Source organism: Sesamum indicum, linkage group LG8, assembly GCF_026168435.1.
Source record: "Sesamum indicum cultivar Baizhima isolate 11 linkage group LG8, ASM2616843v1, whole genome shotgun sequence".
Taxonomy (NCBI): domain Eukaryota; kingdom Viridiplantae; phylum Streptophyta; class Magnoliopsida; order Lamiales; family Pedaliaceae; genus Sesamum; species Sesamum indicum.
Window position 1 is genome coordinate 4,169,237 of NC_142664.1, and position 72,089 is coordinate 4,241,325.

The 72,089-nt window shown below is 31.8% G+C and overlaps 4 protein-coding genes across 11 annotated transcripts; 2 read left to right on the forward strand and 2 right to left on the reverse strand.

Moving 5' to 3' along the window:
• Positions 1–3,975: 3,975 nt before the first annotated feature.
• LOC105167719 (putative mannan endo-1,4-beta-mannosidase 9) lies at positions 3,976–7,278 on the forward strand. Its single transcript, XM_088884320.1, has 5 exons — positions 3,976–4,532; positions 4,702–4,896; positions 5,219–5,341; positions 5,584–5,786; positions 6,755–7,278. The coding sequence occupies exons 1-5, from the start codon at positions 4,209–4,211 to the stop codon at positions 7,110–7,112; spliced, it is 1,203 nt and encodes a 400-aa protein (XP_088740446.1). The 5' UTR covers positions 3,976–4,208; the 3' UTR covers positions 7,113–7,278.
• A 15,296-nt stretch (positions 7,279–22,574) lies between these two features.
• LOC105167722 (ADP-ribosylation factor-like protein 8a) lies at positions 22,575–28,493 on the forward strand. Of its 5 annotated transcripts, XM_088883940.1 has the most exons (7): positions 22,575–22,797; positions 26,336–26,384; positions 26,588–26,616; positions 26,720–26,825; positions 27,257–27,417; positions 27,512–27,572; positions 28,222–28,493. In XM_088883940.1, exons 2-5 carry the CDS (start codon positions 26,339–26,341, stop codon positions 27,322–27,324), a joined length of 249 nt encoding a protein of 82 aa, XP_088740066.1. In that variant the 5' UTR covers positions 22,575–22,797; positions 26,336–26,338; the 3' UTR covers positions 27,325–27,417; positions 27,512–27,572; positions 28,222–28,493. The 5 variants fall into 5 exon arrangements, 3 of the variants coding, with proteins under 3 accessions (XP_088740066.1, XP_088740065.1, XP_088740067.1); XR_848270.3 differs by lacking the exon at positions 27,512–27,572 and having other exon boundaries at positions 26,584–26,616; XR_016066849.1 differs by lacking the exon at positions 27,512–27,572 and having other exon boundaries at positions 26,336–26,375; positions 26,584–26,616.
• Positions 27,990–31,456, reverse strand: LOC105167721 (protein JAZ7). 4 transcript variants are annotated; one of them, XM_011087541.3, is made up of 8 exons: positions 31,180–31,456; positions 31,006–31,088; positions 30,476–30,630; positions 30,188–30,284; positions 30,025–30,103; positions 29,862–29,931; positions 28,460–28,588; positions 27,990–28,273 (listed from the first exon to the last, which is right to left on the reverse strand). In XM_011087541.3, the coding sequence occupies exons 1-7, from the start codon at positions 31,262–31,264 to the stop codon at positions 28,462–28,464; spliced, it is 696 nt and encodes a 231-aa protein (XP_011085843.1). In that variant the 5' UTR covers positions 31,265–31,456; the 3' UTR covers positions 27,990–28,273; positions 28,460–28,461. The 4 variants fall into 4 exon arrangements, with proteins under 4 accessions (XP_011085843.1, XP_020551315.1, XP_020551314.1 ...); XM_020695656.2 differs by having other exon boundaries at positions 31,006–31,105; XM_020695655.2 differs by having other exon boundaries at positions 30,476–30,636; positions 31,006–31,105; positions 31,180–31,454.
• Positions 31,457–52,686: 21,230 nt separating this feature from the next.
• On the reverse strand, positions 52,687–55,487 carry LOC105167723 (putative inactive receptor kinase At1g48480). Its single transcript, XM_011087543.3, has 2 exons — positions 54,009–55,487; positions 52,687–53,419 (listed from the first exon to the last, which is right to left on the reverse strand). Exons 1-2 carry the CDS (start codon positions 55,321–55,323, stop codon positions 52,779–52,781), a joined length of 1,956 nt encoding a protein of 651 aa, XP_011085845.1. The 5' UTR covers positions 55,324–55,487; the 3' UTR covers positions 52,687–52,778.
• Positions 55,488–72,089: the final 16,602 nt, after the last annotated feature.

Genomic DNA, 72,089 nt, shown 5'->3' on the forward strand with positions numbered 1-72,089 from the left:
CCCAGTCGCTGATAGACTAGGAGTCTTCTACTCTGAAGACCTCCTCCATAGACCTGTTGCTACAAAAATTTTACGTCCCCCCTTCTTTCGTTGTATATACTCTTTGTCTAACGAGTCGTCCCTTCCATCATCCTCTTAATTGTTTATGTTTCTTCGCTGCATAGTTACGCTCAGGTTTACGTTTCTTTGTTCCCCTCTTGTATTCGAAAGTCACCCATCTTTTTCAGATTTCTCTAAACCAATTGGTTTCAAACTCCCTCAAAATTTTGGCTGGGTTTTTTTACAATTTTTCGTTTTAATGGTACCCTTGTAACAATACACGTTTTTTCTAAATGTTGTCATCTTAAGTGGGATGAGAAAGGATTTCTATGTTTTGTTCCTATAAAGGGGGTGTCCTTATTGCCTCCTAATCCTTTCAAGCACTAAAAAAATAGCCATTTTTATGTATTTTCCCCTCATGCTTGGTCTTTCCTATGCCAGTAGTTTCAAGACACCGCACCTCTTGTACATGTAGGGCCAAGAACAACAGCTATGTCTTCTGTGCTGGCTAGATTGCGGTCCCACATTGATGAGAGGCTTTTAGAGCACTTTGGCTTGGCCTTTCAAAGGAACATTTAGGGAATTTTTTGGGTATTTGTTTTTTTGCTTGCTGTTGCATCTTCTTTCTTGTATTTTCTAAAGTATTAACTCTTTTGTTTGTTTGCAAAGAACATCATGTTTAGTAAACTCATGAGGACCCATGTGTTGAGGGGTCGCACTGGAGGGACCCAGACTCCAAGATCCTGGAAGGGGGGGGGGGGCATCTCTAGTAGTCAAAAGGTAATATCTTCCAGCGAGCCGTTCTCATCATGGGCTGGTGAGCCTGATTTAGACTGTAATTTTTTTCTTGGGCCATATACACATCAAATATATAATTGACAATAAATTATACATACTTACAGTATTAATTAATTATTTTTATGAATTAATTCTAAAGTAAAACCATTATGAAATAATATCCTAGTAAAATCCAAGTTCGAAAACTTAATTTAAGGACGACTTGTGAATATCATTTATAAATTAATACCACACTTGTAAATACCTCATGCCAAAGCATGTGTTTTTAGAAAAATAAATAAATAAATAATTATAAATAATTCAAAAAATTTACAATGAGTAATATATAGATATATAAATAACTTGAAACTTACAATTGAAATAATTTATAAGAATAAATATATAAAAGTAGAAATAATAATAAATTTAAATTCTTAATTTATCTAAATATTCTGAATCTTTTTGTAGAAATAAAAAAAAACATATAGACATTTGAATTTTAATAAAATGATATAAAATATTGTTTACAATTCGCAGAAACCATCCGAGCATGCATATACAGAAGTGTTTTTGAAGAACCCCAATATTTTTGTTTTATTTCGTATATTTCTCGAAATTCAAAACATTTTAGCAGTTTATTAGAATTTAGACAACAAAAAAAAAGAGAAATTCTTACAATATTGAAAACTGAATATAAAAGATAGGTGCATTTATAGTTAACTGTCTATTGTTGTAGCTTCTCTCTTAGAAAGGGTTAACTCTTAACCGCTACTTCCCAATTCGTGCAACCATTTTTGCATAATCAAACAATTTATTGTTATACGATTTAATTTCTTTCCTTGTACGTACACTTCATAAAAATACATGCGGTTGGTTATATATATACGTCATGGGATGTATTGTTATCCTCGTACAAATACTTGTCTTTTTGAACTACCTCGTTTTCATACAATCCCCAGTTGCAAGAAGTTTATGGGATTTGGGTTGTCTTATTATTGGATTTTACTTACACGTTCAAGGAATTTAATCAAATTAAATACAATTTATTCTTTTCGATATCAAGAGAAAAAAAAATTATATATATATATATATATTTATATATTTACTACGATTGATATTGAACTTTAGGATATGAAACTAATGATATGGCCTGTTTTGGGAGAATGACACAAATTTTGTACGCGATAAGTGTTTTAACTTTTTCAACAAAATAAATCCCGTATATATTATATGTTATAACTTTTTATAGAATATTGCATACTCATATAATTACTTAAATTTAATTCTCTTATAAATTAAAATAAGAATATAGAATAATTTGTACTTTATATATATATATATATATATATAACTAGCACAACTTTGGTGGGTAAGGTTCTAAATTTAAGTCCGACCCATATTCGATCCATTGTAATCGCTAATCACATCAGTAAATGAAATTATATTATATTGACGTAGCACGACTCATACTTCTTGATATTTTTAAATTTGATCCATACATATAGAGAAAATATATTAAAAATAAAATAAAACCCACAAGGAAACAACCATATCTAAGAAGGATAAGATGAGTTTAGATATGGCTAATACCATAAATTCTTTTAGAATCCAAGAATTGAATTTTTCATTTCAAATATTATTACATATTCTAATTAATTTATTTATGGGTTAAATATATTTTGCATCCCTCCACTATGAATAAAGTGTATTTACACCCCTAAACTATAAAATGTAATAAAATAGTCTAGCATGATATACATTAATTTTTTTGTGATTAAAATACCCTTAATTATTTACACCCCTAAAGTATCTCTATTACTATCATTCTCCTAAATATAATTCAATTATTATAAAATATTTATTTAAAACAAATACCACACAAAATTTATAATTTTTATATTGTGTATAGAATCTGTATCAAGTCCATAAATTTATATTTCTTATAGTTTCTACACAATTGGTAAGAAATTTACATATTTTTTGCCTATGTTGTTATTATATTGAACTTCTTTTACAAAAATAAATTATCAATGTAAATTTAAAATATTACATCGACCATATATAAACTGAAAAATATATACATAATATTCTATATTTTTTTAAGTGATACATATTTATTATGTGGACATGTAATCAAAAAAAAAATTATAAGTTATATAACATATATACTTTTTCTATGATATTATATGTATTATGTATTGACACATATTTACATGTACTTTAACATAATTTATTTCTTTGTAAAATATATTTGCATATATTGAGCTTATAAATATTTTTTGTGATTCATAATTTATAAAAAATTAAAAATTAAAAATATTATTTTTAAAATAAAATATGAGAAAATTTTTGAATCACTAAAAATAGTTTGGGGGAGATATTTTAATAAAATATATTTTAGAAAGTAGAATAAAAAAGTATAGGGGGTAAGTGAGAAGGATATTTTAATCTTATCAATGTCAAATTATTTTGGCAAGGGTGTTTTTGTTACCTTTGATACTTTAATAGTGTAAATGAGACAAAATGCATCATTTAAGAATACAAAATGTATTTAATCCTGTATTTATATATACACATCATGCATACAAATCATTTCAAGAAAAATGAAATAGATGATATAACAGGTGGCATGCAGTATGCACATGTTACACAATATAAAAATTATAGACGTCGGAATATTAGATAGTTCGTATCATATTCTACAAGTCTGTATAAAAGAATTTGACACGATGGTAGATGTGCCTAAATATAAATACGAGTATATTGGCCCGTTTTAGCTGGGGCTAGATTTAGGATAGTCTAAAATGATATATTTTTTGTTTTCTCGAAGAAACATCCCAATAATTTGAATTTCAAATTTTTTCTTTTAGAGATCTTGAATTCAAATTTTGGGTACATTCTTATTACAAAATTTGAATCAATCATAATTACATAACTTTGTACAAAATAAACAAATTCTAATCCAAGAACAAAGAAAATATATAAAACCAAACAAGGAAACAAAATCAGATTTCAAATTCATTATTACCATCATACACTTAAACTAGATTTGAGACGACAAGAAATGGGCAAAACCTAACTCCCTTTTCATGCATCCATCTACTTTTATTCTCCTTACAACCTTTTATATATGTAACTGCAAGAATCTCCAAAATGATACATCTAATCAGTATGCAGAAATCTGTTTTGCACTTTGAACCGTCAGCAAAAGCAATAACCCATCCTCATCAATGTGTACATACCCATAACCCCCAATATCCTTACTTCTCATTCTTGATCACTATCATCAATCTTCCCCCATATATATATATCCAACTACACACACAAATTCAGACAACATCAGAGAAACAATAACATAGGTACTGATATATAACATAATTAGTTGGTCCAATATGTGGGGAAAAATTTTGGGTATGAGTTTGGTTCTTGCAGCCCTTTTGGTGGCTTGTACCGAGGGGAGGGCGGTCCGAGGTGGTTTTGTGGGTACGAGGGGCAGCCAGTTTGTCGTCAACGGGAGGCCTTTCTACTTCAATGGCTTCAATTCTTACTGGCTAATGTACATGGCATCGGACCCATCGACTAGGGTTAAGGTGTCTGATACGTTTGCGCAAGCTGCCAAGTATGGAATGAATGTTGCGAGGACGTGGGCTTTTAGCGACGGTGGCTATAGGGCTCTCCAGACGGCTCCTGGCTCATATAATGAGGATATGTTCAAGGTACGAAGTGGCCATAGGCTGCATTAGGTCGTAGGTCAACAAACTTATCGTACATACATGATGTGATTGTTTTCGATCTTAACGTTTTAAAGTATTGTAAGAATATAACGGAATTTAAGCAGTTGTTGTATGTAATAAATTAATGATTTATGGTTGTTATGTTTTTCAGGGTTTGGATTTTGTGGTGTCCGAAGCAAAAAAATATGGGATTTATCTAATTTTGAGTTTGGTGAACAACTGGGAAGGTTTTGGAGGGAAAAAACAATATGTGCAATGGGCGAGAGAGAGGGGACAATACTTGGACAACGAGGATGAGTTCTTCACAAATACTATTGTGAAAAACTACTACAAAAATCACATCAAGGTATGAAAATTTATGTTGTCATGGGGAAATCTCATGCCACCCATCGGCTGGTCATCAGAACATTATCCAGTATTTGTAATTGAACTTTGTTAAAAATTGTAAACGTGCTAGAGATCACAATTGACGAAAGGAAGAAAATAGCTTTAATTAAAAGGTAGGTAATTGATACATCCAAATATCTATGCATATTATCCAATAATTATAAATGTATGTTTAATAAAAGACTTAGATCTTTGAAAATATCAAAGGAATATGTTCTTTAATTTTAATTTTTTTAATTAATTTGACAATAAATTAAAATTGATGACGTGGAGTGGTGCAGGCTGTGCTGAATAGAGTCAATACAATAACTGGGGTAGCTTACAAAGACGATCCCACCATATTTGCATGGGAGCTCATGAACGAACCTCGTTGCCAATCTGACCTCTCTGGAAAACCTATTCAGGTTACCTCTCTCTCTCTCTCTCTCTCTCTCTCTCTCTCTCTCTCTCTCTCTCTCTCAATATATATATATATATATGCACACAAAGAATTGATGCTGCTTTATCTCACATATGAGGAGTTTCAATTGCTTATAAATCCCGATGTCTCTTTCCATAGCGGACTATTTTTTTAGAACAGAATCGTGAGATTCATTCAAAACTATAATAATTAAATTATCAACATATTGTTGGTGATCAATCTTAGGATTGGGTGGCGGAAATGTCAGCATACCTGAAATCGATGGACAAGAACCATCTCCTAGAAATCGGGATGGAAGGGTTCTATGGGGAGTCAATGCCCGAAAAGAAACAAAATAATCCTGGTTATGAAGTTGGGACTGATTTCATTGCCAATAATCGTATTCCTCAAATCGACTTCACCACAATTCATCTCTACCCTGATCAATGGTACATACATACATACTCTAATCTACATCGCATGCATATGTATGATTTTATTTATTTTTTATGTATACGTATAATTACCTTTTCTTGCATATGTCAAATACGTAGAAACTAAAGAAAGTCCAAATTGTTAGTTTCATTCAACATCTTTATAGTAATGGATTGTGTGTCCGTAATTTGCATGTGTTTTCAGTAACGTAGGAAAATCGAATATATACACTTTTATAATTGAAAAGTGTTCTCTAACAAATTCAGTATGAATTAACCAACATATATATGTTCCGTCGTTTCAACATTGCCATGCTTTTCTTATTTATCTAATTATCATATTTCATTTTATAATTATTTTGCGCTTTATCATGATTAAAATAAATCCATAAAATGGTATAAATCCTAATAGTAAATTTACAAAAAGAAATAATTAGCTCAGTATTTTATTTTATACTTACCATGATTACTAGTGTACGTATACAAGGGAAAATTACGTTTATTTGTCCTATATGTCAACGTTCTTTTAATTAATTCTATTTATTATGATTTTTTCATATTGCATCCTATAAATTGAAAATTTTCTTAATTTAGTGTATTTTCTGACAGGAATTTTTCAGTTTATGGAATGCGATGTGACAATAAATTAACAAATGTGACTAAATTAAAAAAGACCCTAACATATGGGACTAAAAATACAATTTTTCTCTATATATAATTAATACGTACCTAAAAAATTAATAAGTATAAATATACGGTTGTGTATGTACAGATCCAAATTTTTAATTACGTGATATTTATATATATCAATTTGTTTAACATATCCAATTATTTAAATCCATAATGTAATATGCATGTCTACACTATTGTATACGTATATTAAATACATCTAAAAATATTAACACAACATTTAAAATTTTTTATTATTTTTTAAAGATATTTATATAAAATCAATAAATATTAATGGGTTGTGCATGTTTTAGGGTCCCTGGTTCAGACGACGAGGCTCAAGGTGCATTTGTCGAGAAATGGATTCAAACACACATAAACGATTCCAACTCGATCCTCAAAAAGCCACTGGTGGTGAGTGAGTTCGGAAAGTCTTCAAGGTCGTCGGGCTACACAGTCAAGGCCCGGGATAGGTACTTCGGGCTGATATTCAACAGGGTGTATGGGTGCGCAAGGAGGCGGGGCCCGTGCGGAGGTGCACTCTTCTGGCAAGTGATGGCCGAGGGGATGGAGAATTGGAGCGATGGTTATGAAGTCGTGTTGGAGCAAAGTCCGACTACTGTTGGTGTCATCAATCAGCAATCTCGTCGCATTTCTTCTCTCAACCAATAATTAATTAAATTCCATTGGAAAAATCAAATGCTATTGGCATTATTATTTAGTTGGCTAATAATTTATGTAATGGGCTTTTAGAAATAATAAATTAATTCAGTGTAATGGCAATGTTGCAGTAATAATGAATTAATTCAGTGTAATGCTATTATTTTTATATTTTAAATTGGGTTCAAGGATTCAAATAAGTGCAAATGTGGTTTAGGGGTAGCAATTTTGCTCATGTTCAATTTTAAGAGTTAATTGCAATAATAGTTTCAAGCTATAGGGTCATTTACACGTTTCCTCCCATATTTTTGAAAATAGTTAATTTTAATCTCATACTTTTGTATTTTTGTACAATATTATTCCATCTTTAATTATTTGACCGAAATGGCACGTGATGTTAGTGTTGTGGCTATCTGCCCGTAATTTGATGTTATATACCCATTTGCAGCTAATACCCTTCTTACTTGTCGGAATTGCAGTCAACTTCCAAGTGTTTCTTCTCTAAGGCAAGAATCTTAGTCTTCATGGCTTCTCTCCATTCTAAGTGCTCAACAACCTCTTCAAAAAACTTGGGCTCCTGCAAAACTGACAAAGAAACCACAAAAAACATATATGCAGTGTTGTTGGAGAGGAATAAGGAAGGATTATGAAGATAACTCATGAAATCAGTGAACTAAGCAAGTTTGCGAGTGGTCCTGTTTGACCCCCTAAGAGGTAGAGAACAAGCAAGATTGAAACAAGAGGCAGGATCAGCATTTTAAGAGAGACCAAAAAGAGGCTGAGGGGAGTGATCTGAGTGTGCAGGAACTATAGGGAGAGGACAACTGGGAGGAGGAGAATAATTAACTGCATAAGGAAAAATGTCCTCATGAAATATGACATCTCTGGATGTAAAAGTGGTATGAGTATCCAAATCATACTTCTAGACCCTTTTATTCATGGCATACCCAAGAAATGAACAACGTGTGTGCTCTTTTATGGAATTTGGACTTATGGGAATCAAGGTCAAAGGCAAAGCAAAGGCATCCTAAAGTCCTCAAATGATCATATGAAGGTGGGATGCCAAACAATACTTGGAAAAGGACAAGCCAGTTTAGTGTTTGTGTTGGGATTCTATTGATTAGGAAAGTTGCAATAAGAATAGAATTGCCGCAAAACTTAATGGGAAGGGATTCTTGAAACATGAGAGCCCTAGCAACATTTAGAAGGTGTCTATGTTTTCTCTCCATTCTTCCACTTTCCTGTGGAGTATAATTGTAGGAAGTTTGGTGTGTGATAACACAAATATTGACAATCTTTGTTTAATGTCAAACCTTAGAACTTTGATCCTTACACCAAACTGAGTATGTACCATATTACAGAAGATAGAATGAAATGGACTTGAGACTTATGTTTTATAAGATAAGTTGTGATCATCAAGATTAGTCAAAATGTAGTTACAACCTGAAATCGTTTGCATTTTATATAGACCCCAAATATCCAAGCGTACAAGGTCAAAAAGAGGCGACGAATGAAAATCACTCAAAGGAAAAGGACTTCTAGATTGTTTAGCCAAAGGAAATATGTAACAAACCAAGTCTAGGGAATTATCAAAAAGCTTATAATCATAAATATGTTTTATTCAAAGGTATGACCTTACCTCTTATGCCATATAGAATTATTACAGTAAACTGATGTAGAACATGAAACATCAGCGATAGGTACAATGGAATCAGTAGGAGTTCTATTAGGGGTGTGCATTTTGGCGAATCGAATCAAACCGAACTGAATTTTTGGTTAACCGAAAAATCAATTTGGCGGTTTTAGAAATCGAAACCAAATCGAAAAGGTTCGGTTCGGTACCATTTTTTTTTAACACTCAAGAACTAATCAAAAGTACCTCTAATCTTGAAGCTACAAGCCTACAAACTGATTATATTCCCAATTTCACTTGGTTTTGCAAGGTCAAGCACACAATCAAACAAACAAAAAAAAAAAAATTATTAGGCATTTCATCAAACACCTTTAAAGCAAAACTTGTAAGTCAAGTTTTTTTGAATTTCTTTTTCTTTGTAAGAGAGCAAAATTACCTGATGGAGAAGACTGGTGGAGAGAGTGGCTCCTGCCGTCGGCTGGAGAGTGGAGAGAGTGGGGAGACTGCACCGGAGAAGGAGAACAGAGTATGTTGTCTTGTTTTGCCATTTTCTCTTTTCTCTTTTTTGTGTTTTCACGATTCTTTCTTTTCTATTCTCTATCTTTATTTTATATTTTAATAATATAATATTAATATATAAATATAATATAATATATAATAATATATTTTAATATAATATAAAAAAAATAATTTGTTGGTTATGTTCGGTCACCGAACGGTGACAAAAAAAACCGAACCGAAAAACTGATATAGTGTTTGGTTTTGATTCGGATGGGCCAAAATATGCACTATGTTTGGCCTGCTTTATTTTGGCAGTTTTGAGTGTATTTTGCAATGTTTTAAAAAAGTACTTTTATTATTTTTTGGTCTAGAAAATACAACAATAATTGTAGGCACTCATTGGCAAGTCGTCTTCTTCACCTCGCTTTTCACCTGCGTTCTCTCTCAATTTTTTCTTCTTCTTCTGGCACAATTCCAATGACCCACCGATCGGGACCTATACCATTCGACTCCTCTCAACATGGAGAACATTTGGATCCAATTGGATTCCATTTTTATCAACATTGCTAGAAGCCCCTAAAATCTCCTCCGCCGCGATTTCAGCTTTGATTCAGCACCGTTTGAATGCCGACTGCCGTTGAACTACCACCAATAGTTTGCTCATCCTCAGAAGAGTCCAATAGACCCTCATCCATCCATTTTCATCAACCATATGGGTAGATTTCTTAACATTCCATTCTTCTTTTTTGTTCCCGTCGGCAAGTTTCAAGTCAACCCGGCAGATTTGACTAAGAAGTGGTTTGTTTCGCTTGTTTCTCGTAGAATGGCGATTGATGCTCCTCCACCCAACGACTAATGTGTTCAATTATGATTTGCCAACGATCTCAAAAGGTGGTTGGATTAAACTTGTATTTTGCTGAATTTTCCTCACTTTTTATGTAATATTTTAGAATTGAAGTTTGTGGTATTGAATAACTTTTTCAGTAAATTTACGTATGATTTGTACTCTTCTGAGACGTTTTTCGGATATGAATTTACTTTTTCTGCTCTATTGAGTCTCACTTGGATGTTGATATTTTGAAAAAAATCACTATTTCACCCGTGAAGTGTACTATGCTCCTCTCTCTATATAATATGTTACAACTCTGTCTCAAATTTGCACTTTCATTCTTTGCTTATTGGTAAACATTGTAAGAATAGTCTGTTGAGCTTATCCTGCCAGAAGTAAAGTAGTGCATTGCAGTTGTTTACACACTAGTTGATTAGAGGCTTTCATTATTGGTCGAGTTGTCTCATCCATCTAACATTTGACGTTACTATTTTTTTATTATTAAGATATGTATCTTACTTTCGCTCACAAATCGTGATCTTGAATGTCGTATTCTTCAAATTTTTAGATGAAAAATGTTTAATTGATTTTGCTTCCTGTTGACGTTTGTTGGACATGATAAATTACTTCGACTTATTAATTCGATATGAATTTTACGTACGTGTATGCTGGGTGGGAAGGAAGTGCGGCTGACGCCCGTATCTTAAACCATACTATATCACAGGACCCAACTTTTCATTTTCCTCCTAATGGTGAGTAAACACTTTAACATAATTCCATTATACACAATTCAAGGGTGAATAGTAGTCTTATAATATCAATTTTGATATTGATATATGAAGTACTGCAGGTAAGTATTATTTAATCGATGCTGGGTTTACAAATTACCAATATTTTCTTGCGCCTTGCCGAGGTACTTGATACCACCTAGCCGAGTAAAAAGGCTATGATCGCTGATATCGTACCCCACAGGACCTGTTTAACCATGCTCATTCTCATTTCCGCAATGTAATTGAGTGTTGCTTTGAAGTACTGAAAAAACAATTTTCAATATTGTAATGGGGGATGTCGAGCTACCTTCTTCAGCACCAAGTGGATTTAGTTATCGCTTGTACACTTAATAACTTCATTTGTAGGTTCAGTCATGATGACATCATTTTCAACGAACAAGAAGATGAAATTCCACCCGATATGGATGTGCTTTACCATAGAGGACATCCTATCGTGACTGAATTACAAGCACAACGCATATTACGCGACAACATAGCAATGTAGATGTGGGCATCTTATAATACAACCTGTACATTGGTAAACGTAAAGTACACACATTCGGATGTAATGTTAATGTACAACTTTTTACTAGCTTGTAACAAGTAAGGATTATGAGTCAAAATTGATTAGGGGAGTTACCAAAAACCATAGTATATTACCTTTAAATGTGTTCAACATATAATTTAGATGTTTGTATGATTTAAATTATAATATCAGATTTGTGTATACGTGTTTTACATTATATATTCTTAAATTAGTTATTGCAAACCTAAACATAAACCAAACCAACAACGTTCCTTACATGTTATTCTTGTTAACATTCTTTTACACAATAGTATTCGTATTTATTTTGCAGGCATGGCATATCGCAGATACTTGGAGCAAGCTCGCTTTCCACAAGAGGAGCATTGGACATCAAGCATTGAGCAGCGGTTAATGTGGATGATCGTTGATGAAAAAACTAGGGTCCCTACAAGAAATGATCATCGTGTGGAGGCACAGATGGCTCAATGGGTTTGTGGATTACGACAGCACTTTGGGTATCACAAGACACGGGATTAGGTCCGTCTGAAATTCTATGAATTAAAGGAGCGATTTCGTCAGTTCCACCAAATCACTCGGATACTAGGAATTTATTATGATATTGAAACATTTTGCATGGATTTTCCTAACAAGTTACGACCACATACAACACGGGTATGTCATGTTATCGCTTTAATTCAATCATTACAACCTCACAATTGTCATTTTTTCAATTAATATTTATTTTTCAATGATTGGTTGTCAATATGGACCTGTTGTAGATCTACCCGTTGGCCAGACGGTACTACCAGAACCCGGAGCCTCATTACCCCAGCATGCTCGAGATATGGGGCCCAATTAGACTGTTTCTTGGTCCATTAGTGTTACACAGTGACGGGGGGCATAGCCAGAGTAGACCGCATAGTTCTGTGAGAGGCGGGGAAGAAGCCCCATTATCATATCGGGGTCCACTGCACCAACGATCAAAACGCATACCCATATTGCCAGTTGGGATGTAGTTGGACAGGTCGCTCGTAGGGATGGTATTCCACGATTAGCACGCGGTATTTCATTAGCACCACGTCGAAGTCTAGATATGGGTTTGTGAGTTGATAAGATTGGATCATGGACAGATTACATTCGTCACTTTGGCTTGCAGTCCGACCTGGAGGTCATTCGCATAGTGAGGGAGACAGTACAGCAAGGTCACGGCGACCATATGAAATTCCACCACGGTGACGTGAAGGTCCTTGGGTATTAGTGGTGGTGTTGTAGAATATGCGAGCCAATCACTTGTTTTCATATATTAATTACAAAGTTAATAGGAACATGATTTTGTGCGTCTTTTATCATTCAATGACTGATGTGTCCTGCTTGTCATACTCTCATTGGACACAACTCCATATCAGTCCAAAATATATTTTTCAAGCCGTCGCAATATGTAGTTATAAATTATAATTAGTTAGTACTGCATTCTGTGGATTTTCAAAATTATTAAAAATGAAGGATGCATTGGAGGGTTGATTTACATGTTGAACATATAATATTTTCACCGATGAGGTTTGTGACGCCCCAAAGATTATAATATCTTATTGGGAGATTAATTGGTAAATTTCTATGAAACTTAGTTAATTGGTAAATAAATTACGGGCCATAATTAGAATATAATAAAATTTGAACGGATTAAATTGGAGTTCGTTATAATATTTGAAAGCAAATTATATTAATTAAGAAAATTAGGAAGAACGTAAAAGTAATTATTTAAAAAGATTTATTAAAAATAAAAAAAGAAAATGAGTGGTGGGCCATGGCATGTGCTGCCACCGCCTCACCAACCATTAAATATATATATGTATGTTAATTGCACACACACATGCATAATTACACACACAACACATATTCTAAATTTCAATTTCCTCTCTCAGCCGAACAAGAAAACAGAGGTATGAAATTATAATTATAATTTTATCTAATTTATATAATTATATTATTTAATTGGTTCGTTTATTAAATGTTGATTATATTGAGCGATGTACTATTTAATCGGAGTATTTTATAATTTTGGCTATTTAAATTAGTGTCGAGTTAAATATCACAATTGCTATAAAAATGATATAGTTGGGTAATTAAAATATTAGATTTGTTAGATTTAATCATTACTATAGGTAATTTACACAATTCCATCGGAATGATTAACGAAATATGTAATTCTATGTATTGTTGCTTAATTAGATAATACTAATTATTTACTTACCTCAACCTTACAACGTTTCTTTCTACTCAATCGCTAATTGTCAGTCCTTTCACCTCACCTCCGTATCCTATAATGAGTTATACCACATACAATTAATATATCGAGAATATCGTAATTTCTTTTAAATATAATACTAAATCTTATTCGTACGATTTCCAATAATTCTTTAATATTCCACTTCTATCGAAGTACAAATCTTTGTTTTTCCTCTTTAATAACATAATATTTCTTAAATATAATTTTCAAATCATTTCTATGAATTTTCTACCAATTTATCGAAGGATGGCAGCTTTGAATCGAGTTTTATCTAAGTCAGCTGAGCGAGGTTTGCCATTCTTTAATGTGTTAAATCAAAATTAAGATTTTCAGTGGAATGATCGATTTCAGCAAGCTTTTGACGAGCTCAAAGGTTATCTCCATTCCCTTCCACCTTAGTTTCTCCCAAACAGGGGGAAACTTTATATTTATATTTGTCAGTATGTGAGGAGGCAATTAGTGTTGTGCTTGTGCAACAAGATGGAAATACACAAACAAAGGCCAGTGTACTATGTAAGTAAAGCGCTACACGGAGCCGGACAAAAATAGACTAGTGCAGTGAAACTGGTCTTGGCTCGAGTCCATGTAGCTCGGAAGTTGAGGCCTTACTTTTTGTGTTCTTACTGATCAACCACTTAGACAAATTTTGTCTAAGCCTGAGGCTTTAGGTCAGATGACCAACTGGGCAATAGAACTAGGAGAACACGATATATCATTCCAGCCTAGAACTGCAATCAAAGCTAAAGCTCTGGCAGACTTCATTCCAGAAGAAGTTAGTTTACAAAGCGAAGCACAGCATGATGAAAATGCAATGCAGGTAGATGGAACTGATATTACTCAGTCTGTCGAAAATCAAGAGAATTCTAGGTTGGTTCTCTATGTAGATGGAGCTTCAAATAAAGAGGGCAGTAGGGCAGATCTAGTTCTCACTAGTCCAGAAATTCAAAAGGTGAGTATGAGGCAAAAGAGGAGATGATGAAAGCATATTTATCTGATGTTCGGACTTTAGTTTGAACTCTTCAGTCTTTTCAAATTGAAAGGATACCACGATCTCAGAATAAACAGGCAGATATTTTATCAAAATTAGCCTCATCTTTCTTTTCTCATTTGGGATGATTTGACTCTTCTTTACATCCAATGCAGTCTACCTACGTAGCGGTACACTGATTACAATACAAAATCTCTACTTTGACCTCGAATAGGTCTTCGGCTTGAATACGGGCCATTCGTATGACCTCTGCCGAAGGCAAGGAGTGTTTGGCCAAAAGACGGCGTTGGATCGACTCAACAGAATCCCCCCTATTACCTCATCCGGTTCATACGGATAGGGGACCACTGGGGGGGTCCGATTCGATGGACCAGCTTCCTCCACCCCGGGAGGTCAGATCGAAGCCATAAGGAGTTACTTTTTTTATAGTACCCCTTTACACTCACAGGCTAGATAGAGGCAGGAAGCCTGCCCTTTCATACTTCGATACAACTCTAAGTAATATAGCAACGATAAATTGGTAGAAAATTCATAGAAATGATTTGAAAATTATATTTAAGAAATATTATGTTATTAAAGAGGAAAAACGAAGATTTGTAGTTCGATAGAAGTGGAATATTAAAGAATTATTGAAAATCGTACGAATAAGATTTAGTATTATATTTAAAAGAAATTACGATATTCTCGATATATTAATTGTATGTGGTATAACTCATTATAGGATACGGAGGTGAGGTGAAAGGACTAACAATTAGCGATTGAGTAGAAAGAAGCATTGTAAGGTTGAGGTAAGTAAATAATTAGTATTATCTATATATCTTCCCTTTATTTGTGATATTACTGTCATATAAATATGGGATTCATGCTGACGTTGGTTTATCTAAAAATATATGAGCGGTGAATGATTTAATTTGATTGACGATATTGTGTACGTGGAATGCGAAGACACGTTGAAATATCATGTTTGTTGTATGTTGTGTTGTGGGTGTCTGAAAATGAGAATATGTTGATATATTGTTTTACATTACTAGTTGCTTACAAGAATGGTGATGTGGAAATGAGGGAGTGGTGGAAATTGAATATAATTGTGGTGTGAATACCCCTTGATGTGTTGAAAGCCTATAGGCGAAAATATGATATGAAAAGAGCTATGTGTGAAAAGAAAGTGCTATGTGCGAAAAGAAAGTGCTATATGCGAAAAGAAAATGCTATGTGCGAAATGAAAATGCTATGTGCGAAATGAGATTGATGAGCCAACTATCAAGGGGATTCACTTGAACTTATATAACAGTGAGATTGAGTGATAGGAAAAACACAATATCACCTTCTGGTAAGCAAACTAGGAAAAGGGAAGTTTAATGTGATTATCTTATTGCGAGATAGCTATGTGGTGTAATAAAGATGATTATGTGGAAGCAAATTGACTATATATTCTATGCATCTTGCCTATTTATCTTGTTTGAGGTTATATGTGGTATACATATATAGATAGGGCTGGTTATTTGCTTACTGAGTGGCAGGCTCATCCCCTGCTGACATTTTCTTTCAGGAATAGACTTTGAGGTGTCTGACTGTTGAAGAATAGGTCACACGCTATACTCAGGCAGGTCGGACAGTATGCAGTTTTCTCCTCTTTGTCAGTTAGAGTACAAACTATATTTTGTTTGTACAGAGAGAATATAAGTGTACGGATTACTTGTGACAAATCACCTTGTGGTGTGTGATATGTATATATATATAATGTTGTGGGTTGATAATACGTACTATGACGTGTTGGGATTACGTATGCAAATTGATTAGATGATTATGTGCAAATATATATGTATAAACACAGGGATTACTATAAGTATGATGTTTAGCGTAGATATAGCCCTTGTAGCGAAGAGGGTGCTACAAGGTTTGTATTTAATTCTTAAATACAAATATATTTTATTTTAACCACTTAATATTTTGTATGTAATATTTTTCTACATCATTGGAATGATTAGAAAATTTAAAAAATACAAAATAATATATCAATTCTATGCGGTTAATTCAAATATTACATTATTTAAATAATGTATTTAAATTTATCAGCTCGAATAGAACATCTAACAAAAATATTGTTAATCCATTACTAGAGTGCAATTAATTATTTATAAAAGTATATTTATATAAATTATATTTTTCCTCTTTCATACATGTATAATTAGAAGTTACTATTTATTTTTATTCCACTTACAACTAAATAAATTACATACATATTCATACATATATAGAAATATATATAAAAAATACATAATTTGACAATGACCAGTACTTTTCGTCTCCCACTAACCAACATCAAGTAGACCATACTTATTTTATTTTATCTCCAAAAACAAATCCAAACATACACATTATCTCTAATTTATACTTATTTATCTTTGTTTTTCTCTCTCTATCTCTACAAAACACACCAAAATAAGTTAAAAATAAAACCAAACATAGTGTGAATTTTTTGGTTCAATTTTCAATTCGTACCGAAAATTCGGTTCGGTTAGATTCCGATCGACTGGTTTAACCGAACTTTGCACACCACTAAGTTCTATAATCATATGGCCTAAGAATATAAAGTTTTTTTAACATGGACCCCAAAACCAATGTATCCTTAGTAGCCATGTCCTACAAAATGTAATGTTCTTGAGAGAGAAAATATGTATGAACTATCTTTGCACAGCTGACTAACAGGCAATAAGTTTACTGAAAAATTAGGAATGTATAAAACTGAGTTTAGTGTGATATTGTTGGATAATTGTGCAGTGCCAACGTACATAACCATTTTCTTTTAACCATCAAGTAGGTGATGAAACTGAGGATGTGAGGATTTAAAGTATGACTGGTAAAGAGAAATATTCGCAAAAATGTGATTTTTGGCTCCAGTGTCGATAACCCAATAACTCAAATCAATCGCAGTAAGGTTGGAGATATCACTTGCAAACTCATCATCACGACGTATAAAGCTTGCAAAATTTGTAATAGGATCTGAAGGTATGTTTCTATGTCTTACAAGTTTTAGCAGTTCTGAAGCTAAATCTGCAACATCACTTTGGTTGCCAACAAGTGTACCTTGAACAACCACTGTATCTCCAGCAATCTCATCCACTTTAGATACAAAACTCTTACTACTTAATCCTTTCTTCTTTTTATCATTCAACATCTTGTACCAATCTGGTACACCATGGAGTTGGAAGCAAGACTCTCGCGAAAGACCTGTTTTGTGACTATCGGCACATATCAAAGTTTTCTTAACCACATAAGGTTTCTTCTTCTGTATGTATCTACCAATAGCCTCTGTCCTATTTTCTTTCAAGGCAAGCTGATAAGCAGCATGATTAGTAGAGTCGGTAAGGTGAATATGAACAAACCTCTATTTCTCCAGAGCAAAGATCATCGAATATGCCTTCTCAATATCTTGCAACTTATCCATCATCAACACTTAACTTCGCTCACTATCAAAGCTCTCATGAAACCCCATGAGAAATTGCATCAATTGAGTTGATGCATTTAGATCTATAATGGCCTTGTTAATTCCACACGTGCAGCCGCCACAGATACAGTTTGGCGTAGGCGCCAAACATGTAATTTCATTCTGTAATTTCTTTACCTTTGTCGGATAGGCTGTAAGAAGACAAGTCTCCTTGTTATATAGAATGAAAGGACAAGTGGATCGGTCTAGGAATGTGCTAGCAGAAGCAAGGGACGAAAATAATAAAATAGAGTAAAAAAAATAAACATAAATCGTTTGAACCAAGGGATGTACCCTTGTTGTTCCTGAGCGTTCGATGTAGTATTAACACGAGAATACAATAATTCATACGAGGCTATAGTTATAAAAGCAAGATGAGAGGTATAAATTTAAAAACGAGAATACCTCTTGAAAGATTCAATTTTCCAACCGGCCAATAGCATTGAATTGTTCACCCAAGATCCAACGCAGGAATCATCTAAAGATAATCCACACCACATCGGGACGATCGAGGTCTTGATCCCTTTACTAGAAGAGATTAAAGCCAAATCTCACCAAATGAGAGAGGGGGGGTGGGGCGGCCAAAAAGTGAGGGAAAGGGAAAGATTTCTTTGTATGTTATGCATTGTGTTATTATTTCCCAAACAATTATACACAATGCATATATATATATACCTTGTGTAGATGAGTAGGAATGTATCTAGATACATTCCATTCACATATAAGGTAACATTTCCATCTATATGGTATGATCCAATCATGCCCTATAGAGAGGTTCTAATTATGACCAAGTATGTACTTTTTCGAAAATATAATTTTTTGGTCAACTCTCCTTCCATCAATTTGTTAGTGGGCTGAATTTATATAAAATAAATTCAAGGCCTAAAGAATTTTATTAAATCTAATTTAATAAAATCTCAACTAATTAAGCCCAAAAGGTATTTAACCCATTTAAATACACAAACCCAAAATATCTCTTGTTAATTAATAAATTCAATTCATTACTTAGACAAATCTAATTAAATTAATCCAATTAATTTAACCTTACACTATCTATCTAATGGACCGCATTGTGTGAGTAATCCAATTACTTACACCTTATGAAATTAATTCCAAATTAATTTCTTGATCTTTCTCGGTGATTTGTGTGTGACTCTTTAGGTTCATCTTTCAGCAAAGTTTGGATTAGTGTCCAACACTTTCGATTCATTATATCCAATTTAACTGATCAACCCTTGATCAAGAAAGCTCGCTACCATGGGTAGCCGTCTAGCAATGGTCCGTGGCACTAGAGACTAGGTGAATGTTTGTGTGAACATTTAGGCTCCTGAGTCCATACGGGTATGATCCTTCCGTCTACCTTCTCCCAGCCTTAATATAGGGCATGAAATTTGGTGTCAATTTCCATCCTAGACTAGACGTCTATGCTTTAATACTTGAGACCGTGTCACGCTTAATTGTTCAGCATGGGAACCCATTTTTTCTATTCGGTTAACTATTTGGCCACAGGTTCACAAAGCATGAACGCGTCTCCAAGTACATAGGAGATACCTCTATCATATACTAACCGAGGACGGATCCTTTTCTTGAAACTCACTGTCCTTGCTACATACTTCGACTGCACTGACAAGGTTTATGATGATCATGTCTACGACATAATCACCTCTCACACAAATCTAAGATACAGTCATCGTATATACTTGACTGCCATGATTCCTCAAATCTGAGAATTATACCTGTACTATCAGATTTGGATACTCAAGTCATACCCACCAAACCTCCAAGGCTTGCATATGATGATCCTCACTAGTCAGTTCAGTCAGTTAACCACTTTTTCAACTAACCCACTGAAATTGCATAAACGTCCAACGTCTTTCGCCGATGAAACACGACATGCATCCAATGAATGCAATACTCAATGCAAGTCACAATAAGATTCTAGATGCCCAATCTTGATGTCCTTGACTTGGAACATTTTTAGACCAACTCTCAAAAGTTGGTTTTATAGCCGCCATCCAATGTGTAGCCCAGTTACATGGGTTATCTAATAGATCTGTGGGCATCTATTATGACATTAAAGAAGTGTTTAACGTAATTGGTAAGCACAATAGACACATGTACTAAAGACGAATACTCATCATATTATCGTGACAATATTACTTAAATAAATATTGCTAGAATGGTTCCCAAAAACCGTCATCCAATTGACTTTTTGGTCACCTATTCCAACAATCTCCCACTTGACCTCAAAACCAATTATCCATGGTTTCAGAATATCTTGATCATGAGCAATTTGGGATACCGGCTAGGTCTTATGGGTCTAATTTTGCACAAAAATATAAAAGTATGGAATTAAAATTGGCTATTTTCAAAAGAATACGATTGAACTTATAAAGGACCGTATAGTTTGGGACTATTATTGCAATTAACTCCAATTTTGGTAATTTGGTCCTAAAAATTAAAAAAAAAAAAACAAAAGCAATTTAAGGAAAATTCTGACTGAAAAAGTACATGTATTGAGCAAGTGGCATGCTAAATTGGGTTTTTTTTTTTTGCACAAAGTTGTCTTCAAATTGCTATTTATTTATTTTTTAATTACAAGATCAAATTGCCAAAATTATTTTCAACAAAATCAAAATTGTCACCCCATATATTTACAAGAGTATAATTATAATTTTTTTGAAGATGATATAATTAGTGATAAAGCAAAAATCACAGTAATTATGATCCTGATAAAATTTAATTATTAATAATTAAAATTATGCTTAAAGTTGTCAACATAGATAATCAGTGAGACATCTAGTTATAATGTCAACACAAGTATATTAAATTTTGAATCTTATTTACCATGTTAGCTATACTAAGTACCATTTTTCTCTATCTCTTATTATCTCATGTATCCTTCCTCTCTTGTATATCCATTATTTATTTAAAAAAAATTGTATATCCATCATCTAGCTAACTAAAATAGTATATATATATATATATATATATCACTGGAAGAATATATAATTTTTTGCTATGGCTACTTATCATAATTAAAAATGGTGATGAACACTAATTAATTCTGACAACACTATACCTAAAAATTATGATAAATATTTTGACTATAATTAAAACCACCACAAAAGTTTTTGTATTAATTTATTTTGACTATAATAAATAATATTAATTTGTCATAGTTTTTAAATCATAGTATAGTATAGAAAATACTCAATAATAGTTTTTTTATAGCATCATCCTTAACAAAATTATAAGTAATCTCCCTAGCATAAAAACAAGAAGGATTAATTAATAAAATAAAATAAAGTAGTTTTGGGTCCCATTTTATTTTTGTATCAAATAAAGATAAATGTTTTTATTTATTTGAATCATACCTGATGCTTAATAGATTGTTGGCCACACAAGATAGAAGGATATTAAAAAAAAAATTATAAAATCAATTGGGGCAAACCTTGCAAAACAAATATTAATATTTTGATACTTAATTAAGTAACTGTTTATAAAGGAAATAAAAGAAATTTTTGAATTAAAATTAAAATAATAGTGAAATATAATGTGAGTGTGGTAAATATTTGTGTACAGTATAAAATATAAACTCAAAATAACCTAAAAATTAAGAGAGCAATGAAAGAATAAGCGAGAATTTTAGGATAATATTACTAAATAACTGCATAAGGCCTCTATTTATAGACGAGTATAGAGTAGGATATGGGGGTCGTTGTGGGTTCCCGCCGTTGGAAAGCCCTTTATATATGCGATCATCCAGAAAAAACAGTTTGTGAATAGGACTTAGTTTGACTGAGATACGCTAGGTGGGCTAAGTCTTGCCATGTCTGCCTAAAAATCATAGAATTGGTTAATTGCGAATTCTCAGCTCATTTACTATCGATTTTCTTGAAATCACTTGAAAATTTTTTAGAATGATGTATCGTAATATGTTGACAAGCTGTATAATGTATCCGACCGGCTATATAATGATATGTCTGGTTGTAATGGGCTTGTTTGTTGGATCTGTCAATTTAATAAAGTATAAAGTAAGCTTGTGGGTGTTTCCTCCGTACTAGTGGGCCAGTTGGGCTGTCCTGCTTTCTGTTTGTTGGCTTGATCCAATATTTTTAGGATAAAACAATACCAAATAATTAGAAACTAAAATACTGTATTAGACTTACTTCGAACAAACCATTCTGAAACTCTATTTGGATTAATGGATTTCAAATTATAAATTTCAATCCCTGGTACTAAGTTTTTTGAATTTGTTCAAATAATTTTAAATTGAAAAAATTAAGTACTTCACGTCTAAATTTTAATTATATTTTATTGAATATTAATAAAACTCAAATTATTTAATACAAAGTAATTTAAGAAAAATATTCAAATATTTCCCTCGAGTCCAAACCCGCATAAAGGAAAGAAACGCTATTAATAAGCCTGCTTGTGTTATGTCATAAGCAATGCGTTTTTCTTTGAGTCGGTGAAGCTTAGCACATTTGTCGCATTTCTCATAACGCCCATCCGTACTGTCACCTTTCTGCTCCCACTGAGAATTCAAGAACCACACTTGCGATACCAACGCCTTGGTACTCTTTTCTTCAATCTGCCGTCTATTGATCTCGTGACGTTTCATTACCTTGAATTCTTGAAAATGGGCTTGATTTTTTCCTCAACTGGTTAAGGTATCTCTTTTTACTTTTCTATTGGGTTATGTAGTGGATTTTGAGTTCATTTTTCTCTCTTTGAGTACTGAAATTTTCTAGAAGTTGTCTTGGAACAGTCTTTTTGTGGTTTTAACATGTTCTTGTTTATATAATGTTTTTAGTTATTTGTAGTGTTTGCTATAACTTGCACAAAAAGGTTTTAATCTGTATTGTTGGTTTTGGTTTTGTAATATTCTTGAAGATGATTTTTCAATACAAAGGGAAACTTGGTACTAGGAAGTAAGTAGTTGTCTGTTAGGCATTACTCTTAGAGAGTGGAAATGGATTTAGTAAATAAGAGGCAAGTTTACCCATAGGATAGGGACAATACTTTTGGTGCTCTGCTTTATGGTATTTTTGAAAGTTCTAAAATTAAGAAAACACGACACATTTGGTTCTCTGTTTTAAAACAAAAATGTTGAACCCCCTATCCCTCTGGGAATAAAAGTGTAATATTGCCATAAATGTGAAGTGGGCCAACTTCTTTTGTTTTCCAAGTACGTAGAATTTGTAGTATATGAAAAATCATGGTCATAGTTTGAAAGAATTGGCAATTTGTGTAGATATAGATTGGGAGCTTTAATCCAAAACTCTCTGATGATGAATGCAGTTGAAACTCGGTTATTTTCTTTTTATCGTGTTAAGGGTTGAGTTTCTCCCTAGCTTCAGTATTCATAAATGATATAGCATATTGAAATGAAGATAGGAAGCGTGATATTTCTTTCCAATTTTTTATGTTGAACTTTAATGTGAAAGAAGCCATCTTTTTCTGAGTTTTTGTGTTTTGGAGGTGGTTTGAATTTTGTGTAACAGCTCGTTTGACCAAAAACGATTGGTGAAATTGATTTATGATATCCGGAATTGGTGAGGATTAATTTCTTGTATAATCATTGGAAGTAAAATTTTTATACTTCATGAAATTAAATTAACAAGTCCTTTTGACATTGCCTAAAAGCTGAAGAAATGCACTAAATAATATATGAGGATGCAAAAAGAGAAAGGAAACGTGTGAAGATTTCAGAGGTAACTGTAACTGCTAGAGTTAATTGGTTGTAAATCCTCCAAAACAGACTATTTTGAACTGGGGCTTTAATTTCAAGATCCCTACTTGAGTGATTTATTTTCCCTTTCCCAGACATACTTTGATATGTTCATGATTTCAAGTAGTTACAGGTAGTTGTGGTCTAGTTTCTTTTGTCACATTGCTGTTCTTTATTAAGCATTGAAAATGAGCAAGAATACTCGTAATAAAAAAGATTTAGGTTGTATATGCGTCAAAAACATACAGAAATTTGCGATAATTACAAATGTAATGCTAGGTTTGCTGATAAAGCACAACCTGTACAGAGAACTCCCTTCCAACATAACTTACTTTACCCAAAAGTTTGTATGCATAATCTTCCTTTTGGGCTTCCGGAGGGGCTAAAGACTTATGGTCATAACTTACTTTACGTTATTAGCCCCTCTGCCTTTTTACTCAGATCGTACTTAGTGTCATCTCTAATAACGTGCACCTTTTTATCCATTGGTGATCAATCATGTGTACATATGTCTTAGCCGTGGACCGACTTTTACCTGTCGAACGCTATACCTTATGCCAAGGGATTAGGATCAAGGATTGAGATGGCCTAACCCCATCCATGCATAAATATGTTTGGGGCCGTTTCAGACATAGTTCGGATGCATAGATATTACTGCATTTTTCATTCAAGTGTTTAATGAAGTTTTCACACTAGCCGTTCATCTTGTTAAAAGTATTTATAGGGAGTGTCTGCAAAAATTAATTAAAATGCTTATCAACCTATTACAAAAGTTAAGTTGGATTGGGCCATTTGGGCAGCGTGTTCTGCTTCTCAGAAGCTAAATTTCAGCTGCTTTTTAGCAAAAGCAAGAAACATCAAGGAGTATGCTTCTACTACTTCTTGGTGGTTTTGTTATTTTTGGAATTTACTTTAGAAATTTTTATCCTTCGATAATCTATATTATAATACTATTTCAAAAATATCCTCTAAAAAAGAAAAACTTTTGGATTACGGTATTATCCTACAAAAGAATTCTAAGCATGAGTTGTTTTTTCTATGAAGCATTCTATTCCCATTTTCAACTACTTTTGAAATCAATTTCTGAACAGTTTCCACTTTTAAAGCTAATATTTTTTCTTAAAATCACTTAAATTCAACTTTAGAAAGCAGAAGTCCATGCTAACACGCCCATAATATTATTTAAATATGGCAGGAAGATTCACACATTTTCATTATTTAAAAGTAAGCTTAGCAAAGAAGGATCTACAAAGAGACAAGTTATGATGGAGAAGGATAACATATGTTTACATCAAAACAAACATTCAAGTGATTACCTCCAAGAACTATTCGGTTTGGAAATTAGGAGGATCGTTTAAATATTTATTTCTTTAACAACAATTCTTTTGTCTTACTTCCTTCTCTAATCTCATAACTTTCTTTATCTCTACTCAGTTCTCCAGCATGCCTCCTTCAATGAATCACAGCCCATATTTGTAGGCACATAGATGATAAGATCTTGGTACTTAAATGATACTTCCTCTAGTTTCTTCTCTTTTCTAACCTTATGGGTTCATATTTATCACAAGCTGCAGCCATTGTCATAGTGAAATTGTTGCCTTGTCATCGCCCTAAATGCATGCTGTAGGCTAGATTCTCACATGAGTACCAATGAGATTTTGGGTTGTGCGGCTGGCAAACTTTTTAATTTATTTTTTAATATCTTCACAATGAATTATTATATTAATATGTTGGTAGCCAGCAGCCGAATTGCTGCTCTAGGAGGAACTGACGTTTTAACTAGCCTCTTTGACTTAGCATCATAACGTAAAATTTATTGTTATTTCCTATTCCTCCTTCCACCTTGTAGTTTAAGTCAATGCAAGCATTCCGCCTTGAGATCCTTTTCTATCGCAAAGGAGAAGAAGCTTCCTGCCATTTTATTTACAGACCCCTCATTTTTCATACAACATAATGATATGATATATGCTGGTCATGTATTTTCAAAATGATCCTTTTCCTTGTGTTTCTTTCTGTTGGTATTTTCTGTATGTTATGTTTCATGCCTGTATTTGTGGATGCTCGTATGGATGTATACTTTTGTATGTATTTCCCGTGGCATTAAAAATACGATTCATGAAAAAATCCTGTCCGACTTAATTTATGTAGAGGTGATCTTTTGAATTAGTGTAGAAATTCTTGTTTGAAGCATTTTGAAAACGATTTAAATAAACGATCAGGCAGCTCCTTGCTAAGTCATGGATCACAAGTTTTGGTCGATTCATTTTCCAATCAACACCGCCCCTCTTGTCATTTGGCTACTCTAAGTTAGGTTAATTAACGAGGTCATATTTTAATTATCGAATCATATTTGATTTGGATTCTGTTAAAGGGGCTGAGAACTGCCGTGATAAACTTCATATAAGAAAGCATATATTTCTCGACATTTGAAATCTGTTTATTTCCAACTGTTCCTCTCCAACCTATTCTTCAAACAGGAAATGGAAGGGACCTCCAAAATGCAGGGAAGACATCAAGGTTGTTGCTGTGAGTGAACTTGAGATTGTTGCACATCTCTCTCTTTCTCTCTCTCACACACACACTTGCACACATGCATGCGAACTCATGCAAGCACATGTTTCCTATCACGTGTAATCAGATTCAGGCCCTTTCATGCACACTACCACCTATTTCTTGCTCTGTTTCATTTCTGATTTCACAATACTTATTGATGTTGTTCCTCCAGACAGGTGGCTACAACAAGGATATGATTCCAACTGTAGGTGTCTTCTCGACTTGTTTATTTGTGAACTGCCTCAGCTACTAAACTTTCTAGCAATAACAATTCTTAACACAGAAATTCTTCTGCAACCCAAAAACAGGTGGGATTTAACATGCGTAAAGTCACAAAAGGAAATGTGAAGATAAAACTTTGGGACTTGGGAGGCCAAGGGAGATTTTGTTCCATGTGGGAGCAATATTGTCGAGGTGCCATGCTTCTACTTGCTGTTTGTTATACCATGTGCTTATGTTCAGCAGATATTCCTTTTCTGTTAAAAATTATATCGAGCCATGTGCAATCCTTTCTGGTCCATACACCGAGCCAAAACAATTTATTGATACCTGTTGAGATTTCTACATGTGCTGGCGTTTTCCATGTTCATCAACTGAGTATTTCTCTAGTGAATTGGCGATCGAACAATGGGCTGGCCACTCTCTTTGTCTTCATCCAGTTCAAGCCATCACGCTAGAGAAATTATCAACCACGAGCCAATTTATTGCAAACTGACTTTTGAAAGATTAGCAAGATTCTGAATATTTTCTATTTCATGCTATCAAATTTCGTTGTCTTTTTGGATAGAGTGTATCATTCATCCAGTGCGTCTTTCTTTCCAAAATGATCTTCCTACTTGATGCAGATATGTCGTCGATGCTGCTGATAGGGACAGCATCCCTATCTCTCAAAGTGACTTGCACGATCTCTTGAAGAAACCTTCGTTAGGTGGGATTCTCTACTCATCCTTGGGAACAAAATTGACAAATTAGAGGCACTGTCAAAGCAAGCACTCGTTGATCAGCTGTACGTATAAATGTGTTCAATAGCCTTTATCTCGTTCCTTTCTATATCTTTGCGAACATTTACTGCCATTCTTTTTTTCCATTTTCCTCTCTAGAGATTTAAATTCAATCACAGATAGGGAAGTATGCTGCTATATGATCTCTTGCAAGGAGGAGGTAAACATATACGTCGTTATTGATTGGCTCATTAAATACTCGAAAACAGCAAAACAACCATGTATGCTGTGAAATACGATAGTCGACAAGTAGAAATCCATGTTGGTGGTGTATGCCCATGTTTGTTTTGGTTGCTGCTCGCTCAGGCAAGCTGTCTATGTTTACTACTTACATAGCACAAGTGTACAAGCTATTGTCTGATTCATCCAAGGTTTTGATGGATTTGTTGCAATTAAAAGTTTGTGTGAATAAGAGTCAATCAACTTGGTTCGGTTGAAGTTGTCATAGATATCTCCATTAGCAGATGATAATGATGATCTGGGCTGTGCCTTAACATGTAATAATTTAGTACTAACTGTTAACAGTAGTAGACAATATGTTCAAGAATCCTAAAGAAAGTGGAAACAGAGAGGCTGCTTGAAAGAAAAATTTCTTAACATTATATAAATTTAAGGATTGAATCGTTCGTAGTTTATAACTGAACAATACGGCACAAATCTTGGATGCTCGCCTCCGTTCATTGGCAATAGAAATCAATGATCGGTCATGTGCATCCTCTACTACTTTTAATGCTTATTGTTGGTATTAACTGTTGCTGTACGATGAATTTTTCATATATGAATCAATACGCTAACATCTTTTCACTTAGGTAGGACATTATTGCAGTCGCTCCCGTCTGGCTGTCCTCGTCGATTTTGCAACTGTTGCAAGAAATTAAAACCCAAGAATTAGTAAACGGAGAGATACCGTTGCAGAGCCGTGTAAACTTGAGGTGAGTGACTGGCGAATTTAATGACATCTGGAGATTGTCTGTCCCATGTTTACTTAGGTAGCTGCATTATTGTAAGAACTTAGCAGAAAAATTATGTTGGGACGGTACATCTTACCATCATAATGTGATCTGGCTTTTGTTTTTCTTCTTGTTGCTTCTGGTAATAGCTTGGTTGAAGACTTCAGAATAGGCAGCATTGAGTGATTTCCCCATGAGTTGATGAGATGTTCTTGCTTGATTCATGCTGTTTTCATAATATATGGAATTAGTGAGGGTGAAATTGTAAAATTATTAAAATATTTATTTTTTATGGGCTCATAAAATATTTATTTAATTAATTGTTATTTAAGAAGTAAAAATTTCTTAATTAGTTTCAAGTTTAATTTTTGACAAAAATACAAAAATTTGGGGAAAAATGCAAATTCAGACTCATATGAAATAGAAAATTTGCAAAAAGGCCCCTCTGTTAAAGTATGGTCTCCGAATGAACCCTGGGAATTTTGGGTAAATTATGTTCGCACCACATAAGATCATTCTAATTATACTAATACCTCTTGATTTTTGAAAAATTATAATTACACCTTTTAAAATTATAATTGTAATTACTTAAAAATATTTTACATAAAAATGCCATAAGGTACATTACACTAACATTCTTCTCTATGGTACCATAATTTCATAAAGGGCAAGAGCAAAAGGTGTGTGTAATTAGATATAGGATAAATTATAATGAGCTCCCTTGAGATTTTCATAATTATAAACACTCTTTTATTGTTTGAAAAATCGTAAATACCCCTTGAATTAACGGCTAACTAACAAATATCCTTTTGCAACAATTCATTGTGGGAAATATTTGTTAGATGCTAATTAATCTCAGGGGTACTTGTAAATATTTAAACAACGAATAATTATTTATAATTATTACAAATTTAAGGAAGCCCATCGTAATTTATAATTAGATTTAATTTTAGAGAACTGTCCATGTAATTTATCCTAAAAAATTTACTTAACATAGATCAAGAGTTACGATTTTGATTTACATAAATTAACTATCTTATTTAATTTAGATCAACTTACTAAACTCAATTTTCGTTTAAAAAAAAATCTGGTCAAAATAAGAATTTTTCTTAATTTTCGTAGAGTATTTATTTCTTGCACATTTCTTATTTCATAAAGAATAATTGCACTTTACCCCAAAGCGATCTATTAAAATTTTGCAACCTTTTTTATCTCCTTATAAGTTTCAAAAATATTTTATAACAATAGAAGAACTTACAAAGCTCCTAGAATAAATTTAGGAAAAATCAAAGCTTACGTCCCTAAAAAATTAACAGTTGACTAACAAATATCCTTCATGACAGTCCATTGTGGGAGTTTTTGTAATTTTTCAAACAATAAAAAGATATTTATAATTATATTAAACTTTAAAGGAGCTCGTTGTAATTTACCCATAACTTTAACTAGAACATCCTCTGAATTAAAGACAGTAACTTGACCTAAGGGAAACCGAGTCCTACCGGTGCAACCGCTTCTCCAAAAATCTGGCCAAGGTCGCCCTCCGAGCCATAGCCACCGTGGGAGTATACCCTATATTCAGTCGTCGACGTTAATCATCAAACAAATATCACAAAATAAACAAAAAATATTATCATCACGGTAAAATTAACAGCAAAAACACACCAGTTTTTCTGGTGCATATTCTTGCACTGTCAGCAAGCCTGGTTGATGTATTCCCAACCATGTACATAGTACCATCAGCCTGCAACACAGGAAAAACGATTTAAGGTAGCAAGAATTAGTGAAGGCATATGTCAGAAACGAGAAGGGGTTGTAAAAGGAAAACCTTTTCGGACAAAGCATCATTGAAAACAGTAGTGCTGGGACAGCCCGCATATAGCATGGTTAACGAAGCAGGCTCAACTGGGAGTTCAGAAATGTTCCTGCACAAGTAAAACGGCAGAATCAGCACTCACGTCTTTCCTGTCTCTTCTTTTACATTTTACACACAGTCTAAAGTAGTCGAGAATTGTCCCTACAGTTCGGAATGCTGCGCTTGATATGTGATTGGTTCAAAACCAGACACGGAATACAATTGGTGTATTTTACAAAGACGGGATTAGATCTGGATTACCTTAAGCTGGTTGAGTTGTCGTTTAGGTCGTAGAGAAATCCGGCGGTTGTGGTGGTCGGAGAGGGGCGGAACACCGGCGTCGAGACAAGAATTAGACTATGTTGTTCTGTCTTAGAGGCGTTCAAGGTGCGCAGGGTGCCGGCCGGGTTCCCACTCTGTCGCTACAAAAATGTCACAAATTAATAAGTTTCCATTACATTCGAATCAAAAATGTAAATTTGGCAATTTAGATTGAATTACTCGATTTTTTTTTGGTGAGCTTATAAGCGTTTTTAAATATCATATAAAATATTCCACCGGCCATTAAGATGTTGCGTAGTATTTGATAAAAAAAAAAATTATAAGCCTTTTCGGAGAATAGTTGGTATTGATACATTATTAGCTCCGTTTATCTTATTTTTAAAATAAGATCCGATATTTTGTAAGTTCAAAATATAAGAAATACGAGAATTTATAAAATCTTTAAATAAATATATACATAATAATAAACTGAACCTAATTCAGAAAAAAAGAAAGGAATTGAATAGAACCTCGCAGAAATTGAGGATGTCTCTCTGTGAATCAAGTGAAGAACTTGTGCTGAGAGACAAGGACGTCTCAACTCCTCCATTACCTGCAAACAAATTCATACTACAATATATATTACATAATTCAGATTCCTAATTTTATCAAAATTCATTTGAAGAAAAAAAAAAAAAAAAAACCTGAATCCGTGAATGAATTCTTGCAACTCTGTCGCTCCACGTCGACGTACTTGGGTGAGTTCAGACCCAGAAAATCTATCTCCATTTCAGACACAAAAAACCAACTGAAAAGGGGGGGATATTTACTCAGACAAAAATGTTAAAGAATGAGAAGAAGTGGGGAAGCAGATAACAAAGAGAGAGAGAGAGAGAGAGGAAATAGAACTGCAGATATAGTAACAATAATGTATAATACTGTAAGGAAATGAAGAGAGAGAGAGAGAGAGAGAGAGAGAAAGAGAGAGAATATATAAGGGGATATTTTGGGTAGGAGGTTCAGGGCCAATGAATGGCCGTCTTTTTACAAAGTGAAAAACACGTGCTGCTGGAGATGAATGAATAATATGAAAAGAGGAAGAACCACCACACATGCTTGCTTGCTGCGGCACGTGAAAATCTTTGGCCATTGGACTTTTTGGTGCTCTACAAATGTCAATTCTCTTACAGTACTATACTGTTGCTGTGCGACTTGGAATATGATGTTTTTGGCTCTCTCTGTAAGGATTTTACCTATCCTATGGTTCCACATTTTCGAGATGACAACGCCTTGGGTTTTAGGGTTGTTCATTAGCTGTTCTAATTTTTTTATAATTGCTTTTAGGGTTAATATGAGGATGTTGTAATTTGGTTTTAGAGATTGATAATGGATGAGGTTTTAATCTATGATCAGAGGTTTAAGGTTGTTTGTTAATTGTCGTATTTATTTTAAATGTAAATTATGATGAATTTTTTTAAAATTTATTATAATTATAAGTACTTTTTCATAATTTAAAGAATTATAAATGTCTCCTTGTAATTAATGATCGTCTAACAAATTTTTTCTATAATGGGTTGTCATGGAAAATATTTGTCAGACGATTGTTAATACTAGGGGGTATAGTGGGTAATTATAATTAAAGATAATTACATTTGTTTCCTTTAAGATTTGATATAATTACATGTAAACTCTTTGTGGGTTGAAAGATTACATCTAGTACCGTCAAGATTTGCTTTCATCTAAAATATATCCCCCCATTGACTTATTTCTGATCCATTAGAGGTCAAATAAATATTTTTATGATCAAATTATCATTCTACATTTTCACACATGAATGCATGTGAAGAGGTATATTATCACATATATAATAGTAGTTTAATCAGAAAAAAATTGTTTGACGTACAATAAGACAATAATAAGTCAATAATAAGTTAACCGATGGTAAATATTAATTTTCATTCAGTTGTTTTTTTAATATCAACAAATACAGTAAATTTTGACTAATAGAGGGATTTATTTTTTAGATGAATGCAAAAGTTTGGTTACTAGATGTAATTTTTCAAACTACAGGAGATGTATATATAATTACACCAAATCTCAAGAAAAGAAAGTATAATTGTCCCTTATAATTATGATAAATTTCTGAATAGCCCATTGTAATCTATCCTTATTTATTATTTATAAGCATTTCCAGGATAAATATGAGCACACATTAAATAAATTATGACTTAGGCTATAGAAATGACGGTCGATGAGGTTTTAATCCCACGGCAGGTTTTAGGATTGTCTGATGACCGTCGTATTTATTTTTAAATATTTTTAGGATAAACATGTGAGCGAATACAAAATAAATTACTTTTATTATTAAAGATGACAATGGATCGGATTTTACCCATGATAAGGTTTTGTATTTATTTACAAATACTTTTAGAATAATTATGAACTGCGCTCGAACAAACTTTCAGTTAAAAGTTGAATTTGTATCTGATGGTTTTTTGCTTTGTTGAGAAACTAAATAATTTAATAAAATTAATTCACACTGATATTCGACTATGCAGTCTAGAGCACGTCTTATAATGTCCTTCTTTCTTTTGTTCTGTCGAAAATTCACTTCAATTCTCTCCGTGTGGTTGCTTGTTCATTTATTCCAGACAAATTTGAATAACTCTATTTTGGCCTCTTGTGAGTGAGATTTTTTTATTGCTTTATGATGTGTTATTACTACTCATCACATAAATATAACGGATAAAAAATAACTTAAGTTCAAAAACTTTAAAAAAAAAAAAACAAATAAATGTAGTCTTTTTCATTCCTTATCATATGGGGAGGTTTATGTAATTCTTAATTTTGTAAGGGGGTACTAATGCAATATAATAATAAAAAAGAAAGGTTTTTGTTGTTACATGCCTGATGACATGTGAGTATATGTAATATTTTATTTTATATATGGAGAAGGGTGCTAATAAACACTCCTTTAATAATTCATCATTCATTATTATTATTATTATTATTATCACTGTTTACACGTGTTTTTTTCACTATTTTTAGAGTTAATTACACTTTCTTTGAAAAAAATTAAAATTACACTTAGACTCCTTAAAAAGTTCTCTATTTACACAATATCCCCTTCCGTTAAAATTTGGAGAAGATTTTTAATTTTACGACTCATTTAACATTCTCATGTATATTTTTTTTATTTGTAAAGGAATAAATACAATATATATATATATATGTAGTGATATTAATATTATTATATTTTTTTTCATATAAGTACAAAATTATTATATAGAAATATTAAATATGAGGTACAATTAAAATTTTATGTTATTTCTTTGCTAATGTCAGTATTTTTCATTCAAACCATGACGAAAAAAGATCAGGTGTAAAAGGTGAATTCTCGAATGTGGTGTTAGTGTAATTTTAAAACTGTTTTAGAAAAAAGTGTAATTTATTTTTTCAGAGAGAGTCTAAGTGTAATTAACCCTTATTTTTAAATAACAACTACTTACCAATAATATCTTGATTTAGTTCTCTCTCTATTATTTATTTCAGACTTACCAAAATATAATTTTCTTCACTTATAAAGAATTAAATAAGATATACATAACATAATTTCTAGTAAGAAACATTTAATCATTAATCATTTTTTAATTTTTTCTGCATTTCCATCACATAACACACACATAATTATTATATTTTTATTTTTAGTTTTTATTTATGGATTTTTTTGGGTCTATTTTTACTAGGAGGGCTGTTGCATTTAATTCCGATAAAATCAGTCAAATATATATCAAGTAAACTAAGGGATAATTACATTTTCCTCCTTTAGAATTTGGTGTAATTACATGTAAATCCCCTTGATTTGAAAAGTTATATCTAGCATTATGATGTTTGTTTTCGTCTAACAAATAAGTCCCTCCGTCAATCAAATTTCTCAAATTTGACTTATTACTATTGCAGGTCAAATAAATCTTTTTATGATCAAATTACCCTCATGCGTCTTCACGCGTTAATGTATGTTAGGAGGTATATCTTCACCTTTATAAGGGTAGTTTAGTTGGAAAAAAATTATTTGACTTGCAATAAATCAGTAATAAATCAATCGATGGTAAATATTGATTTGCATTCAATTCTTTTTATTAATATTAGCAAATTTAATGAATTTTGATCAATTGAAAAACGTATTTATTACACAGAAACAAACCTCCGGAATACTAGATGTAATTTTTCATACCCCATAAGATATACATGTAATTATACTAAACCTCGTAACACAGAATCATAATTATCTCTTCAATTAATTTCCACCTACTAAAGTTAGTACCACTCTAAAATACTAACTGCGACGGATAGAAAACGATAAATGTTGGATAAAATTCTAAGTACTAAACATTAATAGAGTTATAGGTTTAATTTTTTAAATAAAAGAACGTATTTATAATAATGCCAAATTTTAGAGACGTGCGCAGAATTTTTCCCTTTTTTTTTAAAAAAAAAATAAATTGTACTGCAGCTCAATAAATGTGTGTTCATCTATAGTCTCTGTCTTAAATAGGGTATTAATGGCCTTTATTAAATATTGTTACCGACATTTTGATAATTAATTCAATTCACAAAGTTGAAAAGTATTAAGGTTTTATCGTTTATCGTACAGTTCAATAAATGTCTATCTACTTATTTTATTTTTTTTAAAAAAAAAGATTAATTAGTCTTAGAATTTTTTAAAAATATAAAATTATATTTTGTCCCCGAAACCTTTTGAAATTATATTTGCATCACTTTTGAAAATTCTCTGTCTATAATTATACCCCTTTTGTTAGTATTTGGACGAAAAATACTGATATTAGTAAAAAAAAATTTAAAAAACTTTCAATTTTTCTGCTCATTCAGCATTTCGTATGATTTATTGCAAGTAATATTTCTTATAATACAAATAGGGTTAATGTATATATTAAGTCAAAAGGGTGTAAATGTAATAAAATATTATTTTTGAATTATTACCATTCGATAAAAAGTAGTGGTTGACGTCAACATTTTCCATCCGAATTCAGAAGAGGTATAGTTGTAAAAGAAGAATTCTCAAAGAAGTTGAAAGTGTAATTTCAAAGGTGTTCTGGAGAAAAATAATTACAGAATGCAATAATTTATATAATTTGAAGAATCCTCTTATTTTTGTGATTGCTCAAAATTGATTTTTTTATAAAATAATTTCCATATGAATTATAAGAAAATGTCGCTCGTTAATTATTTACACTCGCGTGCCTATAAAGTATCATAAAAATAAGACTAAGTTATAGCGAGTTTTCGTAAAGTTTGGTTAATTATAAATACTACATTGTTATTTAAAAAATTATCAATACCCCATGACTTTAATAACCGTCCAACAGCTAGCACAATTCATTGGTCTCTATTAAGTTTTCATTTATTTTTTATGGTGAACTGACCAAAAAATATCATTATGGACTATCAATTATAATTTTACTTTTAAAAAAAACAAAATGATTGATTAAGTGGACAAGTATTAACAATTTCTCAAAATTTTTTCCATTCTTCTCGTCTGATTTTTTATAATTTTTATTTTTTTTAAAAAAAATACAATAAAAACAAAATCGATAATTTTATGCCTCCATCAATGACTATATAATTTCATCAAATATAAGAGGAATATTGATAATTTTTCAAACAACGATATGGTACTCATAATTATATCAAAATATAGAGGAGCTCGTTGTAATTTACCCAAAAACTAATTTGCCCATGATTTTACTTTATGTTGGGACATACTCTACACTCCACATTACAAATTATAAAACATCCACAAGATATAGAATCTCAGAGAATTTCTAATAAATATAACGGATAGTTACACCATCCTCTCATGTGTTTGATGTAATCAAATATAAATCTCTTGTAATTTGAAAAATTATATCTAGTATCCCTAAAATTTAATTCCGTCTAACAAATAGATCCATTCGGTAATCAAAATTCACCGAATTTACTGATATTAATAAAAAAAAAACTAAATAAAAATCGATATCTTCCCTTGATTGACTTATTGCAAGCCAAACAAATGTATTATGACTAAACAACCCTTATAAGCGTGAAGATATACCTCCTCATATGCATTAATGTGTGAAAATATCTAAGGTAGTTTGATTATAAAAAAAATTATTTGACCCACAGTAAATCAATAATAAGTCAATTGAGGGATAAATATAAACTACATCCAATTTTTTTATTAATACATTAAATTCGATGAATTTTGTCCAATAGATTGACTTATTTATTAGATGAAAATAAATCTCAAAGATATTAGAGGTAATTTTTAAACCACAGAGAGTTTACGTGTAATTATACAAGATCCCCAAGAAGCGCCATGTAATTATCCCTAAATTACTTACAATTACACATTAGAGAGAGAGGGGGAGAGAGAGAGAGCAGTACGTCTTTCATATTAAAATGTACGGACAATTTCAAATTATTATGTATATATATATATATACATATTATTATCAATGCACCGACAATTTCAAATTATTATGTATATATATATATACATATTTTTATCATTATATATCAGACACGCACAATGTATCACGAATATTATATTTCATGGGATTTAACGTAATTTACTTTTTCTTAATACGTAAATGGGTAAATTATTCTCTATAAAAAATTTAGTAATTTATTCCTTATATTTTTTAAAATAAAATAATTTATAATCATCCTGTCTATGGAGATAAACTACTTCATTAAGAAAAATATAAAGATATAAATTACTGTATTTTTAAAAATATAGGAAAATAAATTATTATTTTCTTTTACATATAAAAATTATTTGTCATTTACATTATCACGATATTGCTTGCATCTTTCTCATATTCCACGTGTCGACTAATTTTCATAATTAAATAAATTCGGACACAGTGAATAACGTGTTGGATACATTTCATGACATATTTGACATATTTTGATGGTCCAGCGAAAATAAACAACTAATTAACTGCTAACAACTAACTTAACCAACTAAAACTAAAACTAAAACGCAGAACCAGAACTATTACAATGACGAAGAAACTAAAAGTGTCAAGAGATACAACACGACTTTCACAACACTTGGGCAGTCCCTGCTTCGCTGGCTATTCCTCTGCTTTCTCTACTGTATTTTCTTCTTCCACCTTGAGCCTGTAATGCGCAGCAGTAACTGTTTTTGATAGTTTAATTGGTAAAATTAAGGCTCCACTATTTTTTTCTAGTTTTTTTTTTAATTATTTTTTCACCACTTTTTTATAAATCTGATGTTAATTTGTTATTTTTTCTATAGATAGAGAACTAAAATTGCAACTTTTACTCAGAATTGTAATGTGTTTAGAAATAATAAATTAAAAAAGTGAATTCTTATGTTCCATCTCATGTGTATTGTTATGCAATGATATTAATGAATGGTGGTGGTCGTGTGATGTGTACTGTTATCACACACACTCCAAGGTGCAAATTCCGTGACTTCTTCATATGAGTTTGATTGATGCGATGTGTCTCACACGCTTTTTTTTTTCTTTTTTTTTTAAAGTAATAATAATAAATAAATTATAATAATTCATTCAGATACACTGAATAAATATTTAAATTCAAGTTATATAATATTATAACTAATAATAATAAATAAATTGCAATAACTTATGTTAATTAAGTGAGACAAACACTCGTAAAAATAATAGGGTAAATTATATTTTGCCATTTGAATTATATCCACTTTTACACTTTGGCTTCTAAAAGTTTTTTTGTGTCAATTTACCATTTCAACTTTGCGAAATTTATACTTTGCCATATATGACCGTTTTTTTGTTTATTTTTTTTCTGTTGAGAAAACATCACATTTTACGCGTGTATGAAAAGTATCACACACATAATCCTTAAATATCACGCGTGCCCCACATATGGTGTTTTTTAGACAAAAAACTTGGAAAAAAATAGTTATAAATCGTAAAGTGCAAAATTTTGTAAAGTTGAAATGGTAAGTCGACACGAAAAAAAATTATATGGAAAAGTGCAACATTTATCATACTTCTGATGGTAAAATATAATTAACCCTAAAAAATAAGATAAATATATACATGTCTGGTGAAACTCAAATTCATGTTCACAATCTTGTTAACGATTTGCTTTTTTTTTTTTGTTTTTTTTTTGGGGGGGAGGGGGAGAGAATTTGGGTGAATGTGTGGTGAAAAATAGTAGCTAATAAAGATATATCAAACTGTATCGAAAATGGTCCAAAAAAAAGATGAACGATACCTAAGAAAAGGAATATATTCCTTAAGAAAAGAAAATATTATGAGAAGGAAAGAAGTTAAAATATTAGTTAAGTTTTGAATGAGAGAAAAAAGTTATACTTTCCACTCACAAATAGCAATTTGTTACAGTGCTACGCCAAATTTTGGAAGACCAAAATATCCTTATATATTTATAGGAATCATCGTATTTGGTCCTATATATTAAGATCTTTTTCAATTTAATTTTATTTATTATGATTTCTTTTCATATTGCATCCTATGAGTTAAAGTTTTTTTCAATTTTAGTCTCACATGTATTTCTTGTCCAATAATAACAGGGCCGTAGTAGTCTCACGTGCATTTTTCATTAATTATTGGACGAAAAATGCCGTGGAGGACTAACTTTGAGAAAAACTTTCAACTTATAGTATGCAATGCGAAAAAATCGTTATAAATGAGACTCAATTGAAAAAATCAACCCTAACATATGGGGCAAAAATACTATATTTTCCATATTTATAATAATATTATTACTTATTTTTTTGTAATGGTCAATGCCGTCATTTAACCGCCAATTTATTATCCCAAAATTTCACCCATTTTATTATTTTAATCATGTAATGATTTTTAATTTTTAGGTCCTCGAAGCTCGTAGAAAAAGAGCAAGTAAATAAACGATTTTTCAGAATTGATTTTTTTTTTATCAAACATAATTGACAACAAGAATTTTGTTCTTTTTACGAACCTGATGTCGATAAATTCGCAAGTCTAAAAATTCATTTTGGCCAATTGAACCTTCTCGAACTGTTTCTTTTTAAGAACCAAAAAGATTTGTGCCAAAATAACAGATGCCAAGAAGAACAAAAGACCTTGGACACGTAATGGATCTTGAAGTATTATTTCTGCATCTCCCTGACCAAATCCACCCACATTAGAATTACTCGTTAATAGTTGATCAAATTTTATGGATTCACCTTCTGAAATAAGAAGTTCTGGTCCTGGAGGGATAATATCAACCACTTGACGTCCATCCGATGGACCTGTTATGATTATTTTATATCCTCCTTTTTCTTTTTGTATGTTGAATTAATTATATGGTAAGCGAAATACACTTGTCATGCGATTGATGTACAACTCATAGAAAGTGACAGATCACATAGCAAGTGTATATGTGATTGATTTGATTCGACCAAACCTGATCTGGTTAAAAAAATTTCATAATTATTCTTATTTTTTTTAATATTATTGCTCGTTTTTTCCGTAATATATGAAAGAAAACGTGCAACTCATGCAAATATGATATAATAAATTCAACTTTGAAAAAACTCGTGACTCAACCTACAAGAACTTAAACTAAATTTTTTTGACTTATTCACATTTTCAAGCCGATCTAAATCAAATTCGACCTCAAATTCAAACTTGGATTCATGTTTTAGTTTAAGGTCTATACATATGATTCAGGTTTTGAAAGTATACAAACCCTAATATATAAATATATAAATTATTTTAATATTTGTGGTTCACGTGAAGCTGTACAACTAAGTAATGTTTTATAAATAGTCACCCTCTAGGCTATATGTAATTTTGCTATCTGAATGTTCTTACAACCTTCATTATTCTTTAATTACCTACTGACTTAACCATCAGAGAGTCATAATTCGGACCTTCCCAATGTAATTCAGACCGTGAATTGTTTTGTAGGAACTTAATGATCTGGGTCTGAATTTTGGGTCTAAAAATATTCATTGAGACTGGATTTGAATTTTAGAATTAATCTATAGATTTAAATAAGGTCTTACTCTATTCATCGACAAACGACGATCAAGGCGTAAACATTGCTTTTGAAAATAGCAAATTATCCAAAAATCACTTAATATACATTGTCCATTTTTCAAAATAATATATATATATATATATACATATATTCCTAGAGGGGGACCTATTCATTAATAATTTGTAAATAGGCTCGTGTAAAACCTGTTGGTGAAACTGTTCAGACAATTATTGAGGTAGTAATGGGCACAACAAGGGGTGTCCGTGTCACCATCATCTCCACTTTTGCCTCACAAAAGTTTATTGTAGTTAGCTGTATTGATATATTAATTGAATTGATATATTATTTAATTTATTGAGATATTGATGTAATTGCATAATTACTGCTTAAAAAAAGGGTAAATTACAATCATATTTACTGATATTTTACATAGTTATAAATGCCTCATCGTTGTTTGAAAAATTATAAAAATCTAAATGATTTTAATGTTTGTGTAACCACGAGCCAATTCTGTTTTAGTTTTTATGTAAACTTCCCAAAATATCTTTCGAATTATGAATTATAATTTTATAAAATATTTTTATGAGCTAATATTCTCGATAGATTATTTACTTTATACACCCTTAGATTTCTTTAAATATTTTAATTTTTTTTAAAAATTTAACAAGGATGAAATAGTAACTTTTACCTCATTATCTAAGGACTACGTAATCATTTTTCATTTTAGGGGGGTATTTGTAGTTATTCAAATAACAAAAGAGTATTCAGAACTATGTCAAACCTCCAAGGAGGTAATTGTAATTTACCTTAAAAAAATTACAGTCGGGCTCATCTATCCTTATATTTAAGGGATAATTATGCTCTCCTCCCTGATGTTTGGTGTAATTACACATAAAATTCTTTATAGTTTGAAGAATTACATTTAGTACCCCTGAGGTTTGCTTTCATCTAACAAATATATCCATCCATTAGTTAAAATTCACCGATTTGTTGATATTAACAAACAAAATCTGATAACAATTCATGTTTACCTCTGGTTTACTTACTATTGCCCTATTGCAAGACAAATAAATCTTTTTATAATTAAACTATCCTTGTACATCTTTACACGTTAATATATGTGAGAAGGTATATCTTTACCATTATAAAGACTAGTTTAGTCAGATAAAAATTACCTAACGTGTAATAAGCCAATAAAAATAAATATCATTTTGCATTTATTTTTTTGTTAGTATCAACAAACTAAATAAATTTCGACCGCTAACAAACGAACCTATTTATTAAACAAAAAAAGATCGAAAAATACTAAATATAATTTTTTAAATCATAAAAATTTTTATGTATACATAATCATACCAAATCTTTTGTTAGGGGAGTATAAATTATACCTATATATTTAATGGTCGTGATTTTGTGGTATGGCTTTTCTAACGTTATACATACCATTATCATTTATCATTGTCTGGGCCAGGCAGCTGCAACTTGTTCTTTTGTCTGCATCATTGACTCAGCACTTTTTCGAAAACGATTTCTTTTACATTTTTCTTTCTTGTGTGACTTTTTTGGGCAATTTAAGGTACCATAAAACACAGTTTGCTCCATAAGCAATTTTTATGTAATATTTATCTTTTTAAATTAATAAATACAATACTGACTCTTTTGGTTAGATATTATGTCGTGAACAATTATATTATTTTTAATATATTTTCGTATTTTGTATATTAAATCATCATCAAATTATTTTTAAATTAAAATTTTTTCAATAAGTAGAGAATTTAAATTAAAAATAGAGTATAACACACTAATTATATTTTACTTTATTATAAATAAAAGATACTTTTTTCAATTAAAAAATTTAATTGAAGGTTAAAATAAAAAATTGCTAAAAAAAATTCTTTCCACTAAGAGTATATAATATATAAGGGCAATATTATCAAAAAAAAATAATTATAGAGGGTAAGCATCATATTTATTAGTTTAAAGGGACAATATTTCGTTAACAATAGTTTATGGGGCCAAAGTGTATTTTACCTACTGAAATATTAAGTTAGGTGTTAAGTTTGAAAATTTTGTAATAATTCAATCATCCCAAAAACTATTAATAAATCAATTAATATTGGTATAGTGTGGGGAGGGTAATGATCCAATTAGCACAAATTAAAGGAATAATTATACTCGTCCCCTTTGAGATTCAATATAATAACACGTAGAGTTTTTATAATTTAAAAATTACATTTAGTATTTCTGAAACTTGCTTTTATCTAATAAATAAATCTCATTGTTACTCAAAATTCATCGAGTTTGTTTATATTAACCGAAAAATTGAAAAAAATTATATTTAATCCCCGACTGACTTATTGCAGGTTAAATAAATCTTTCTGTGATCAAATTACCCTCATACGTCTTCACACATTAATATATGTGAGGAGGTATATCTTCACTGTTATAAGGGTAGTTTAGTTCGAAAAATTTGTTTGAACTGCAATAAGTCAGTAATAAGTCAATTGAAGGTAAATATTAATTTTTATTCGATTTTTTTATTAATATCAGCAAATTCAGTAAATTTTGACTAGCGAGGAAACTTATTGTTAGACAGAACTAAATCTCAGGAGTGGGGGGAAAATGTAATTTTAGTCCTGTAATAAATAAAAGGGTAAATACAATGAACTCTCTCGAATTTTATCATAATTATAAATACACTCTTGTTGTTTGAAAAACTATAAATTAGAATTAACGGGCATCTAACAAGTACCCCCTACAATAAATTGTCAGATAGAATATTTGTTAGATGATTATTAATTTTAAAAAAATTATTTATAATTTTTCAAACAGAAATAGAATATTTATAATTGTAATAAATTTTAAAAGATCCCTACCCTAAATGACATTGTGTGAAATGGTTCATAAATTTGGAAGAAATTAGCAACTTAAAGTTATGATATGATTTTTTATGTAACTTCAAAGTCAGCTTATAAGCACATGTTGAACTCTGTCACTTCAAATTACGTAACTGGGGTGGATAGATCGGGGCCCTGCACTGCATCTAATAGGGACGGTTGCGATTTAGATTACCAGGTTTGGGTGTAGCCGTTAATTTTTATTTTATGTAAGAAGTGTTTGCGAGTGCTTTATAAATATATTTTTTTAATTTTTGATTTTGAAAGATTACTATTTTGAGGTGTTTATAATGTCAGCTTCTGCTTTTACGTTTGCTTTGTATTTTTTTTTTTTATAGATAAATTCGACTTTATTTTTTATTATTTTATTCTTACTATAATAATTGTAATTCAACTATAATGTATTTAATCTTTTTTATAATTGTATATTTAAAGTTGATATTGGAGTTTTTAAATAATTTGAATAAATAATTAAATTTACACTTTTACGTATTTAAAATTTTTATATTTTTATTTGCTATTTCATCTAATTATATTACTTCATTCATATATTATTATTTGATTAATAATAATTTTTTGTTGCAATCATGAATCAACAATTATATTACTTAGTGGGAGAATTATTAAATTTAATTTTTTATTTTTATTAACATTTAAAAAAATTAAATAGCAAATATAGTAATCGAAATAAAATTAATTATGTTTATGAGAATATAATTATTGCTAAGTAAAATAATAAGCAAAAAATAGTATCTTTTCAATACATAGGGACAAAATAATCTTTAATCAATTAAGTTTATTTTAGAAATAATTTTTTTCAAACACTATCTAATTTAAATTTTTGTATACTTTTTATTTTATCTACAAACACTACTCACTTTTAATTCTATTACAAATTTTAATTTGTTCTACAAAAATTATTTATTTAAAAGCAGAAATTTTTACAAACACTCCCTTTACCCAATACCAGAAGTGGACCGACTTCAAACTCGCCTGAAATATTATTTATAAATAATTGATTTATTTAGAATTTTCAACTTTTTTTTATAAATAATTGCAAAAACATATATTGTTTTTAACATAATGATAATAATTTACTACATATCTATAAACATCATCTCTGTAGGTTAAATCCTCTGGGCTGGACGGCAAGTGGGGATGGGGGCTTGAATATTATTAAAATTTAAGCTGCATTATAAGAAAAAAGAAAAAAAGAATTTTTACTGTATTATAAATAGCCACGATTTAAAACTTGTGATAAATCAGTATTATTGGCAACGGTTAAATAAAATCAAAGTAAAAATTTAAATTTTTATCATAATTAATCAATATTCGTCATGATTTGTAGTCATAACCAAAATATTTGTCATGGTTAATGTTTTGGCGATACTTGCAGAAACAACAGCCAATAGCCGTTGCGAAGTCGTTGTTGAATTGTATTTGGCACAATTTTCTTCTTTAGGTTATAATAATTAGCCAATGTAAAAAAAAAATGTATTTTTTCTAGTGCTGGTGACAAGATACTTATTTCGATTTAAAATATTTAAGTAAATAAGTTTAGTATTTTATGATTCTTTTTAATATTTTGAAAATACAGTATTCCAGTAATAATTAAAACCTACCTACCTACTAAGATAGTTGAATAATTTCGCAAATAAGCTAGTAATACACTAATTTTTTTTTACCAAACACCGTCCCACATTAATTTTTTTCTACTTATAGCTATTACGGCCAAACTCGTCTAATTTTTATATTTTAATCACTTATTTATCTATTTTTAAATTAACCACTTTTTCTTTTAAATAAAAATTTTTGCCCCCCCCCCCGCCAACATGTCAATATCTGTCCTAAAGTCATAATCAATTAAAAGCAGATTTTGATGGCTAACATGACTTCTTGATAAAGTTCTACAAGAGCATCTCATCTCACATGGAGAGTAGAGCTTATTTACAATTGTAACCAACAAATTTCAATTGAAATTATTTTTTTAATACGACTTATTATATTATTTAATATATTTAAATAAAAAATAAATATTTTTATGATTTTTTAGATAAAAATTGATGGAACAAAAGAATAATAAATTATTACAAAATTACAATAACACTCATATTTACAAATTCAAACTGTCAATCTCTTAATTATGAGGTCTTAGCTCAAACCTACTATTAGAGAGCTGATTGTGTGACTATATGAACTAGTGTGGCTTTTCTAAAGTAGATTAACAAGCGAAGGCCAATAAAAGGGTTCGGAAAGGAGGCTCGACATTTATGTCGATCCCCTCCCTCTATAAAGATAAGAAGGTTGTAGCTGATAGGGAAGAGTTGTTAACTGAAAGCGGCAGACTCCAACCTATCGAGATTCTCTAGCTAGCTCCTAGCTTCTAGAGGGAGGCTCAAACCGGCCGATACAAGGATGATTCGATATCTAAAATCGATACTTGCTGAATCTATTTTGAATTAAACTGTCAAAAATTTCAGTCATACCAAGTATTCAAGTGGTGAATTAGAGAGGAGAGAGGCATGCTGTTAATTAAAAATAAATTTTAATTTACCAATAAATAGAATATGGTCAATTTATATATGAAAAATTAAAGGGTTAGTGAGGTGTTAATTTAAAAATAATCATAAGCTAATTATTAATTTCTTCATAATTATAAATTAAAAATAAATAAATAATTAAATATAACTTAGTCCAAACAATGCATGATTAATTGAACCAATGGAAGAAGAGTCATAAATGGACCATATATGATGTGTATAAAAATAAGATGGCCCAAAGAGACTTAAGTGATTTAAAAAGAATAAAGAAATGAGAGGCCTTTAACATCTTAGGAAGTCCAAGAAAGCCTGTCAGGTATCCCCCAAAACAGATTGGCAAAGGGAGGAGGCCTAAAACATTCCCTACTTGAACCATGATTCAAGCCCAAAACTTTCGGTCCAAAAGGCCCGTGTGGCAACCTACACTCGACCAAGTCAAACGTTTTGGTTTCTTAATTGGAGGAAACATGTATATCCCTATCGGAAGAGGGTATCCCCTATAAATACAACTTTATTCTTCCATATTGAAGACATTCCCGGAGACCTTTCTCACTTTTTGGACGTCCCCCTCACGTCCTTCACATTCTCTAAATAATCTCTAAGCATTCTACAAGCACGTTATCACGTATTTTTATATTTTTCACTAACTTTATTCACCATATCTCCATTTCAAAATTCGCATTCACTCCAATCCAAACCTTGAACAATTGTCCAGATTCATTTGACTCGTGCAATTTTTTAAACACATCAATATATATATATTTCAACTCTTTTATAATTGTCATATGAAAAATGTGGAAAATATCTAAAAGAATTTTATACTTGTTAATCTTTTAATTTATAACCCTAATTCTTTCATTTTCTTTTTCACATGACCAAGTCAAACGTTTTGGTTTCATAATTGATTTATAATATTAATCAGCAGCCCGTGCCAAGGTACGGAAGCATTGTATTTAATAAATAAATAAATAAAGTATACTTGAAATTTAAATTTAAAGTAATTAATAAGTATAAAAATGCAAAAGTATATTGACTATAAAAATAAGTTCGTCAACGAGGTCTAACTTAATTGACGAAGTTGAGGCCCCATAACTTTAAGGTCATGGGTTCGAACTCTACCAACGTATGGGATGTTATTGTATATACATTAAGAATAATTGTTAATTAAATATAGTACCTGACATGGAAATTAGTATATAATTGTTATATTTGTTCGTTGTCGTTAAATATAAATATGTGATATTGATAATTGTAAAAGATTTATTAAAAAAATATATATAGTTCAACGCTTTCATTTAAAATATATACATAAACAAATTACATTATTTTACTAACTAAATCTATTTAGAAAAAATAAGTGGATCTTTCGGATAAAGATAATCGATAGTAAATGTACCTAAATTTAATTAAAAAAATAAAAAATTATTCTTTTAAGTATTATTTGATATCAAAAGAAGATTTAAATTATATTAGTAACTAATTAATCCAAAAAAATCTGATGATTCTTTTGAATAAAGATAAATTTTTCATCTAAATTTAAATAAGAATAAAAAATATTTTAGTTTATTGCAAAATGAAAATCAAAGAAGACATTTTTGCAATTAAGTTAAAATACAAAATTACTCTCTTCTTTTTGTAAAATTACAGCTATAGTTCAAGAGGTTATAGTTATAATTACAACTACACTCCCTATTCAAATACAATATCTATACAAACACCCTTTCAAAAATATTACACTGACGTATAAACACCCCTCAAAGGGTGTTGCTGTAATTTTGCAAAAGGTACGGGGCACCCCTGAGGGGGTGTAACTGTAGTTTTGCAAAAGGTAGGAGGTGTTTGTGTAAATTGACTTAACCTCAAGGGGTGTTAATGTAATTTATCTAAAATATTAATATATATTAATCATTGTGTTTAAATTATGTATTTTGTCAATTTTAGTACATAAATAGCATCAAGTGTAACGATACAAACGTAGTGTGAGTTGAGAAAAAAGAAAGAAGTTTGTGAGAAAAAAATACCGGTAAGGTGGGAGAGAAAAAATAATTATAATTATGGTTTATTAAATATATAAAAGTTTGTACAGGAAAAAAATATGGAGAATAGGTGATAGAATGGGTGAGAGAAATATGGAGCAGTGAGTTGAGAGAAAAAAAATGAATTAAGAGGTAAATTATTATTCTAACCCAACTTTGTTTTTAAGAGAAGAAATGAATTAAGGGGTAAATCTGGGTATTCAAAAATTGGTACGATAATTGAGTTTTCTTTTATAATAGTACTAGCCGTTATAGCACGTCGTTCCGCGTGCATATAATAAAATATCTTTCACAATTTGAAATATATTATAAATAAGAGTAAAATATATTAAGCGATATATTATATTAATACAAACAAAAAAATAATTTATCAATTAATATAAATTTTGAAAAGTTGAATAAGTTAGGGCATTTTTTACTTTACAAAAAAGGGTGCAGCGATGTCATTAATCATCGTTTGTAAGTGTGGAGTGACTTTTTGTTTTATATAAATATAGATATAGATATAAATATAGATAGAAAAACTTTAAAATTTTTATTAATATTAATAACTTTTGAATTTTGTGGTCATCAAAATAGGTTTGGGTGTTGGGTTACGTGTCCAATTTACAGGTTTAGCCGAACTTGAAACGAGTCTAGGGTGTAGCTCAAAGTTCGCCCCAGATAATATTTTATAATTATCTTTTATTTGATATATATTTTTAAAAAATTATAATGTTAATATCCTATTAAAAATATTTATAAATAAGATATTTTTAATATATATATATATATTAATTAACTGTAGTAAAAATATAACCACGTTTCATGGGTTAAGACTTTTCAGAGTAGGTTTGCAGTGAATTTGAGGTGGAGGGGGCGGATTTCGTGTCAATTTAAAATTAGGGATAATTACATCCCCTTTTTTGAGATTTGGTGTAATTACACATAGTTTTTCCTTGGTTTGGAAAATTATATTTAGCGTCCCTAAAGTTTGCTTTTGTCTAACAAATAAGTCATTACGGTAGTCAAAATTCACCTAATTTACTGATATTAATAAAAAAAATCAGAAAAAAATATATTTACCCCTGATTGACTTATTACTAATTCATTACAGGTCAAACAATTTTTTTCCAACTAAACTACCCTTATCATGGTGAAGATATATCTCCTCACATGCATTAACGTGTAATTTGATCATAAAAAGATTTATTTGACCTACAATAAATCATTAATAAGTCGATTATTGGTAAATACTTTAATTTTTTTTGTTAATATCAGTAAATTCAGACTAACAGAATAACTTATTTATTAGACAAAAGCGAATATCAAGAATACTAAATATAATTTTGCAAACCACATAAAATTCACATATAATTACACCAAAACTTAAAAATCTGAACCGCGCCGTTGTCATCCCGAGTCAAAACCAGTCATGTTTGCAGTAAATTGTGAAATTCATTATAAATAACCAAAAGGAAAAAAACATAGTTTTTTTATTGTTATTTCTGAAAAAAAAAATTAAATATGTTGATTAATATCAGTAATTCAGCTGTTAATTTGAAGCCTATGTTAAATAATCCAATCCATATGACAAGACTCATGTTTGGGCCCATATACTGGACTGAACTCGGGCTGGGCTTCTGACTAGCCCATTCATATCATAATAAATTTTATTAAAATTTCATTTAACTCTATTTTTATATTTACTTATATCTATTTTAATTGTAATTAAGAGTAATAAGAATAATAATCATGATTCAAGATTATGGAACATTGAGCTTCTAATTTTTGTTCATAAAATCCGCAGTTTTATTTTTATTTTTATAGAATTAATAATATAATTACATCAATATTATAATAAATTGATTCCCGATCAATACATTAGTATAACAAAATAACCAAGAAATAAATTATAATACATTCACGTAAAGTGAGATAAATACCCAATTGTGCAGTCGCTACTAAAATATAGCTCGCAAGTGGGTTAAATATACTTATATCCAGTGCTTTTGTGTACTGAATGTGTGAAAGATTGATACATCTTAACTATAAAAAAGTGAGGTATATGTCAATATATTATTCACGTACCTAATATATTATGTTCCGAGGTCTAGAATTTACAAGACCGGTATTTTGGTAATCGATAGTACAATGTACGAGTAAAATCAATTATTAAGTGGGTAAACTACACTATGGTCTCTGTACTTATGGTTAAAATTGATTTTGGTTCCTAAACATTTTGAGATATGATTTTGGTCTTTAATCTTTATAAATTATTTCGATTTTGGTTCTATCGTTAAAATTATGGATAAAATTGAAAGAGTTGGAAAACACGGCCTGCTCCACTACCGTTTTGGGAGATTTTCCACTGCCAGGTGTGAAGAACACGATGGTGTTCCGAAGGCATGCGAGAGGACGTGGCTAGGCTGATGGGAAAATGCGCCAAAGGCAGGGGGAGGCGAGTCTGGAAGAGGTTTGGTTGTTTAGAAAAGTCGCTGAAAAAAAATTCTGACGGATAGTAGTGACAGACAGTAGCACTAGAGCCGGAGCCCTGGTTGAGTGAAGAACATGACCGTATTCTCCAAATTCCATCAACTTTTTACTTTAATTTAACTGTTGGACCAAAATCATAATATTTTAAACTGATTAGGAACCAAAATCGTATCGTAAAATATTTAGAGATTAAAATCAATTTTTGCGGTAAGTATAGTGATGAAAAGTGTATTTTACCATTATTAAGTTTTGAGAAAATATTGCAATAAAATTTTGAATAGAACAGTCCTAAAATTCACTACATCAAATGTGTTTTCAACTTTAAGAAAAAGAACAATTGAAAACCGGCCATAAAGACCGAAAATGACATTCGTTTAATTTTTGAAAAAGATCACATGGCAATGCTGTTCCATGGTACCACATAGAATTTAGTCAGAGAGAGGGGAAAATTCAAATTTGAATGTGAAAGTAAAATTAATAATTTAATATTATTAAGGGAATGTTTGGATGAGTTTATAATTTTTTTTAAAGTATCTTTGATAAGATATTATGAGTTTATTAAGCTCATAAATCTTATAAAATGTTTTAAAATTTAAAAATGATTAATCTTATTTTAAAAATAAATTTTTAAATATCTGAATATAATAAAATTTCATATTGTAATTATGCCAAAAAAAAAAAAAAAAAGAAAGTACCAAACTAGTACAATTTTGAATGATATAAGTAGATATTTTGTTTTTAGGGTGATATTTGTCAATATATGAAAAAGGGTAAAATACACTTTACCCCCTAAATTATTTTTGATATAACATTCACCCCTTTAATTAATAAATGTAACACTTCCCCCTATAATTAAATTTTTGGATAATGTAGTCCTTATATTATACACATATATAGTTCAAAGAAATTTTTTTCTAATAATTTTTCTTTTTAAATTTAATTAATTTTTTTAATTGGAAAAAATATCTTTAATTATAATAAAGTAAGATATAGTTAGTGAATTAAATAATTTAAATTTTATTATATTTTACAGACTCAAAGTTAAGTAATGAATGAGTACAAAAAATACATAAAAGAATTTCATGAAAAGATTTTATTAACTTGGTAATAAAATTAAGTTATCAACTAACTATTCTTTTAGAGAAAAATGAGTGATTAAATGGTTTTTCGAATATATTTTCTTTAAAAATATGATAAAATATTTATATTTATTCATTTTTTTTTAAAAAATATTTAACTTTTGGTATGCATGTATATTTGTCAATTTCTTTTAAAAAGTATATATGAGTTGTTAGTTATATTATATTTATTTTGTATTTACTATATATATATATATTAATTTATACTTCATTTTTAATTGAAATTCTTCCTTTATTAAAAAAATTAATTAAAAAATAAATTAATGTACAAAATGCTAAAATATATTAAGAATAATATAATTATTCAAAGCATGAGGGGCATTTTTGTCAAACTAAGAGAGTAAGTGTAACATTTGTTAATTTAGGAAGGTAAATGTAACATAAGGAAAAGTTCAGGGGGCAAAGTGTATTTTACCATATAAAAATAGTTGGGTTGAGGTTTCTTTTTCTTGAAGAGCTTATAAGTTCATATACATTTTATTTTGAAATCTTATAAGTTCCTTTCGGGGGGAAAAATAAATTATCAAACAGTTTTATAAAGCTCATAAGTTCTGAAAAATAACATTTTATAAGATGTTTTTAAGAGCTTATAAGGCTAAGTTTATTTAAAAGATTTTATAAGCTCATACTTCTTATAATAAAATTTTAGAGCTTATAACATAGATAATTATTTTAAAATAAGTTAATGAAGAAGTATCTTTTGTTCTAAATAGCTTATAACTCTAATATTTTATTTTTAAACTTTATAAGATCGTTTTTAAAAAAATACCAAATATGATATAATTTTATAAGCTCTCAAATATTTTATAAAATGTTTTGAAAAACTTATAATCTTAACCAAACGCCCTCTTAATTTATTCTTCGTGGTTTTCTCAAGATAATTATTTTTTTATTTAAAAAGAAATTTATAAGAAAAGATAATAAATTATGCAAGTCATATATATACACATAATATGACCAAATTATGCACAGTAATCAGTTCCACAATGGTGGGAAACTACAACTACTATCCTTAGGACATGAAAAATCAAAGAATGTGAAACATAGAATTTGGCAATGGCAAGAAGAAAAGAATAAGAATGAGACAGCAAATGCAATTTCGATTGTCAATCAAAGAACCTCAAGAATGGCAAACAGCAAAAGTATCTGATCTTACAATGCAATCCTTTCTTCTAGGTTGCTGGTGATCCTAAACCAACACCACGCTCTTCATCACCAACATCAATGATATCACCACTCCGATCATCTACACTCCGACGACAAAGCTCTTCAATCTTCGTCGTTACCTGAGCCATCGACGGACGCTTATCAGGGTACTGCTCCGTACAATCAACTGCAAGCTGCAACAGCTGAACCATATCCTCCTCGACGTTCTGGTACCGTAGGAGTTCAAGATCGAAAACCTCAGACGTCCACTCATCTCCGACCACGGACTTCACCCATCGCGGGAGATCAACGCCCTCCTCGTTCGACAATGAATGCGTTGGGGCCTTACCCGTCAGCATTTCCAACAGCAAGACCCCAAAACTGTAAACGTCTGCTTTTTGAGAGACTTTGTGAGGATTGGTTACTTCCGGGGCCTGGTAGCCGGCTAAACGGGTGGGAGTGGCGGCGGTGCCTGCAAGACGAGCGAGACCGAAGTCGGATACACGGGCTTCATAGGATCTCGTGAGGAGAATGTTTGATGATTTAATGTTGCCATGGGAAACAGATGAGCCTTGTGAATGAAGGTATGTGATTCCTCGGGCAGCTCCTAGGGCAATGGTTGCCCTTGTCTCCCAGTTCAGTGGTGTCCTGCCCACTCCATTGTTTCCTACAACATAGAATAACCAGTTGAGCAAGAATGGTTCTAAAATCCATACACTAAGTCAGAACGAAATGCTTAACCGTTGTAGCTAATGTAAAACAAATGCTTACTGTCTGGTCAAGGGATACTTCTGATGCAAGAACTGATAAAAGATACAGACAATAAGAAGAGAACAAGTGTTGGAAACAATAACAACCATCCAATCAATCCCAGTTCCATTTTACTGCATTGTAATTAACAATCTCACGACTTATTCAAAACCATACTTGTCAGAAAAGTTGACAGAATCATAGTCATCGACTCATCCATCCATAGAACACAAAGGAAACAGATCAAATTCAGACAATTAAGCAAAATGTCTAATGTAACGTGCCATTCCAGAGTTCTCAGAGGCTATGCAAAAGACACATTTTACACAACAGAAGCTGCAACCTAGGCCCAAGACTCCATGTCCGAGAACGTAAAACGCAACCAAGATGGATATTTATCAACTGGGTTGGTAATTTCAATTAATGCAAAAATCCAGCATCGGTCTAAACACATTGCAAAAGAATCGAAAAGAAATATGGAACAAAATCAAGGACAAAAGTCTCACCATGTAATAAAGCAGACAAGCTCCCCATTGGCAAGTAATCATACACAAGCAACTTCTCATCCCTATTACAATGATGAGCCCTTAAAGGCACCAAATTCTCATGATTCATTTTCCCAATCTCCTCAACCTTTTCCCTCAACTCTTTCTCCCCCAAATTAACATCTCTCAGCCTCTTCACCGCCACAGCCAGCCCCGTTTCCAGCACCGCCTTGTATGTAGTACCAAACGTGCCCTTTCCCAAGACCTCAGCTGACGCCCTCAAAAGATCCTCTATATCGAAATTCCAGCCAAGTTTTCCTATGAAAACTAATCCCCTTTTCCCACCACTGATCACATTGCTCTCCGCTCCAGCCCCAAAACTGCTGCTGGTCCCATCCCCACTCTCCACCGTTTTCTCTCGTGGAAGTCCAAGTTCTCTCTCATTAGCCCCAATCCCATCCTTTGATCTCATCCCCTTTCTAGCCAACATTCTACACAGACAGAACAGAACCAATAAAATCAAGAAAAACCCGAGAACACAACCGATTATAATTCCGGCAATGGCCCCGCCAGAGAGTTTTTTCTTGGGGTTTTCATTGGCGCAAGAATCAAGCGGGGCGCCACAGAGTGAATTCCCAGAAAATGAATTCTTGGGGTTTCCTGAAAGCCCTTTGGGGATCTGCCCAGTTAGATTATTATTCGAAACGTTGAACTGAACTAAACTGGGAAAATTCAGGTCTGGAATCGGGCCTGAGAAATGATTATCCTGCAAGTAAAGCGTTCCCAGGCGAGTCAGACTGTTAAATGAAGGCGAAAGCGGGCCGGAGAAATTGTTGTGAGCCAAATTCAGGCGCACGAGGGACGTGAGAGAAAATAAAGAATCGGGGATTTGGCCGCTGAAGAAATTGTGCTGTAAGTAAAGATTGCGGAGGGAAGTAAGCGAAGAGAAGAGGTCGGCCGGGAGTGGGCCGGAGAGGGCGTTGTAACGGAGGCTCAGAGTCTGAAGGTTGGTTAGATTGGATATGGTGTTCGGCGGGAGCTGGCCTGAGAGCCCCATTCCGGGGAGGCGGAGCTCGACGACGGAGGAGCTTCCAGAAGAACACGTGACGCCGGCCCACGAACAGGGAGTGGGGCTCGAGAGATTCCAGAGGAGGACACGGCCGCCCACTGCGGAACGGAGGGCTAACAGGGCAGCACGATCGGACGCGATGTCCGGCGCTGCGGAGGGGAGGAGTAAAATGGCGGCCGATACGATGAGGAGGTGGCGGAAATCAAGCAGTCCCATTCTCAAGAATGTGGGAAGAGAAAGCCGACGAACAATCAATTTTCTTTTCATCTTTGAAAATCTTATCAAGATTTTTGGGGGGTTTGAGGAAATTAAGGAGTGGGCTTCATGTTGTCTTTGCTCTGGTTCTTGTCTGAGTCTTACACTCTTGAGGTTTTCATGTCTAGAGAGAGAGAATTGTTACAGACTGTGAAACGTTGGAAAAAGGGTGGAATACTATATTGGGATTGGGCGTTTTGTTGTAGTAATAAATCCCAATGGATAAAATTACCATTTTACCCATCTTGGGCCCACCTTCCTTCTACGTATTGGCTATTGCGTGTAAATAGAAATAAAAAAATAATTCTGAAAATAGAAAGGAATTAATTGATTAGGGGAAATAGGAGATATTATTATTCTTATATTTATTTATCATTCTTCTTATTATTACTAAAAAGAAAGAAAATTCAAAAAAATAATTAAAATAAAAGTGGAGTGAATACATTGCCGTTATTTACATATAATTATAACTTTATACATAAGAAAAATTAAAATTATTATTTTATATTTTGAATATTATGGAACAAATTTTTTATGTTAATTTTTGACCTTAGTTATGTCAAACACATCAACTTTGTGGGAGATGGATGGGAATGTCCTAATTCCTAATTATTGACCACACCACTACCAAATCAATAAATAAATTATGTTATCCTCTTATCAGATTTTACCTCCTTCAATAAATATATCCCTTCATTAGTTAAAATTTATAAATTTTTTTATATTAAAAAAATGGATCAAAACTTATATTTAATTTTGATGACTTATTGTAGATCAAATATTTTTTTTGATCAAATTACTCTTATAAGATTCAATATGTAACTTCTCATCTGCATTAGCTTGTAAATATGTATAAGGATAATTTTATTAGAAAAATTTGTTTGACCTATAATAAATCAGTAACAAGTCAATCAAGATCAAATATGAATTTTTATTTAATTTTTTTTATGCTAATATCAATAAATTCGGTAAACTTTAGCTAATGTAGGAATCTATTTGTTAGACAGAAACAAATATCAGGGGTACTGGATACAATTTTTCAAACCACAAAGATCCACTTATAATTACACCAAATTTCAAGGTCAGACAGTGTAATTATCCCCAAAAAATAATTATTTTTTTATATCATAAATCACAACCAATCAAAATCGAAACAAAAAATTAGATTTGATCACGATTAATCAACTTTCACCGTAAATTTATCTTTAATCAAAATACTTATTATAATTTTTAACTATAATTAACTAATATTTGACCTCATATAAAAATATCAGTAAATAGTCATTGTTCAGTTATAATTAATTAATATTTATTATATTACTTTTACTTTTAACTAAAATAATTAAATATAACAAAAATTCAATTTTTTTTTGGGTACGCCAAATTATTTTTGGCCGACCAAAACTTAATTATGCTAAAAGCAGTGATGACGTGACGGAGTTTATTAGAGTCAGCAGCAATTCGAAAGTTTATCATAATTATAATTTAATATAATATGTATAGGTCAAATGTGAAAAATTCTCTCTCTCTCTCTATAAGGTTGAGGAATAAGAAATTAATGTGGATAAATTAAATCTATTTTTAGGGTCAAATAAATAATATGCAGCATTCTATGATACATTGGTTGACTACGACTTGAAATTCGATTTCTTTTATCCTCTCTGTTAGACGGAGTTGCATGTTATTTCTGTCATCGTATAATAAAATAATTTTTTATTATATAATGTATATTATAAATAAAAATAAACTATATAATTCAACACATTACATTTAAAAAAAAATAAAAAAAATAATTTAAGGGTATTATCTATACAAAAAAATAAATAAATAGTGTAGTGGTGTCATAAATTTTTATTTGTGAGTAAAAAGTAACTTTAGACGTAGTTGCATGTTAATTTTTAAGGGTTTTATCTTTAGAAAAAAATAAATAAATAGTGAAGTGGTGTTAGAAACTTTCGTTTGTGAGTAAAAAATGACTTTTCTTTTTATGTAAGTGTAGATAATATTAATTAAGGAATTACATCAATCTTCCTGAACTTTCAATTATTGCCAAGCATTGTGTTAAATTCCTTATAATAAAAAAGACAAAAATACAAAGGGGAAGACATTCTAGAGAGAAAATCTTCTCTATTTTCTGTAATAATGTTTATCATCCAAAATGAAGGTGTACAAGGAGATTAAATATACAATGGGCATAATTGTTCTAACTAATCTAACAAACTTTATCACATAAATGATAAAAAAAATAGTTAGAGAGTGTATATCTCGTATCTAAGATAACCACAACTGTGATATTCGCGACTTGGCAAGCGACCTCAGTATCAACGACCTCGTGACGTGCAGTTGGGAACATGACCTTAGGATGTGTAAGCTTAGGTGTGACCTCACGATGATCGGTCTGGACTACAACCTCAATATGTGCTATCTGGTGTTCGACCTCATGATAACTAGGTTGGGAGGTCGAACTCTCAACACATTGTTGCAAATATGGAAGAGCGTGAAGAATTTAAAGAGAAAATTGCAACAGATAGTCATGGTTAATTTGAAATTAAGGGCCATTTGTATTGCTGGTGATCTTTCGAAGAGGGAAGCCAGTAGTTTAAAGACAGGGACTGTTTAAATAACTCGGCTGACTAACTTTTCCATGTGGGCCAATAGAAAGCAGAACAAATGACATGGGTTAAAGCGCTAAAATAGGGTTAAAAGCAAAATACCTCCTGTGTTATTGATAAAGAGCAAATTGCCCCCCTATGTTAAAAAAAAATGCAAACTACACCCCTGTCAATTAAACATTGTAGCACACTGCCTCCCTACATAAATTAAACGTTGGTGAGAAGGGTGAAAGATGAAAATACCCCTCTTTATATTTGAAAATGCTGACTGTTAGTCAAACTTAGGATTTTCATCTGTTGATTTTGTTTCTGGCGAGAGAAAAAAAGAGAGACGACCGAGAGGCGACTGAGAGAACACGAAATCCACTCAAATCCTTAAAAATCCACCACCGCCGCCGGCGAAATCCACTCAAACGCCATTGCCCGTGGCTGCGACACTGATTTTCGCAATTTCGAGCTTGATTTTCGCTATTTCGAGATCCGATTTCTACCGGCGAACTATTTTCCGTTCCCTTCATTCCCCGTCAAACGCCGTTGACCGCAGCTGGAATACCAGACATGGATAGTCTCGATCTATACAGCTTCATATTTCGAGATCTGATTTTTGATTTCCGCTTCTTCTGCTCTTAACCCATTATTTTGCTTTTAACCCATTAAATAATTATTTTGCTTCATATTTTGCTTTTAACCCATTAAATGCTTCATATGAATACCACCAAGATTTGATCTGTTTAACAATTCTGATTTTCAGTGGATCCCAATTCTAATATGAATACCACCAAGATTTCTTAAACAATAATTGATGGAGTATAGAATCCTCAAAGTTGAAAAGTAATCTGCTCTCACGTGTTTTAAGGTTTTTACTTTATTAATTTTAGTTAAATTCTACTGCAATTTTGGTTAAAAACTCTTGTAATTTTATTGGGTATTGATAAAAAGCATCTAATTATTATGCAAATATATAAATATATTATTATGCAAATAAAAGATTTAAGATTGCACAAATCCTGTACCAAACGTGTGGGGGTTGTCTCAAGGGTTAAAAGATATTCTCGGACTAGTAACCATAGAAAGATTTTACTTCCAATTATATATTAGTTCGTGAATTCAAAATATATGAACCATTGGTTACTATAAAAATATAATATTTTTTTTATCGTGATCAATTGTTGCTGACTGTTTTGATTTTTGGTTTAATAGAGGCTTTTTGTGAGGGGAAAAGCTGACAAAGTATCAAATTTGGAAGCAGTTAAGGTAGGCCTTTCTGTCTATACTGTTTTTTTATTTGTTTGATTAAGATTAGGGTTTAGTATATTTTATTCCATTTTTGGGGGATTGTAGATTTTGTCATGTTGTCCCACTGTGTTGTGTGTATGTATGAAAATGTTTAATAATTTGTGGTCCATTTTGTGGTCCCAATTATGTTGGATCTTTTTTTTTAGTCAATCTATACTTGTAAATAATGCTATACTTTTATTGTTATGTGCATGAAAAGCACCCTGTGTCAGGGTTTTACTTCTTGCTGAAGCATTATTGATTGTCTTTTTTGTTGGGAAGTTACTGTGCTTTTTTTGTTATGTGTATTTGTACCCCCTGTATTATGGTTTTGCTTCTTGCTGAAGCGTTATTTTTTTTGGTTTATTTTATTTATGTACAGATGTTTCAAACACATGACATAAATTTTTGGTGGGGTGAAAAATTTGTAAAACATCCTAAACTTAGTTATGTAGGAGGGCATAAGAAAGTTTTTGAGAAATTGAATTTGGATTATTTGGGTTTATATGAATTAGGAGAAACGTATGAACAATGTAGGGGGAAAAAGTCAGTGCTTGAATTTTATAATAAAAATCCACTCTACCAATAGAATGGGGTATAAGACAAATTAAAGAAGAATGTCCTAATATTTGTTTGGTTGAGCTACAAAATTGTCATAAAAATTTGGATGTTCTCGTAAATATTTATGTACAGGAAGAGGATGTTGAACCTATTCTAATCGTAGATAGTCAAGGTAATCCAGTTGAAAATAAGCAGGAAGAAGAAATTAGATACTTGTTAGATGAGATAGATTTTGATGAATTGGATGGAGATGGGAATGAGAGTGAGAGTGATGGGAGAAATGACTGTGAGGGGTAGGGGTTGGGGGGGGGGGGAGTTGAGTGTGAGGGTGATGGGAGGATGGACTATGAGGGGTAGGGTACAGAGGGTAAGGGATTGGATGGGGTTGAGTTTGAGAGTGTTGACTGTGAGGGGCAGAGGGGTGTGGCATTGTGGGATGATGTTCCAATAACTGAAAATGTTGAAATTCTAGTTCAAAACAGTTCTGAAAAGATGACTGAAATGAGAAAAAGAAAGATGTATGAAAGAATTTTGAATGAGTCCTCATCGAAATTTGATGATTCATCTGATGAGGATTATGTGCAAGGTAGTGAGGAGGGTGACAGTGAGGCACCTAGTGTGATTTTAGAAGATATTGAATGTGAATCTAATGATGATATTTTCCTGTCAAAAAATCCAACAAAAAAAGACTTGATGAAAAAATTGAAAAAAGTGATGAATGACAAAAATAGATAAAATTGCCTGAAAAAGTTGAAACTGAAGTTGGAGAAAATGAATGGGCTAGTGATGATGGAAATGAGGATGATTTGGTTAGCTTAGAAGGTAGTGATGATAATGAAAATAAAAAGCACCATGTTTTTAAAGAATCTGATTCAATGAAAAATGTAAATCTGGTAGTCGGATGAAATTCCAAAATGTTGCACAGTTTAGGGTGACTTTGAGGGACTGGTGCATATGGAATGGGGTAGATATTGAATTTTTAAGAAATGAAGCTGCAAGAGTGACTGCAAAATGTAAAGTGGAGGGTTGTGAATGGAGGATCCATGCCTCACCAATTCAAGGTGGACCTACATTCCAAATTACAACAATGAAGGGCAAGCATACATGTGCAAGAACATATGAAAATAGGCTTGCCAATGAATCCTATCTTGCAAAAAGAATTGAAAATGCAATAAGAGATAGTCCAACAATTCCTGTTCAACAACTAAAAAATAGAACTCGCTCAAAATGCAATGTGGATGTGAGTAGATTTAAGGTGATGAGAGCCAAAAAAGGAAGCTTTAGAGAGAATCAGGGGGGATGATGCAAATCAATACGAATTGTTGTGGGATTACTGTGAAACTGTCAGAAATTGTAATCTAGGGTCTAAGCTCACACTTAAAAAACTGGAAAATTCAGATCCCCCAATTTTTGATAGAATGTATTTAAGTTTGCATGCTTTAAAGAAGGGTTTATGGAAGGGTGTAGGCCAATCATAGGCCTTGATGGATGTTTCTTAAAAACTGTTTATGGGGGTCAATTGCTTGTGGTTGTGGGAAGGGATGGAAATGATAATACATTTCCAATTGCGATGGCTGTAACACAGGTAGAAAACAGGGACACTTGGGGTTGGTTTGTGAGTGAGCTTCTAGATGAAATAGGGGGTTTGGGCACCACAAAATACTCTTTTATTTCTGATAGACAAAAAGGTCTTGTTGAGGCCTTAAAAGATTTGGTGCCAGATGCTGAACATAGATTTTATTTGAGACGCATGTATGAAAATTTCAAAGTGAAATTCAAATCTGTTGAACTGAAAGAATACTTTTGGAAGGCAACCTCAACTGCAAACAAAAGAAAATTTGAGGGTTTTATGAAAAAAATTAATGAACTTGATCCAAAGATAAAAGTTGATGTGGAAACAGCTTCTGGATGGCTAAGAAAGATAAATCCACAATAGTGGGCAAGATCACATTTTTCAGTTCATAGCAAATGTGATATTTTGGTGAATAACTTGTGTGAAAGTTTTAATAATTACATACTTGAGGCAAGGGACAAACCAATTATAAGTATGTTTGAGTGGATTAGAACAAAATTGATGTCTAAATTGCAATTGAAAAAAGAGGGAATGGAAAAGTATGGAGGATCAATTTGCCCTAACATCCTAAAGAAGATAAATAAGCAACAACATGCTGCAAGAAACTATTTCATTAGGCGGTGTGGGGGACAGTATGAAATTGACCACTTCTTGAATAAGTATGTGGTTGACTTAGAGAAGAAAACATGCAGTTATGGCATGTTTCAGTTAATAGGATACCCATGTTGTCACTCTTGTTCAGCAATTGTTTCAAAAAGGGCTAAAATAGATGATTATGTGGATGACTTTTATAAGAAGACAGTTTACCTCAGAGTGTATAATGACATGATACATGCTGTCCTTGGGGCACAAAATTACATAAAGATTAGTTTTCAGCCCTTTAAACCTCTTAAGATGAAAAAGAAAAGGGGCAGACCTAAGAAACTTAGGAGAAAGGGTCCTAATGAGCTGCAGTCAATACATTAATGCGAAATGGATTGACGCATATATGCAGTAAATGCCTTCAAATAGGCCACAACAAGGGCAACTGCAAGAATGAAATACATCCAAAGTCGAAGTTTTTCAAGGTTTGTGTCAGTTTTTTAATATGTCATTTAATAATTGTAATCTGTTATGTAACAAAATTAATTTTTTTGCAGGCAAATGTTGCTCTTTCAAGCATGTTCAATGAATTATGCTCTTTCTGTTTTATCCCTTCATGTTTTTTTTTAAACTCATTTCTGATCACAATTTGCAGGCTACATCAAAATGAAAGAGAAAAAAGCAGCAATGTAGTACAACCACCTGCACCTGCACTAGGCTTTGCAACCCAGGTATGTTCTTCTTTATTAAAATACTTTTAAACCAACCCAGCTATAGCAAATATTTTCTAAATTTAAATTTAATGCAGCAGCAAGTAGGTTATCAAGGCCCTAGAAATGCATCCTTGTTGGAGAATGATACTCCAGCAGCTTCTTCAATACCTGCAATTAGAAAATACAACAAGAGGCTAACTATTTCACAAATTTTGGACAAAATGAAAGAAAGACAAAAGAGAAGACAACAAGAGTAATTTAGACTGCATTTTCATCTTGTAAATGGCCTTTTTTTTTTTTGGTTATATGGTCTGTTCCTTTTGTAAATGTAAAAAAAATTGTCTATTAATATGACACTCAATTCCTTTTGTAATGTGGCACTAAAAACAATATCAAGTTTCAATCCTTTTTAATGGAATCCAATTTTTTATTTTTTGTGAATTTTTGTTTAGTTTTGGTGTTTATTCTTTCGGTACATTTTCAGCTTTTATTTCTAGAATTTGAGCATGAGGAATCCAGTCACAAAAATGCAAAAAAAGTTAAAATACGGAATGAGGTAGATGACCTTGACATTTTCTCTGTTTTTGGAGAAAAAACGTGAGAAACAAGTGGAAGAAGGAGAAATTGCAATAACATATGAGCAAGCTGTTGCACTTTTATTTGGAAAAAAATGCAAGGGGGTATTTTGCACTTAATCTCTTTCATTTGATGAAAGAGGGGCAAAATTATCAATAAACAATATAAATATGGCTCCCCAGTTGCAACATTGGCGCTTGCGCCACACCTTCCACTCGCAAGGTCCAATTGCTACAGTAAAATTTTTGCAGGGAGGTAATTAGATATTTTTTATATCAGAGGGGATATCATACACATTGTCCATATTACAGGGGGGTGCCCTGCATTTTTCCCCGTTAAATTATAAACACGACTTCGACTTCATCTTCCTTCAGCCTACATAAAACGCCCTCGTCCTCAACTGCAGCGTCTTCTTCACCTGAGCCTCTGTTTCTGTTTCATTCATAATATCCACAAACATCCTCACTTATTGAAAATAGACAGACAGCTGCACCTCTCTCCTGTCAATTATATCATTATATTTGTATTGGGGTGGGGTGGGGTGGGGGGGATAAAAGTGTAAATTTATCATCAAATAGAAAAGAAGAAGAAAAGAAAAATATGATTCTCATATGACCACCAAACAAAAGTTGCACATAAATTAAATTCTGCGGAGCAACATTAGGATTCAAATATGTTTCAATTAAATTTGATAATACAGTTGAGAATTCGGGATACAATTTTTGCCTTTTATTTACTTAATAAATAACAATACATTGCGTCAATCATTATATTATTTTTTTATTGATATATATATTAATATAATAAAAAATAATTAAATAAATTACAATAAACTTATATAAAATGGGATAAATATCAAATAGAGTAATTTCAATAACTTTTCCTTAGATTTGTCATAATTACGAATAGCCCCTCATTCTTTAAAAGATTTGAATGACAGTCTAACAATTAGCAAAATCCGTTAGTCTCCGTTAGGTTTCCATCAATTTTTTGTGGTGAACTGATCAAAATGCCATTGTAGATTAAGAATTATAAATTTTATTTATTTTTTATGGATTAAGCGGATATTTCTTTTATAATTTTTCAAATTCTTCCACCCACCTCGTCTGACTTTTTAAATTTTTTTAATTTTTTTAGAAAAATACAGTAAAGACAAAGTTGATAATATTATATCTCCATTTAAAGATTATATAATTTCTTTAAATATTATAAAGGTATTTATAATTTTTTAAATAATAAGGGATTATATCAAACTTTAGCAAACCTTGTTTTAATTTACCCAATCAAATATATTGGCCCGTTATTCAATCTCTTTCATTGATTCCGACACACAATTCCTTCATTTGGATAAAGTTTTAAGGAAATTCTTATTTAATTATACTAGTAGTATTTCATATCAATTATGAATGTATTGTTATATTAGTGCTGATTAAATCACGACTTTTTTTAATATTTAAAAAATTATTATTGTTGATATTAAAATATTTTAAAATAAATTATCAATTAAAGCCCAAAAAAATCAGCTAATAATTGTATTTCAAAATAAAATATCATAATAAGTTTGGGTTTTTCATATTTTCAAAAAATGAATTCATGAGCGCATACCAATTTTGGGTCATATGTATTTTTATGAGTCAATTCAAAATAAATAGAAAGTTATTTCTTTTATTTGGATTGATTAAGTTAGACTAGATATATGTTCAAATACAGTAATAAAAAAATTGGTATGGCATAGTATCAAAACTGTCATATGGTGAGTGTACAACCCCTTCTTTTTATAACAGTACTAGCCGTTGTGGTACATTGTTTCTACATGCATATAATAAATAATCTCTCACGTTTTAAAATATATTATAAATATAAGTAAAATATATAAAACCAATACATTATATTAATAAAAAAAAGAAAAAAATAATTTATCAATTAATGTAAATTTTGTAAAGTTGAATAAATTAGTTATTTTATTTTGAAAAATATTTTTGATTTCATAAAAAAATAGTGCAAAGGTGTCATTAAACTGTCATTTGAGAATGTAAACAGACTTTTTTTTTTTTAATAGTATAAATAAATTTAAGTAGACTAGCCGTCAATGGGGAGTGATACTACTTATAATATCTTTTTTGTTAGTTTGCAATTAAATATTTGAAAAAGATAGGTATAAGAGACCCTAAATGCAGGGAGTTTTTGTGGTATTAAAAAAGACTCATCTTTTGCAAGCATTAATACTTAAAACTCATCAACGTGGCTAAATAATTTCTTCTTTTTAACTACTAGCAACGATGGCACACCATTTCTGCGCATATAATTTTTTTAGCAACTGCTCCATAAATTTTGTACGTATTTTGTTTTATCTTTTCATTATTGATTCATGAGCCATGTTTTTTTCCTATCCTCCCTTTTAAAAAGTTTATTGCTTCGTATTGCTTAGTTAACTCCTATGACATTTCTTCTGCACATGTTTTCTTTATATTTATCCTTATAATTATATTTATCATTTCGATACTTTTCAAATGTATTTCAAATTTATTTAATTTTTTAATGCTTACTTTATCAAAGTTTTCAATATTGAAAGTATAAAGAATAATTTATTTCGCTTTACACTATAAAAAAATACGGGATTTGTAATGGCTATTTTTTGCCGTTTCATTACACATGGCTTTTGTTATAAATTTGTAACGGATAAATTGTGATGATGTCCTGCCAGAGATAATATAAATTTCACTAAATTATAACGACCGAAACCGTTGAAGGGGCCTTTACAAAGTAAATATATCACAGAAAATATTACAAGATGAAGTCCATTATAATTTGTCATAGTTATAGAAATTAGGGACGGCGAACATTTCTTATAATGTTCGCCGTTACAAATAATGTATGAAAGGCCGCTACAATTTTTTAAAAGGGGAAGACCGTTACAAAATCCGATAATATATTTTGATCATTACCAGTCTCGTATGATTTTTGGTATGGCTCGTTAAATTTGAAACGGCTCATAGAAAAAATGTACAGCCATTCCAAAAGCCGTCTAAAAAACTGTGAGAAAGTCTATGTTGAAAGGGTGTTATAAACACCGTGGCAATATGAACAGCTATTTTTACCCGCTTCTATTACAAAAGCCATTCTAAATGAGAAAATTATAACGGCTATATTTTTCGCTCCAAAAGCTGGCACAAAATTGCTTATATTTATGTGTAGTTGCACGTTATTTTCATTTCATTTTATTTATTCCAGAATTGATTATTAACCACACATACTTCCAATATCTCTCTGGTTTTCGTGCATATACACTTGATTAGGTAGAAGTGCTTAATTTCTGGACTGGTAACTGCTGATCTCTTGATTTGATTGCCTAGGTAACAATAACTAATTTAACCATTTTTGTTACTTAAATTTTAGTTTTATAATCTTTTTATGTTATATGTTATGTATTCTTAACTAGTACAATGTAATATTTATAAATTTATAGATCGAATTATATAATTATATATATACATGTGAATATGCAGCGATATATCATCACGTTACGGCAACTCAGGGGATGAATGTATAATAAGAACCTCATAAGGAGGGCAAGTTTTACACTGGAGTTTGAGGATAGGGTTAAGACTTTCATACAACGGGCCAAATGTCAGCATGGATATATGGATGGATATAAAATTAGACGCCCTTACCGGAAGTGCAAAAACGCAAAGTTCAGAACACTCCACGATGTTAGTTATCACTTGTGTATGCGCGGGTCTATACTAGAATATTATAATTGGACTTCGATGCCAATGAGAGGGTGCAAGAGTACTTTGATGTTGTGATTGCGGCCCCAGTGCAGGAGGACCAACCCTCAACTGCTTCTGAGGAGGGTAATTATTCACATTGGGTTGATGAACAATAGATAAACTGGGTACAAAAGATGGTTTTTAATGCAGTCGGGCTTGGTTATTTCTCTTCTTACCACGATGGTGTGTCTGAAGATGGTACGAGATCATGCCTTATTGATGCCGGTCTTAGTTCATATTATTACAGCCCCTATGATTATGTGTTAGGGTTGGCAGACCGATTTTACAATGTAACGCATGCTGTTGACCAGCCATTGTGGAACAGTTGCACCTGATCTCAATTAGCATTTGTTGCTGAGTTGGTGAACATCAAGGCGGACGGTCATATTTTTTAGCGATCATATGATAAACTATTCCAGTGGGCTAAGGTCAACCCTGCCGAGGAATTACTATAGTACGAAGAAATTGATAAAGGATTTAGGTCTACTCGTTGCAGAGATTAATGCGTGTAAAAATGGTTAAATGTTGTACTAGAAGGACGACGTTGATTTGGAATAAGCTTTGTGGAGATGCTAGGTACAAGCCAACGTGGGAGCGAGATCCCCGCCGCAACAAGTCGCCATATGTCGTTCTTAGGTACTTGGCGCTTACTCCCCGTTTGTAGAGATTGTATGCTTCGAGAGCAACTGTGGAGCACATGACGTGGCATACCACACATCAGATGAAGGAGCGCTCCATGTGTCATCCTTTCGATATAGAGGCTTGGAAGCATTTTGACTGGACGTATTCCGATTTTGCTAAAGAGCAGCATAATGTTCGCAACGGGCAGTATGTCGTACTTATTCATGTGGATCTGTTATACTTATCTCGTACAATCTCCCCTGGGTATTTCCATGAGTTCTCAGTACATGTTCTTACGATGGTGATCCTTGGCCCTTCTAATTCGAAGCGTCTGACCGATGTGTACTTGGAGTCGTTGATCGAAGAGTTGTTGCAATTGTGGGATGTGGGTATTCGAACATACGACAATGCCATGGACCAGGCATTCACTATGCGTGCAGTATTGTTATGGACTGTGAACTACCTACCCACCTATGGGATAGCGTTTGGATGGAATACTGCCGGTATTATGTGTTGTCCAGTTTTTATGGATGACACATGGGCATTCCATTTGTAGAATGGTAGGAAGACGTGCTACTTTGACGGCTATAGGCAGTTTTTACTAGATGACCATCCCTACCAAAGGAACAAGAAAAACTTCACAAAAAATAGTGTGGAATATAAGGTTGCACGTTCGAGGGTAATAGGAGAGCAGATCCACAATTGAGTTGCAAACATCAATTTTGCAATTAAACAGTCGTTAAGACTCTCCCTTCTGGCTATGGTAACAACCACAAGTGGACGAAGAAAAACATCTTCTAGGATATTTCATATTGGGCAACGCATCTGATCCGACACAATTTTGATATCATGCACATTTAGAAAACTATGTTTGATAATATATTCAACACCTTGATGGACATAAAGGGAAAGACGAATGATAATTTGAATGTATGGAAGAACCTGAAGATCATATGTAATCGATTGGAGCTCGAGTTAAATGAACGGAGACTGAATGTTATACCTAAAGCGGTCTATACCCTTATGAATGAGAAAAATGAGGATATGTGAAAGAATTCGTGGTCTTAAGTTTTTCGACGAATGCGCATCTAACATTGTTGCTGTGCGACATGGCGGAGTTGAGGATGCACATCATGAAGAGCCATGACTGTCATGTATTCATGCAGAAATTGATCCCCATTGCCTTTTGTAAGATGTTTCCTGAGCATGTATGGAGCACATTAACGAAGGTGAGTCTTTTATTTTAGAGCATTTGCTTGACCACGCTTGATGTCACCAAGCTACATGAGTTGGAATACAGTGTTGCCGTCATCATGTGCAACCTTGAAAAGATATTTCCTCCAGCTTTTTTCGGCTTAATGGAGCACCTCATTGTTCACCAGTCATACGAGACTTGCGTAGGGGGGCCAGTGCAATACAGTAGATGTACCCCTTTGAAAGGTTCCTATGTGACTTGAAGAAAAAAGGTGAAGAACAAAGCACATGTCGAGGCATGCATTGTCAAAGAAATCGAATTATTCCCTTCACACTACTTTGAGCTAGACATTCTATCCAAACGAAGCATGTCTCATATAGATAATGATTATAAGAGCGTCGAAGATAGAATCCAACAGTCTTTTTCAATCATCCTGGCCAAGCTAGTCGGGCCTCAAAGAAGAGATGACTCAGTAAGAGGCATGAATGTACATCCTCGTTATCACCTTGTTAGTATAAATTTAAAAAAGATGTACTAAATAGACGAACTATTCATATGGCACAACAAACAGTACAGGTGTGCTACATTGAGTACCCAAGTATTAAGAGTGACAAAACTGATTGGATGACTGTTTGCAAAATCAGAGCACAGAGAGTAGTTGATGAGTCTCGGTGGACTGATATTGAATATTAGCCTGAGAAAGTCATACCAGTCCCTCAAGTTGCTATGGACAATCAGATATACAATCTCCATGATTTGATGGTATATAATTATTTGTTGATCTTCAATTGCACAACAGTAGGGTGTAGGTACATCACTGATGCAACATGTTCAAACTGATAATGAAGATGAGGGGGATGATGAAGATTGCTTCAAGGACTACGAGATTGATGAATATGAGGCTACATAATCTAGTGTTTTGTAATGAAATATTTTAATTTTGAAATATTGTACTAAAAAAATTTATGCATTTGGAACGACCAAATATTAAAACACAGTTACACAAGTCGTTACAATGTATGATGGCAAACTTTTGGATCCATTTTCGGAAAAGAGGAGAAATGAAATTTTGTAACATCCCTAATTTAAAAGGTTGTTACAAAAGCCGGTGCAAATAATATTAGTGGCGGCAAAATAAAAAAAAATTGGGGGAATCTATTTATTTAATTGGTCGTTACAAAAGTTATACCGAAAGCCAGTATTATCTTAAATTGTAGAGCCATTTAAAAGGTCGTTACAAGACTTGTTCTAATTGAAAAACTTATATTTGCAATTACGATATCTTAAAATTCGAACACCTGATTTATACTAAATATATAGATATATATATAAGAATGTGTCCATTAGATCATATCGAACGGCATGATTTAAAATCACATGGACTGATTCAACGATACACCATCTTGAATTATTATACTTATATTTCGGGTACGATATCTCGACATCCGTATACGTAATAAAGCTAAAACTTTGGCAAACGTATTCTATTATAAGTATGATCATATCTCATAGTTTGATCTGAATTTTGACGGACCGATTAACCCATGCAGTTCAACAATATAAGATGATAGTTACATCAATGTAATACTAACATTTATCAATATACAAATTTACTGCATAATGTGGACATATATCAATGTCAACTATAAATTTTTTTTATGTATTTCAATTGTATTATTCCATATAATGGATACTTTTATACAATATTAAATTATTTAGGTTGGATTTTTTTTGTACAGTTTATGAAAATTAATTAATTGTTTGGAATACTTTTAGGAACGACTTTACGAATGAGAGGGGCAAAACGACGTCGTTCTTCATTTTTTGAATACTCTTTGTAACGGCTTACAAGGTCTTCCAATATGATGTCGTTTATGTTAAGCACAAATATCACATGTTGTAACTCTCTTTGTAATAGCTTTATACACGGTTGTTTTATTGAAATTCATTTAGGCATGGCTCCTCATTAATTGTAATACCATTTTTACCGGTGGCCATTCCAATATATATATATATATATATATATATATAAGGGGTACTTAGCAGATTTTTTCCCAATTTCTCCCTCACTCTCCTGTCTCTTTCTATCTCCCCTCCCCCTACGTCTGCCCTACCACTAGGGGTGGACAAACGGGTCGGGTTAACCGTGTCCCGACCCGACCTAATTCGATTTGGGCAAACCGTGGTAGGATTTTTGAATTTTTATGACGGGTTCGAATAAATCGAAACCGGCCTATTTTTAATCGGATCGGGTTCGAGTTTTAAAATCCAACCCGACTAACCCGATCGGGTACCCGACTTCAAAAGGGGCAAAATGAGAGGGTTTATGAACCTATCTTTTACACAGTTCTCCCTCTCTCTCAGTGAGTTTTCCCCTCTTCTTCTCAGTTCTCACCCTTCCCACTCGCCGTCGCACGCTCTTCACCCTCTTCTTCTTAGTTCTTATCTGGAATTTTTGCTGTTACTCCACACATCTTTTTCAAGATTTAATTTTTCATTGGGAAATCAGGAAACCCAGATATAAATCTATCTTTTTTTATAAGATTACTTTTGATAGAGGTGTCCAAGATATTTTCTGAATTGGGATTCCTTGAATCTTCATCTACAGCCATAGGTAAGGTTTCTGTTGTTAGCAACTGTTCCTACGAACCCCCCACCCCTCACATGTTGAACTTTTTTATATCTTGTTGTTACCATTTTCTCAATTACTTATCTTCTGTTCGTGTTCTTCTTGAATTAAACAATTTGAATGTTCTTTTTTGTCTTTGGCTATTTCTTTATTATTGTGAATATTATTCTTTGATATTAAAAAGGTTTTCTGTTTGTGTTATTGTTGTTTGTGTTGTGTACATATCTTAGTAGTAAGTTTATTACTTGGGGTTGTATTATGGTGGTGAGTTCATTAATCTACTTCAGACTATGTATAATTATTGGGAGTGTAAAAATATTGATCATGTGAAACCCCTGATCTAAACAAGTTGACCATTGTCATGCTTTGTGATAAAACAAGTATAGAGAAAGGGAGAACATACTATAGTATATAGTGCCTTTGCCTCCATTAATTTACTGCAGCTACTTCGTTTTGCTTCTGCTGCTCCATCACTTGACATCTTTAAATTAAATTTTCAAAAGAATAAAGTTAAAAAAAATTATCCCTATGTTTTATAATGCATAAAGCTGTCAAATTATCCCTATGCTTTCTAATGCATAAAGTTATAATGCATAAGGTGAACATATAATGCATAAAGCTGAATTTGCCTTTGATTGAAAAAGAAAAAAAGTTGTAGCTTTTTCCTATGT

What these genes read in the sequence shown, in the direction of transcription:
- LOC105167719 (XM_088884320.1), top strand. Translation starts at nt 4,209, where the DNA reads ATGTGGGGAAAAATTTTGGGTATGAGTTTGGTTCTTGCAGCCCTTTTG. An exon ending in ACTACAAAAATCACATCAAG is followed by an intron (nt 4,897 to 5,218) that starts GTATGAAAATTT and finishes GGAGTGGTGCAG; the next exon opens with GCTGTGCTGAATAGAGTCAA. An exon ending in CATCTCTACCCTGATCAATG is followed by an intron (nt 5,787 to 6,754) that starts GTACATACATAC and finishes TGCATGTTTTAG; the next exon opens with GGTCCCTGGTTCAGACGACG.
- LOC105167722 (XM_088883940.1), top strand. Translation starts at nt 26,339, where the DNA reads ATGGAAGGGACCTCCAAAATGCAGGGAAGACATCAAGGTTGTTGCT. An exon ending in AAGACATCAAGGTTGTTGCT is followed by an intron (nt 26,385 to 26,587) that starts GTGAGTGAACTT and finishes TCCTCCAGACAG; the next exon opens with GTGGCTACAACAAGGATATG. An exon ending in ACAAGGATATGATTCCAACT is followed by an intron (nt 26,617 to 26,719) that starts GTAGGTGTCTTC and finishes ACCCAAAAACAG; the next exon opens with GTGGGATTTAACATGCGTAA.
- LOC105167721 (XM_011087540.3), bottom strand. Translation starts at nt 31,264, where the DNA reads ATGGAGATAGATTTTCTGGGTCTGAACTCACCCAAGTACGTCGACGTG. An exon ending in ACATCCTCAATTTCTGCGAG is followed by an intron (nt 30,637 to 31,005) that starts GTTCTATTCAAT and finishes ACATTTTTGTAG; the next exon opens with CGACAGAGTGGGAACCCGGC. An exon ending in ATGATGCTTTGTCCGAAAAG is followed by an intron (nt 30,104 to 30,187) that starts GTTTTCCTTTTA and finishes CCTGTGTTGCAG; the next exon opens with GCTGATGGTACTATGTACAT.
- LOC105167723 (XM_011087543.3), bottom strand. Translation starts at nt 55,323, where the DNA reads ATGAAAAGAAAATTGATTGTTCGTCGGCTTTCTCTTCCCACATTCTTG. An exon ending in CTTGTCTGCTTTATTACATG is followed by an intron (nt 53,420 to 54,008) that starts GTGAGACTTTTG and finishes TCTATGTTGTAG; the next exon opens with GAAACAATGGAGTGGGCAGG.